Raw genomic sequence first — 72,089 nt, 5'->3', positions numbered from 1 at the left:
AATTATTCCCAGGGCAAGGAGTAAGAACAGGCACATATTTGAAAGTACAGTTAAAGAGCTCATGAAGCTGCTCTGGGGAGACCTGGGAGGCAGCAGCCTCCATCCCCTCAGTGCCACGCATGGGATTTATGCTCCCAACTTCCATTAGTGCTAATGGCAGCGGGAGCCGCTGCGGTGCTGTGTGCATTCCGAGCAGCCGGGCTCGGCTGGGCAGGGAGGGCAAACTTCGCACTCAGGATCCACCGCTCCATCCCTGGGGGGATGGTTGGCCCCGTGCCTGGGATTGTGGTGCGGCACTGAAAAAATGTAATGTGATTAAGATGTATCTGTCTCCAAGGCTGGCTGAGGCGGAGGCAGTGACTCATACCACCTTGCTGTAGCTGTCAAAACACTTGGCTGGCGAGAATAGCCTTCCTCACAAAAAAGCACTGATTCAATATGTTTATATTTAAACAAAACACGAAGGGTCTGATTCACTGCCGCATTACTACCGCTGTGCGTGCCTGCAGCCCGGCCAGGCAGTCCGCACTGACTTTCAGGAGTCCTGCAGGGCTGGAACCGCTGGGCTTTGCTGACAGCCAGCACCGAGCAGCTTGCGTCTGCTCTGCTCTTGGTCTTTGAGGAGCTTTGTGCTTGCAGGTGGGAATGTGTCCTTTTAAAATCAGCCTTACAGCCCAGTGTTGGGAACAGGGATGGGGCCAGCTGCAGGAAGCTTCATGGAATCACAGAAAAACTGAAGCTGGAAAAAGACGTTTAAGATCCCCAAGTCCAACCCCAATCCATCTGCGCTATGCTCACTGACCGTGTCCCTCTGCCACATCTCCATGGCTCTTGGACACAGCCTCCTCCTGTCCATCTGGCATGGCTATTCCAAGCAGTTTGCTGGTCCTTCTTCAGGACTGTTTGTCCTTAGGGCCAATGGTGTCCCAGTTGTCATCCTCCATCTCAAGGGAGATGGAAGAGATGGAGGGTTGAGTGGTGATGCTCTGCATGCCCTGGGTTTCTGTCCTGCCTCTGCTCATGTTCTGCATGCAGAGTACACAGGCTGTGCTTCCAGCCTTTTCAGTGGAAATCACCAGAGTGAGTTTTATAACTTAGAAGCTTGTTTTGAAGGAGAACAACAAACCCCTGGTCAGCTCACCCTGCACTCTGGGTTTGGCTTTATTCCCATCCCCGATGGCACCATGGGAACATCACTTCTTCTTTCATACCTCTGTCCACTTCAGAGAAAGGCTGAGGAAAACTGTAATCATCATTAAGGTTGGAAAAGACCTCCAACATCACCCAGTCCAGCCATTCACCTAGCACCAGTATTTTCCCCCTAAGCCATGTCCCTTAGCTGAAACCACATCTGCACATTTCTTGAACACCTCCAGGGACAGTGACTCTACCATCTCCTTAGACAGCCTGTTCTAGTGATTGGCCATTCTTTCCAAGAAGAAATTTTTCCTAATATCCAACCTGAACTCCCCCACACCAGTACAACTTGAGGCTGGTTCTCACCCTATTGCTAGTTACGCAGAAGAGGCCGACCCCCACCTCACCACAACCTCCTTTCAGGTCATTATAGAGAGCTATAAAGTCTCCCCCGAGTCCTTGTGATGTTCTCTTATCCTACAGCTTTGGGAGCATAAATGCTTTTCTACCTGTGTTCAGATAACACAGCAGGGAGGTTTGAACCTAGGAGAAGCAGTGTAGTTAAAGTAATTAAAGTTAAAGTAGTTAAATGCCCAGGGTGCCCTGTCTCCAGTGTAATTCAAATGTAGGATAAAACCTGCCAGCAGTGAAGGCTGTGCATTTGGACCACATTTTGCAGCTGCCCGGGACTGGCAGTGCTGTGAAGGCCATAGCTGTGCCCTGCTCCCAAGAGCTGTGTGCAGTGGTCCATCCAGGTTGACAGAAACATGGCATTGTCCTATTGCAAGGTGGGGCAGTCCCTTTCTGAGTCCTCTTTTGTGAGAGCAGTGCTGGGTCCCAAAGCAGGGCTGGGACACTTGGCTCCAGACAGGCCATTAATCCACCAGCCAAGGGATTTCTGCCCAGGTTTGTAGTGTCCTTTATGGCAAACCTCCATTCTCACTAACCTGAAGTTCAGCAAGAAAACACAGGAAGAGTCTTCTGTGAGGATTTGTCCTGTTTGGGCATCTCTTGTGGGTTTTGGCATGGAAAGAGGAGGGCAGAGCACATCACTTTCTCCTACCAGGGAAGGAGAGATGCCTCTAGCAGGGGCAGGATCAGTGTCAATGTCCTTTCACTCCCACCTGCAGCTCAGAGAGCGTGGTGGGATCCATCCAGCACCATGAGCTCTCTCTTATATGTGTGGTGTATTTGGTTCTGTTACCATAGGAGAGATTCTGCACTCCAGAACCAAGACCTTTATTGCCCCAATAGCCAAAGTTTTACACACCTCTGTAAAGGCATCTCAGTTTGGAGAAGGAAGCTTGAGCTCCGAGACCTGACTGTGAGAGGCTCCAGGCGGTGACTTTCTGTGGACTTTAAAATTGACCATTAATAACCTTCAGAAAAATAGCACGTTTGAAAGCAAACCACAGAAACTGCTTTTAACAGAGAGAGTTTTGTCCACGATGATGTCAAGCCCAAACACATGCGCCTCCTGTCTAAAGAAACCAAAACCCAGCCTGCGTTCTGTCTGGTGCTCACCAGAAGGAAAGTTACGGTCCCACTGCAGTCATGTAGCACTGTGACTCCTCTGCTAGAGAGGAGCAGCTGGGAGCAGCCTGCGGGACCCCCAGGGCTCTGCGCTCCCTTCCCTTCGCTGAAGGGCTGAGCACCAAGCAGGCTGCGAGCGCTCAGAGCTGCCCAGGGAGCAGCAGCAGCACACCGAGCCGGGCTGCCATGGGACCACACTACCACCTAGCGAGAGCTCGCTGCAAAGCTGGCCGGCAGCACCCGGAGCTGGGCTCGGGTTACCGCCTACCTTGGTCCGGAGGGCTGTCACCAGCCGGGGTACTGATGGCAGCAGCACTAGTGAGCACTAGCACCAGCTCAGCCTGCCCAGGGCCCCTCTGCGGCCTCGGGCACCTGCAGGGATGGAGCACACACAGTAAAGAGTTTCCGCCTAACATCTAACCTAAATCTAACCTAAACCCTCTCTTAATCTTGCACAGAGCTGATCTGACTGGGGCCTACCAAATCCATTAACGACGTCGAAAGTAGCCTACTTTAAGAGAAAATATGCAGAAGAAGAACATCTACATCAAGATTACCATGAGTACTGTCCAAAAGTGAGTAGCTTTCTCCTTCCAGCTCCCATCCTCCCTCGGTTACATCCCTCCCTACTAAAGACCCGTGTGATGCTCTTTGCTCCCCAGCACCTGATACTCCCTGAGGACCGGACTTGTATTCTAAAACTTTCTCTCCAGAAACTCCGATTCCTGGAAGATCCCGAAGCCTATCTCCGTAGGTCGGTGTTAATTAACAATCTGTTGAGGAAGATTCACCTAGAGACAGAGAGGGAGAGCTATGAATACTTTAAGGAGGCTCCGTGCTATAGGACTGCTTACTCTGACTCACGAAAACGGCTGAAGTTTATGGTACACGAGTGCTGTTCTCAGTCACTCTATTATGAAGAGCTGCATTCGTATCGCATTGTGCCTTATTCTGCAGAGAACGCCGTTTATGGGATGGGCTACACAAGCAGCCACCTGGAGCAAAATTCTCAATTGCTTATTTATAAAATGAATTAAAGTAGCTGTTAGACCCACCGATGTTTGTTTCTGAATGCTTGAACTGCTTGCTGAGGCGTTAGGATGAGGCACTGATTGCAGAGATGCCCGTGGTGAGGTGGGAGCGGAGCTTGGACTCAGCAGCTTGGGGTGAGTTGGGTGCTTCGGGCACCGCTCCGCAGCCCCATGTTAACCAATTGGCCACGAAGCACTGTGCACACACAGGGCAGGTGTGATGCTGAGGCCTCACACACATGCAATGTGTTGTGTGGAAGCAAAGCCACGTTGCAGTTCTCTGTGTGTAGATACAGATGCTGGGAATCACTTTGTCGTTCAGTTGTGCCACCCTTAGCAGAAGGGGAGCCCCAGGTAGCGGAGCAGGCCGGCAGTGAGGAGCCAGGTGCCAGTTATTGACTGCGAAGGGACAGATAAGAAGTTTCTCTGAGGAAATGCTTTGTACATGAAGGGGTCAGTGCCGAAGGAATGGCCTTTGCTTAGGATGCTCAGAGACTAACTCGCTTGCTACTTAAACTACTATGAGATTTGCAAGGTTATTACTATTATTTTTAGAATAATTGCATTCACCTTTTTAATTACATTATCTCTTAGCTGGTATTTACTTTGCTATTCTAGTACAGAGCAGAACAGCTCACAGGACAGATTGTTTCTTTGTCCCGTTGCCGTGTTCCCTTAGCTTCATTCGGGCTGTTTCCCCCATACCTTCCTGCATGCTGACTTGCTGTTTAGCAAGGGGTTCACACTGGTGCTAGGAAATGATACGTAAACATTGATTTTGACATGGAAAGACAGAAAAGCAGTGGTAACTTCTCTGGATAGAGAATGAGTGTATGTGACAGATGCTAGAAGAAGTTCAGAGGTACTCTGATGAAGCTGCTCAGCAATGGTAATGGTGTTTCAGATGAAGTGAAATCATAGAGCCACAGAATGGCTTGGGTTGGAAGGGACCTCAAGGATGGTTATGTTTCAACCCCCGTCTTGGGCAGCACTGCCAGCTGCTAGGCTAAATACTAGATCAGATTGCCCAGGGCCCCATCTAACCAAAATGTCTGATTTTGACCTGGGAGTTAACCTTAGGTTATGTAAATATGTATCTTATGAGCTGCGGATTGACATGAGAGCTGTTCAGCAGAACTGGTGATTACAAGTGGGAGGTTTTATAGCTGCCAAAGCTGTACCATGAAAATACCAAAGAGTAATATAAGGGAAGAGATGATGCTCCAGCAAAAGCGATGATTGCACTATAACCTGGGGAAATGTGATGAACGAGCTGTGATGCATCAGTGACTGATTCCTAGGACTGCTGACCTAATACACCAATGGTCCAAACCTGTCCTACAGAGCTGCAGAATTATTGTGGGGGAGTCTGGCCTTGCCTGGCAGGCTGCCAGCCCTGCATCTTTAGAGCAGAGCAAATAGAAGAGCACTCTCAGCTGGAGGCAGGTTCATGTTGAAGAACAGAATTTGTTTTTAGTTTTGGAAGTCTTTTCTCATGCAGATGTGGCTGATGCTATTTCTGAAGTACAAAAAATACCACTGCTTGACCAGGCTGTGCTCAGTGCAGGGCTAGAGGAGGAACCTCACAGCGTCTCAGCTGTGACACTGCAGCTGCTGGGCACGTGTTCACAGCACAGGACAAAGGAGAGGAGTAGGAGGTGCAAGGAGCAACATGAACTCCTGCCCCAGCAGTACAGCTTTAGGGGACAGAAAGCAGCAGCAAGGTGCAGCTTATTAGTGCAAAACAACAGTTTATTTGAAGAGAAGGATAACCTGCAAAGTAGGGAGCATGAGCAGCACAGGTACTGTGGGAAGGCTGGGAATGGGGCACTGCGGGCAGAGGCAGAAGTAGAGCCTGTGCCCAGGAGGGCACTGGGGGCACAGTGTGCCGTGTGGTTGTTCAGTCAGTGTGATTCTTCTGCTATAAACTGACCTGGTTTATGCACTTGTTTTGCTCTTTTTGTCTGTTTTTGCCTGAACTCACAGCAGTGCAGGGGCTACACTGAATGCTAGGGTGCTTTCCCCCTCTGATCTGCTCTGTTACACTCAGAGGATAGTCCTGGCCTGAAAAATGAAATTTCCTACATCAAATAAAAATTGCTGCATTGGCACGAATGCTCGGTGGGATTAAGGCCTTTAACCTTTAACCTTACCTTAGCATTATCCCACCATCTCACAAATGACAAATGCCCTCCTCTGCTGAACAGGGCAGGCATGTTCCTGCCTACTGTGAGCTCCTCTGACAGAGCACTGCGTGCTCAGGAGGTAGCACAGGCAAGAACTGGGATCAGACAACAAAACCACTTGGGTACCTGTGAAAGAAGGTAACACTTTACTCACGTTTTCTCCTCTTGAACAAAAAAATGTTGTCTGATTTTATTATTTCTTACATTTCTACTTGCTCCAGGAGATGTTACAACTCCTTCCTTCTAGAATGTTGGCTTTGATTTGAAATTGAGTTACAGGTCCTCAACTCTAAACATTGCATCTGCTCAAGTTTTTGCTGCCTTATGCTTCACACAGTGATTTTTGCCAGTGAAAAGTGGATCAACATTCAACCATTCAACCTTAGCGCTTGATAGCCATAACCTGCAGTGATAAAGCAGTACAGAGGTGCAGTAGCATCACAAGTTGCTCCAGAAATGTTTGACACTTTTTGAACGACGTACCGCTTCTATCACTTATTTTCCAAGCTCCTGGGCACCAGCCCTTTAATACAGCTTCATGCAGTGATTGTTCTGTTTTAGGGCTCATAGCTGCAATTCAGCTCTTCTGGCTCTGATGTGTGAATGTGTAGGTGGTCAGATTTCGGCGATAAGTATATATATACACATATATAGATGTTCCATTATGACTGCGGTAGGAACTCCCACACATGGGCTATGTTTGCACTGGATGTAAGGAAGGTCCTTCCTTCCCTTTGATTCTGTTGCCTTGGAGATAGCATTCATGAGGCGATGGTGGGTGGCACAGACAGACCTGCTCACAGGTAGCTGGTCATTCCCAATAAGGCTGGCTTAGGACAATGTGTGGTCATTTTGAAACAGCACATGTGACTGTAGTTAGTGTTTAAAAGAGTTTAGCTCCCTCTGTGTCACTCTCTCGCTTGGCTATGAGTGCTGGACTTGAGCTGGTGGCACTGAGCAGCAACAGGAGGCTCCGCATGGAATCAGCTTTGCATTCTGACATCTCCAAAATGTAGGGCTCTGCTCCACCATACACCTTGGTTATTGCCTCTCTGTGCACATCCGTGCTCAGCATGTGCAATGTGGGGGCTGCCCTGTCCTAATGTGCTCCTCCATTGCTGAATTACCAGAGAGAAGTGATGGCAGAGCTGCCGCTTGGCTTCTGGAATACATTGATATTGCACTGTAAATGGAACTGTTGTTTTTGATGAATGTGTTGAGTATATGGACTACGGTGCCTTAAAGTTCCATCTTCATACAGCCTTTGTACACGCAAACCCGCAGCCCGCCTTTAGCCGACAGCCCCATGCACACCATGCAGCTCCGGCTCTGTGTCCACAGGGCCTTGGGAAGCACCAGCCCCACTTCACACTTTGGCAATTTCCTCTTCTCCTCTTTTCTAGACTGCTTTCCTCCCTGCGGTCGGTCCCTGAATTTCTCTTTTTCCAGTTTCTGCCATCCCCGGGTTCTGCACTAGCCGCCCTGCCTTCACGTGAGCTCCAACCGTTGTACAAAAGCCGTCTCCAGCTTCCAAATGCCATATTGTGCTCTCAGCAGGGAATCACAACTGCATATAATGACTGCGGCAGGTGCCGTCATGTATTTCATCTGATATTTGATGCGCTTAACTCCGCAGAAAGGGGAACGCTCGCTTCTGCTGGAATGCATGAGCCTGCGCTGTGTTACAGGTGACTGTACACCAACTCACTGGGATCACGCCTACTGATTCTACGATGGTAAATGGCTTTTTAATGTTTAAAATTACTCGGGACCTGATTGAAAGGTTTTTATGAAATCGTTTTCTAAAGTGAATAGTAGAAAAATGTATAGGTATTTTAAATATACATATAACGTGCATGTTATTAATAAAGGTCTATTTCTATTGAATCAGACGGACTCTTGTTGAATATATGCTGTTTTCTTCATGAGTTAACATGCAAAGCTATTCGGGAAAGTTTTCTAACAACATTAACACTGTGAAAAATGAAAACCCCACCTATTCCTGGAGGGAGTGCTTCCCAGGGGTGAATCCGGGCCCATGTCATGTGTTGGAGCTGTTCCTTCGGATGCCATGCAAACCCTGGGACTCCCTTGTCCTGTCCCCAACACATATTAGGATAAATTTCTTCTCCAAAGGAGTGGTGATGCAGTGGCACAGCTCCCCTGGGAGTGGTGGGGTCACCATTCATGGAGGTGTTCAAGAACCATGGAGATGTAGCACTGAGGGACGTGGGCAGTGGGCATGGTGGGGGTGGGTTGACAATTGAACCTTGTTGTCTCAGAGGTCTTTTCCAACCTTAATGATTCTATGAATGTTTATAAAAAGGTGAGCTTTCCTCCTGTGCAGGATGGGAGCTTGTGAAAAGCCTCTTAAAGCAGCCAGGGCCAGGTACTTCATTGCCCATCTCCAGCCAGGGCTCAGGTCCCACATCTGAGCATTCCCATCAGCTGCCTCAGGTGCAGCAAATCACTCACCTCTACACCGTGCCAGGGAAGAGCAGCAACAGCTGTAATTCAGCATTACATCCCATGCCAGGTGCAGGGCTTAATTAATTCAGACCCTCAGATAAGCAGCACTGTTTATCAGGCTGGGTGATGCTATGCACCCCTGGCTCAAGCGTGCTCAAGAGCATCCTTTGGCCATTCGAGCTCAGTGGGTCAGGCTGCGCTGCCCACAGGCTGATGTGCTACTGATGGCAAATTATACCCAGCTGGGCTGAGTGCTGCCAAATTGCAGCTCTTCCCAGGGCAAGGTGACTGCTGCTGAAGCAAACCACTTCATGGAAATTGTTGCCGTTTTACAGCAAGGAAGAAGAAGGATGGCTGGAAGGTAAAGGTCTGTCTCTTCCTGTGAGGTGCAGCATTCTCAGTGCACACAGGTGGAAAGCCGCATCATCTCAGAGGGACAGTCTACACCAGTGTTGAGACTGCTGAAAGAGATGTTCCAGCTGCAACCAGGCCATGGTGATGTGCTCTTGCCCAGACAGGTGAGGAAAATAGAATTTCAGACTGGTTGGGTTGGAAGAGACCCTGAAGCCCCCCAGCCCATGCCATGGGCTGGCTGCTCCCCTCAGCTCAGGCTGCCCAGGACTCCATCCATGGCCTTGGGCACCTCCAGGGATGGGGAATCCACAGCTCTGGGCAGCAGAGCCAGGGCTTCACTGCCCTCTGAGCCAAAAAAAAAACCAAAAACCAAAAAAACAAAAAAAAAAAAAAAAAAAGAAGCAAAACAATAACAAAAAAAAAACCACCAAAAACCCAAATGTAGCTTGGGGTTTGAAGGTCTGGAAATCCTTGGCCGGAGCTGTGTCCAACTGTGTATGGCACTGACCTGCTGGGGACATGTGACGGCAGAGAGGGTCACAGCACCGGGCCCTGGTGGCAGCGGTGGCGGATAGCAAAATGTGTCCGAGATGCAGTGCAGGGCGGACGCTTTGCCTGAAGATGGCACTGCTGGATCGAAGGATGGCTGGGGAATGGCTGTGACGGCTCGGGGATGCAACCGGGAGAGCCGGAAGGGTTCGAAGGACCTCGTCTTCCACGCAGTCCCAAAACGAGCCTCCTTCTGTACCTGTTTTTCAGCCTCTTTGAGTATTTCCTCAGCATTTGGACCAGGACAGTGCCCAAGTTTTGCTCTTTTGATGAAAACCCTTTCTCAGCGGGTTGCTGAGTGCTGTGGGGCTGTGACAAGCTTGTAACAAAACACGAGTAGCTGTCTGATTTATTCATAGAATCACTGAGGTTGGAAAATACCTCTGAGATCCCCAGACTACCCCCACTAAGCCCACTGCCCACATCCCTCAGTGCCACATCTCCACAGTTCTGGGACGGTGACCCCACTGCTCCCTGGGCAGCTGTGCCACTGCATCACCATTTTTCCTGAGAAGAAATGTTTTCTAAAATCCAGCCTTCCCTGGTTTGACTTAAGGCCATTCCCTCCTGTCCTTCCATGTGCTGGTGGTAGAAGAGTGAATGAGAATATGCTTCAAGTACGTTTTGAGGCTCTGCCTCAGCGTTCACGTGACATAAACCACGGGTGGCTGAGCCAGCGGGTGTCAGTCCTGTTCCCAGCCCATCAGCTGCGGTCACTGTGGGATGATCCTGTGCACCTGCTATTTGCTGGGGCTGGATTGCAGGACGTCTGTGCATCTGCATCCCCAAATGCACATAGCAGAAGCAGTAGTTGTCCATTAGGACAATTCTACGCATAAACAGAAAAAAACCCACCTCGCTGTTTGTGTCTATTTTCACCACTGGGGGGCTACATCCACCCGCAGACTGTAGTTAGGTTACACCCAACCCAGTGCACCTGTCGCCTTGAGAGATATGCTGTGTGGAGGTAAATGGGCAGGGCCAAAAGGCAGAAATGTTTTCTTTGGGGAAAAACCTGGCTGTGAGCTTTGTCGGTTTGCAGTGAAAGAGCTTTTGTCCCTGCTGGAAGATTTGTGGCTAGTTTTCATAAAGGCAGCATGTAGGGAGCAGAACATTCCTTATGAATAGCAGGAGAACAGGAGCTTTACTTTGTTTGGGGCTGCGTTCCCTCTGCCACAAATAACCCACATACTGGGGCCATGTGCATCAGAGGCCAAGAGGTGCTCAGTCTCTAGAGCATCCTGCCAGACATGTATTTCTGCGCTGGATGGTGGGATCCCAAATCTTAGCCTCCCTTGGTTCCATGTGCATGAGAGGTTTCCATTGGCTGGGCTTTGCTCTGGGTAATTCGCCAGAGAGAAACAAGCAGCTCCAGCTTGACAAAAGAAATGTCATCTCTGCAGATGCTTTAAAGTATGCTAAAGAGTTGGGCCTCTCTGGGGTCTTTCTTCAGGCTGCTGTTTTTTTCTTTTTATTTCAGCTTTTACAGACTGCTATTCTGGCTTTGAATTCCTGTAGCTTACAGCCATGGCAATGCTGCTAGAAACACTGGCAGGAGGATGGTCTTTGGGGCATTGCCCCAAGCTACACTTGTCTCCTTTTAAACTGAAGTGTGGTTCCCTTGAGGTTTTGAAATTGACTCCTGGGAAGTGCTTCATTAGCATTGGGAAGCACTCGGAATGACTTACAATCACAGAATGGTTTGGGTTGGAAGGGACCTTAACGATCATCCCTTTCCAACCCCACAGCCAAGGGCAGGGACACCTCCACTACACCAGGCTGCTCAAAGCCCCTTCCAGAGCTTCTCTGGGCAATCTGGGCTCCCCCGATGGTGTCACCCACTTGTGGGCTGACATGGCCTTTGCCCAGCCGGACCTGGCATTGCTGCCTTTTTGTGGTGCCATCCTTCCTAGGGCCTGTAAAGCATTCACTGAAGAGGTTGTTCCTGCTATAAATTGAATAGTCAGGGCTCTGGGCTACAGAGGGCAGCAAATCGCTGGGAATACGACTTTGGTGCTGGTCTTCAGCAGTTCGAGGAAGAAGCCTCTACTTCTCTTATGTCTCTACAGCAGAGTCGGTGACTGGGTGAGAACCACGTTGCTCTCCTGATATTGTTGGTGATGGGTGGATGGCTGGAGTAGATGATCGTACTGGTCTTTCCAACCTTAATGATTCTGTGATTCTCCGTGGGGTGAAAAGATGGAAGGCTGTGCTTTTTAATTTTTTTTTCTATGTAGATGTATGCTCACTGCTGTAAAGACAGAGTGTGCAAGCACAGTGCTTCCTTTGAAACCCTTGCAAAAAGGGAACCATCATGTTACATGCCTCATGTCTTGGTGGCATGTATACTTTAGGAGCAAGGAACTTCATTTTTCAGGCAACTTGTGGTATTATTTTCTTCTCCACAGTCAGAAGATGGGTGTGTTTGTGCCAGGAGAAGCAGCTGTGCAGTTCTGCTAGTTTCTGTTGCGCCACCTGCGGATCATTCAGAGCTTTTATAGCCCTATTGGTAAGCAATTAAAGGCACTGGTATGGAGAAGGTATTTCCTGTTACTATTATTGGTATTTTCTATTTAAGACGTTGGGAATTAACATGCATCAGTGAAGGGGAAATGTAGGTCTGTCTGTTGTGCCTGCTTCCATCCAACCCACTTTTGCATGTCCTGCATATGGGATGACAGGGGCAGGAGAGCATTGTGGAAAGCTTTCCTACCTGAGGCAGCTTCTGCTCCCTTTCAAATAAACATGGAAAAGGATGACAGCAAACAACAACCCAGCTGTAGTGAGGTATCAACACAGTGAAACAGGCTGGACTGGCTGTCTTGGGTGGCTCTTTTCTTCCTTTTCAGTATGGTTTGGATAATGTGGTTCAGTGCATAAGCTCTGTTAATGCCCAGGTGTATTTGGACCAAAATAGCACTGCAATGTGTTTGCTAGGAAGGGATGCTTCATCTTTTTAGTGCAATTATTCTGAGAGTTTAGCTAAGCTCAGAAGGAGCTGCTAGGTTAGATTTGTGCTAAATTACAGACAGGTTTCCCTCTCTTGTGTTCAGTAAGGAGGAAAGGAGGATGCCAGGACACCTCACAGATTCTTGGCCTGGGGACTCTGCCACTTCCAAGTACTGTCCCAGTGATCACAACCACTGGAACAGCTGCCTTTTCTAAAAAAAATTCCTTTTTAAAGTGTCTTATTTCTAACTGGGACTGGTCTAGACTCATCTTCTAGCCAAAAGCATTTTGTTAAGCCTTTCTCCTAGATTAAGAATTCCTTTTAAGTGCTTGTTATCTTCCCCACGTGAAGACAGTGTAATCAAGTTGCCTTCCAGTCTCTCCCTTTTGAGACTAAACAGATAGAACTCCCTGTCCGTGGCTAAAAGGCATTTTCCAAACCTTCCATCAGAGCTTCACTTGGGCATCTGGTGCTGAAAACAGGTCTGTAATCACTGAGTGAGTCTTAGTCTAAAGTGATTTTCTAAAGCATGACATGAAGCATTAAGGATTTCATGGCCAATACAGAGTGAAATCTCCTTTATCCAGTTCCTTTTCTCCTGCCTTTTCAAGTTTGGTTCAGTGTTTTAGACATTAAGATGCAAAATTGGTTCTGGATGTACCACCCTACAGGTGTGTTGGAAGGGGTTTAGGATCCCTGTGTCAAGACCAGAACATTAAATTCGTTCTCACTACTCAGTTCACACAGGACAAAGCAGGTGAAGGCAGGCACACCTGGTGGTAAGGTTGTGGAGGCAGCAAGTTCAGCTTTGAACACAGGAAAGCCTAATGCTAAGTGTGCTGCAAGCTGCCTGATGGCTACGGGGCAGAAGATATTAGACAGAAGGTTATAATGGTTCCCCACTGGGAATAACAGTGTTTCTTATTGTCTTATCTTTTCTAGGAAAACATTATCCTGAACTCTGACATGAAATTCTCCACAGGCAGCATATCTGATTTTCCAAGTGAATAGAAAAATAGTGCCTACTAAAAGATAACAGGATGGCCAGCATTGTAAAGAAAGTGGACAGTAGACATAGCCCACACTGGGCATTGCTTGAGCTGCTGTCTTTGAGCTGCACTTGCATCTCAGGAGCACTGAAGCTCAGTGCATTGTGCAGCTCCCCAATGACTCAGTTGCTGCAGCCTGCGCAGGGCTCTCCCAGACAGATGAGGTGTTAGGGATCAGTGTTAATTAGGAAGTCCCAAGCCTGGAAGATCTTACCCTGCTTCTGTAATATGAATTTCAGAAATGTTGAGCCTTTCTGCTAGATCAGTGCTAGAAGCTGCTGCTGCAGAGCAAGGACAGGATAAATGACTGATAAATCAAGGTTAGACTAATATTTATAGTGCTGTAACTGACAAGGAGATGATCTGCCTTCACACTGATACTAAAAACCTAACCTGAGCCTTGCTTCAAGAGCTGGATATGCTCTCTGCAACATCCTGCTTACTGTAACACTGTCCAGAACATGCTTACAATAGCAAACCCCCATGCTGTAAAGCTCCTGTGTGTAAAATTCAGATAATTTCAGGTGGCCATTAAGCTTGTTGGACCCTTCTTTCGAAGCAAACTTCCAGCAGTGTGGCATGCAAGGTGGGATGCTGACTGGGCATGGCTGGGGGCAATGGAGAAGCAAATTGGGACCAGAACCTAACGTAGTGGTGACTTGTCACAGTGAATTTGGGCAGATGGCTTTGCTACTAGCTGACTCATTCCTGAGGATGAATGAGAAATGCAGAGAGGAAACAAAACCAAAACACTGCCCTGTGCAGCAAGATTTATGATGGTGCGTGCTATATGTCTAGTTCTGCTCTTGACAGCATCTAAAGGTTCCAGGAAGCATATTGCATATCCTCTTATATACCAGTAGTTCTCTTTCCATTCCAGTTAGTTGCTGCTTTATATTTCTGTTTATCTTTTACCAAATGTAGTAGCAGGTTGGATATTAGGAAAAGGGAAGGGTGGTGATGCAGTGGCACAGGTGCCCACAAATGGTGGGGTCTCCATCCATGGAGGTGTTCAAGAACCATGGAGATGTGGCACTGAGGGACGTGGGCAGTGGGCAGTGCTGGTGATAGGTGGACGATTGAGCTGGATGGTCTCAGCAACCTTTTCCAACCTCTAGGATTATATGATAGTAAGAAGAAAGACCTGGGTTATTAATTACTCACAAAGCTCTTTTTTCTTAGTAGCTCCTCTGCCTTTCACTGACCAAAAAAAAAAGAATTTATGTTCTCAGACTTCCCATGTTTGGCAGATTAAAATCGTTCATCTGACATTGCCAACTTGTTTTTCTGGGTACAAATTAAAGAGAGGCCAGGGCTTGAAGAACGGGGTCCAGAAATGCAATGACTACACATGAAGCCAAAAGTAGAGCTGTAGGTCTTGCTTTTTGAGAGGAAAGTAAGATTGTAAGTTTTCAGATTTAGGATAAAGAAGGATAAAGCCAGATGTGTTTTACCTCTCTGACAGGGTCAATGGAATAGAGGATTTTCTTTCTAGAGATCATAAAATAATGCCAGTTATGAAAAAAGAGGGCATTTCAGAAATGCACATATAAACATCACTGTCTAATAACCCATCCTTTGCTTTCTTGAGTTTTTTTAATTAGCAAGCTTGATTTCCCAGTGATAGTTCTTCTAAAGAGAGCACCTTGCAGCTTTCTGGCAAGCAACTGAAGCCAAACACTCTGAACAGGCAAGTGTGTTGGCTGTGGAACATCACAGTTAGCATGCAGCCATGACTGCTTTGCAAAACAAAATGTCCTTAATGACTCATTAAGTATTATTTTTCACTTTCTGTCTGATTCTCATTAATTTGTCAGTTCAAGACTTTTTTAATTCTGTAGCCTTGATCTCTCTGAGAATCTTTTTTACTTCCTGCCCAGCAGTCGTGGTGGGACTCCAGATGATCTTGGAGGTCTTTTCCAATCTTAATTATTCTATGATTCTCAGCCTCACCAGCCTGTAGATTCTCAGCCACCTCAGCCTGTAGAAAAAACTTTGTCAGAATGTTGTGCTGTGGGGCTGTAGGTGGGACTGGCCAGTAGCCAATGAGATCCAGGACACAAAGTGAAAACTATCCATCTGAAAAGTGAAATCTTCATCCTTCCCAGAGGTGGGGAAAATACATATGGAAAATATTTGGGAAAGATTGAACTCTCTCTTTCATGGGAGTGAATTCCTTTCCAACATGTGTGATAGCAACAGGGTGACACTCATCTTGATATGCAATATTACAAGCTTGATTTTTTTTCTATCTAACTGTTTTATTATTATCCTATTTCAGGAACACTTAAGGTTCTCCATTTCTGTTTCTCAAAGCTGCTGTCCAATCTGAGGAACCACTGTGGTAATAAATTCCACAGATAACTGGCCTGGGCCCAAGTGAACTTTTTGGGAAGATTGAAACAAAACAGAGAATGAAGTGGCAGAAACCCACAGGATCTGTTTACTATATTTTTGGTGAAGGAATTATGTGTATAAAAGTGTTCCTCACTCTGGGCTATGTATCTAGTGCTGTGTTATACACAACAGCCCTACAACTGCAATTTGTCATTTGCTTGTAGTTCATGCATGGTTTTAATCCTCCTTTTCCTGAAGCCTGTCATGCTAGTTGGATCCATCTCTAGGCATGAAGAATCCTTCGGTCTCCCAGTGAGCTGGTTATGCAAACAAACTATATGCAGAATCTGCTTTTGGGTGAGAGAAGTCATCCCTGGACTAAACTGAGGGATAGCTGATGAAAGTGAAATCATGGAATAAAGCCATCAAATAGACACCTTTGTTCTTAAATAGAGGTGTCAGAAGTGAGACCAACCCAGGTGACGAATTTCATCCTTCTGATGGTCTCTTGGCCCTTCTTTATGGTGGGGGTTGACACATCCCCTACCCTATGCCCAGGTGCAGATCTTGGAAGGAACATCCCAGTGAGAGGTGGCAATACAAGCTTTCCACCTGGAACAAGGTCCAAAATATGCTGTTTTCTTCCACTGGAGAGAAAAGATTGTGGGACAGCATTAAACTTGAGTGAGGAGCTGAATTAATCACAAGCTCCATCAGTGCAGTGGGGAGGATCGCACAGATGAAGGGAAATGAACCACTGCTGTGAGCTGAGTCAGCACCCAGCTGGTGAGGTGCTCTCCTCTCTTCCAAAAGCCTTGCAAAAGGATTTTTCTCCCCCTTGGAAGTAAGGTGGCTTTTCAAACGCGGGGAGGAAGATGACAGTAAACATATGTTCTGCTTTCTGTTGGTTGCTCTCTGAGATTTTGCTCCTCCTGTGTACAGCTGGTTCTTAATTTGTTTCCACACTTCTCTTGCTGTGCCCAAAAGCAGGAACAAAAGGGCAGAGGTACAGAAGAAATGCAAAGACGAGAACAGCATTCGCTACCCACAGGCCTTACTTTTTCTTTTTTTTTTTTTTTTTTTAATGTTTTTATGCTGGGTAGGGTTGCATGTGATGAGAGAATTTATTGGTCTAATCTTTCATTGCTACTCAGTCACTGTATCCTCTGGTTTCCTGCTTTTCCAAACAATGTCTCACAAACTCTTTTCAGCCATCAGATGGAACTCTTCTGTTTCTCTATGTGCTCCCAACAGGGTTTAAAAAAAAAAAAAAAGAGAGATTTCTGAAGCAGACACCTTGCTGCTTTCAGGGCTTTGGTATAACAAGGCTTTCCAGATGCCTTCTCTCCCCTTGGTAGAGCTGTCTCACAGAGACAGAAGGCAGCGTTCTAGGTAGCTCCTGTGCAGTAAGAGAGGTTTTTTGGGCTCCTACTGTGACACACATTATTGATGAATTACCTCTTGAAAACTGAAGGAGATGCAGTGGAGTCTGCAGAAGAGCTGATGCAATACTGTTTCACTATAAGATGGCAGCAGCTACAAAAAGTCTTAGAGGTTTTCAAATCCTCTCAAGCCACATCCTTCATGGCCAGGCTTGGACTTCATAGAGTGATAGAATTGTTTTGAGTTGGAAGGCACCTTTAAAGGCCATATGGTCCAACCCCGCTGCAGTGAGCACCTACGGCTCCATCAGGTGCTCCGAGCCCCGACCTTGGGTGTCTCCAGGGACATCCACCATCTCTCTGGGCAACCTGTTCCAGTGCTTTAACAAAAGGAGACCTTTCCAGGAGGAGATTTAGGGCTCTGGCTTTGAATAATGTCTCTGGAAGACTCAAGGTAAGAGAAAGAAGAGACCTCATTTAAAACCCTCTCTGTATAGGACTCAGAACTTCTTTGGTCTCTTTCAGTCTTCTTGAGCCTTTAGCATAGCTTAGAAATAGGAGCTGTTACAGTTGGATGTAAAAGTACTTATGCAGGGTAATAAGCGTTGCTTAAATGTGGTTCTGGGCTGTTAATGAAATATAGCTCTTGGAAAGGGCTTTACGGGACTCTATATATCTAATCTAATCCCTTATTTTAGGCTCAGCTGTATTTGATTTGTTGCTCATGCTGCTCTTCAGATTCATAGAATTGTAGAGTGGTTAAGGTTGGAAAAGATCACTAAGATCACCAAGCCCAACCCCAGTGCTTCCCTACCATTCCCACTGACCATGTTCCTCAGTGCCCACTGCTTTCTCCAGGTGGTGTATTCCAGTGCTCCCATTTTCCTGGGCACTGGAAAGCTCTCCCTGGAGGAGACCTGCATTAGGCCTTACTGTATTTTAAGCCTATTTTCCTATCCTCAGTAGACAGAAGAGTTTTCCAGTCTTTGAGTATTATGTTTTACGTGTTGGAAAGCTCTTTCCCCAACCTTCTTCCCATTGTTTCTCATCCTCTCTGGACTGCAGGAGCTGGAGCTGCAAAATCTGTTTCTTGGCAGGCTGGCCATGGGACTTGGAAAGGTCTCCTTTGCACTCTCTAGTTCATACAGGGTTCCTGGGCTCAGGGAATAATTCAGGTTAAATGGTGTTTACCTATATTTAATTGAATTGAACCACCACTTGCACTGGAGAAGCTCCAGCACTACTTTTTGGCCTCTCAGCAGAATGCTGGTGCTGTGGCCATCTCTACTCTGGTGGCATTGCCTCTTGGAAGGGAAGCACAGGCGGGCACACTGCTTGCTTGTCAAGGGGCCAAAGTTCCAGGCTCCCTCAGCCTTGGAGAGGCCAATCCACTCCAGTGTTGTCCCATGTAGCCTCTTTTCCCAAGGAGTCCTCAAGGAAAAGAGAAGGCAGATTCGGGGCAGCATTTGTTCGCATTCTTCCCACTTCTGGTTAAGTCAAACAATGTCACTGTGAGTCAGTTCTGTGAGCAGCGGAGGACGCGAGTCCCCTTTGGCAGCACTGTTACCTATTTTCTCCTTGCTTCCTTTTACAAAACCATCCAGTCTGACTCCCTGTCAAATGTTTTAACTTTTTTGGACTGCTTCTCCAAATCTTCATGAGCTCCTCTGTGATCTCTGTGCACCAGAGCTCCAGGGCTGCCATATATAGAAGTATTGGTGTGCTGGAGCAGGGCTAAACATGAGAGCAGTCAGCTTTATTTATTTTCTGTGACTGTAACATTTGCCTTCTGGGCAAGCACTGGAGACCTGCTGTGTAAGCAGTTACCAGTTGAGCTCAAGAGCCAAAGATCTGCAGTTGGAGATATAAACAGCTCCTTATCTCTGGGCTGGACACAGAGAGTGACCTATTTAACACATTTACCACCCAGTTTTAAAAACTGTAAGCACATGATGAATAGATGTGCAAAAACAGTTGAAACAAATTTTGGTTCTACAGCTTCTGCTAAAATCACTTTTCATTTTTTCTTTCTCACCAAAAATGTTGCCTTGGCTGGTTACTTGCCAGGACGTTCAGTGCCACATAGAGTCTAATAGCAGCTATGTAATATCCTGATATCCTGCCATTAAGGTGCTTAGAATTTTTTTAAAAACAAAATCACCAAATACATCTCTCTCTTTCTCTCTCTCTCTCTCCTTTTTTGGTTTGTTTGTTTTTTTTAGTAGGGTGATACCTTTGAATAGGCAAGAGCTCAAGTTATGGAGTATTTTGCTGATTTGTGGTGGTTAAAAATGGGCTTATTCTTTTCTCAAATGCTATATGGATATATATATATATATTTACACTTTTTGTTTTTTGCTTGAGTTCCACTTTTGTTTGCAATAAGAGAATTTAAACTCCAAATCTCCCCAATAATGTCACAGATATTTTCCTACTATGTCAGCAGTTTTGCAACTTTTTATGATGACCAAAAATCATCGCAGTACTGAAGAGCAAGAGCTACATTTGCTCTGCTCTGCAGGAATACAACTGTAGTATACGCTCAAAATTAATGCACTAACTCCCTCAAATGAATCACTAAAATACTTACTCTCAGCATATGTTCTCTAGTTCTAAACATCTTTTTCATGTGAAACTTAACGTTAATTTGGCATTTACGGAGTATGTGTTTTTGTTGAGGAAAGAAAAGACAGAGACAGGAGAGATTTTGGGATACAAAAGAAGAGTGGCCCAGTCTGCTGTTAGTCAACAGCTGGGACAGACTGCAGTGTCTGTAAAATGTTTTTCTTAACTAAGACTACAAAAGCTCATTTCTGCTACTTACAGGACTATCTCATGGAGAACCAGTATTTGACATGACTTTATTTGGATAAGGAATTGCTCTTATTTGTGGTACAATGCCCAGAAACTCAGCACCTTATAGAAAATTAAGCCCAATGGATTTTGTGCTCATTGTTCCTCTCTACCACTTCAAATCAGAGATTAGCTGTAGGTGTCCCTGTTTATTGCAGGAGAGTTGGACCATATGACCTTTAAAGATTCCTTCCAACTCAAACAATTCAATGATTCTATATGAACTGTATAAAAGAGAGCTGAATCACCAATTGGCTTTGTCTATATGAGTTTGCCTGTAGAGCTGTCTTTGCACAGACATGCAGGCCAGTTTATTTTGGTGAAGCAGTGATCAAAGGCACAATGCTAAGATTCAGTGTTGCCGTGTTGCAGAAAAAGGCTGGAATTAATTTGGATCGACTAAAATTAGAAACCATCCCCCACCTCACAAGACAGATGTGAGCTTTGAAGTCAGGAAGACTAGAGCAAGACAAGCCAGTAGAGAAAGCTTCCCATCAATCCTATTTCTAATTTGTTGTCTTGATGCCTTCAGAGCATCCCATTACCGGACAGCTGGCCCAGTCTGGTGACTTGTCCTTGACAGAGGTGAAAAACTGGTGGCAGAAGACACAGAACACTTGAATGAGTGACGCTACAGCGTATTTTTGAGAATGTGTTCTTCTCAGCTGAAGGAATTTATGATCAGCCTAGGGTGGAGGTCAAAGAAATGTAGAGTCCTTATACTACCTGCTCTGTGATGCTGACTGTAGGTACAAGCAGAGCTCTGTACAGGATTAACATCTGTTTATTCTTTTGAATATGCATTGTCTTGCGCTTTTTTGGGGCTGGTGCCAGCATGTTGGTTCAGCATGGCCATCCCATGCAGCTGAAGGAGTCCTGTTCATTTAATAAATATTTTTCTATTTGAGGACCTTTATCTCTGCCTTCCACCACAGATGGATGATGGCTTGCTTGCCAACACTGGGCTGTCTCCTGGATGTTCTCCCTGCACCTCCCTTCGCTCTTTGAGGTGGTGGTCGCGGTTAACGGTGGCTGTGGTTAAACAGCATGGCAGAGGTCTGAAGGCCAGATTCTCAGGAAACTGTAAAGAGCAGTTTTGATGAAGTCACAATTTTGCACTTATCTATGCTCAACGCCTCTGTGTCGCTTTTTTCCTGCCTCAGAGGAGATATTCAGCTCAGTTCCTTTGTGCTGTTCTGATGAGTAATCCTCTTATTGGGGAAATCCCTGACGTATAGGTCTGGATTTTCAGACTGCTCCCTACTGCAGACTCATAACTTCCAAGTGATAGATGACTGCAATGTTGTAATCCACACTATCAGTGAAACAGGCTCTGTTCTGCAGATGCTATCTCACCTTTCCAAATAGCCTAATGCAACACTCACTTAAAAGTTTCAGCCTAAAGGATTGCTCTGACAGATTGGGTCATTTTCTCTTTGCAAGTATTCTGTGCATTGACATGTGGACATGAGCCAAGCACAATCTGAAATAGAATCTGTTGTACAGTGCAGACCCATTCTTCCATGCCCAAATATCTCTTACAGTCTAGGAAGTGCCTTGATCCTGCTCCTAATTTATTGACCCAGTTTGGGCTAGTCAGGAAGTTATACTCTCTTAGAGTCTCTCATGAATGCTCATAGTGTGGTTTTGCACCCTTGTGCTGACTGGTATACGGGAGGCTCACTGCTCTAGATTGTCTTCTGATGCTCATTTTTCCCACATCTGAGTGACAGTGAGTGGCACTGATCTGATAGGAAACCTAGCTTTCAGAGCCAACTTTACTTTCCTTCTGGCTATGCCGTGCAGGCAGGACAGTACTGATGTGAGGGATGGATGCTGATGCTAGCATGAACTTCTTATCTTCAGGTGAAGATACCCACTATTCTTCCACAGGTGGAAGACAGCAACTTACAAAATAAGGCTTTTTCTGAACAGAGAGCTTGTAAGAAAGGGCTATGAAGCAAATATCAGAGCAATCTTTTGCACATTCATATGAAATACAAAACAGCAAACTGGTGAGAGCTGCTTGTATTTCTGTGCTCTTGCTTTAAAGGTGCCAAGTACAAATTCCCTCATATTCAAACCTGATCTCCCTCCTCTCTGTTCTCATTTTCTCCACCTTTTTGTTTCAGTCTTCCTATTTCCAAAACAGCTTACGTCCCATTCTATAACTTGTTGCCTTAAATGCAAGTCTCTCACTTTTCCCCTCACTTCTATGGCACATCTACACTTGAAAGAGATGCTTTCTCTTCCTCCAGTATGCCCAGCCACAGCAGGACATTTCCAATGAGAAGTTCATTGCTTCCATTTGGACCAACCCATAGTGATGTCCAGTTGAAATGGCAGAAAGTCATCTTCTGTGAGAGTTGAGAATAGAGTCCTTGAGATATTCCAGCATATGAAATGCCCACAATCATAAATGTGGAACTTCATGTGATGATGGAAAAAACACACTATTGGTGAATGTTAGCCCAGTTACAATTGCTGACCTCCTACAGCGTGGGTGTGCAAGAGGATTTCAGAAATAAAAGCTTAAAAATCCTTCTCTCTTGCAATTCTGGCACAAAGGACCAAAACAATATACTTTTGGTAATGATGTTTTATTTTTTATGATTTTTTCCTCCCACTTGGAAGCTGCTATCCTGTTTGGCTTTCAGTGCTCTCCAAAAATGCAAATGTATCCTGAAGCAGCTGAGAAAACACCTCAGCACAAACAGTTATAATTAAACTAAATAATAGAAAGTGTTAGGCACCCTTAACATTGAGCAGTGTTGTAAATCAGGCCTATAATCTGAGCAGGTCTGGTATATAATTAATCTTTGGGGATGCTCTGAGTCACAACTTGCAGGTCATTAGCCAGCAAACTTCCACAGGTCTCCAGGGGCTGGAGATTAAACTCTGTGTGTGAATAATCATCCAATTAATCACCTCAGGCAGGGGATTTAGAGTGCTGGTGTCCCTGCTTTTTGGAACAGGTGTAGTGTGAAGAGGATATGCCAAAGTTTCATTACATAATTTGGTGCTTTCCAGTCCCTCTCTTTTTGAGGTCAGTTCCAGGCATGTCTGCTTGGAGTTAGGCTTTATTAGCATTAGGGAATACAAAACTGACCACTATGGGTGAGCTGAAAAGTGTTCAGACACCCCTGGCTCTTGAAAGTGACAAAACAGTAGAGCCTTCTTGTAGGTTAACTTACATCAAGCTACATGGCAAAGACTACGGCTGAGCTCTTGCAGTTCTATCTATATCTGAAACTATTTCTGATGCTGATCATCTGTATTTGAGAAATATTCTTCTAGAATTAAGGTTACCTCTTCAGGGCAAAGTGTGGTGATGTCCTAAAAGTGTTCCAGCCTCACTTTTGTGCAACTTCACCTCTTGCTAAGGAGATGCAGCCTGTATCTTAAGTACACATGGCCATTAGTGATTTCTCCTCTGGGCTGGAGTCTCTTTAACTGAAACTACAGCACATCTTGTTAATGGGTGCTCCATCTCACCTATATGAGCAGAGAGTTCCTCCCATCCCAGTGAGGCAGTGCTCACCAAGATCTGTGGCTGCTGGTCATAGAAAGGCCAAGAGTTAACGTCATTTATAAAAGCCAGTTACATCTACTTCATTATAGAAACCTCCCTAGTAACAGTGTCCACCTGGAGGTCAGTTCAGGCTCCAGATGTGACTGCATGCTGCAGAGTGTGTAGGGAAGACCAAGGTGTCATAGTAAGCAACAGAGAGATGCAGTTTAGGCTGTGTAGAATTGTTCCGACTTTGTAACTTTGTCTTAAGAAACTGGAAAATATTAATGGTATAATTCTTTAAATACAAGATTCCAGGGCAAAATATCTAAAATGTCCTTGAAACTTTTCAGTAAATAAACTTTTAAAGAAGTGTTTTGTAAAATTGCTCCCTGAAAAGGAGCAATTACCCGATTTCTTCTAGTTCATTCTGAGCGGCTTGCTGAACATTTTTGATGTTTTTATAATGATATCAGGAAGAAGAAAAATAGCATCAATATTCATAATAGAAGCAAGTATCTATTTTAAAGACACCATTCACCATAGTAAGTCTATGGATTTAACAGGCTTTTCCTGTATTATCAATACAATGCTGCAGCATTGATCCACAGCTATAGGGAACAATTGAATTGCAGTTCAACTGACTCATAGCAATTAATTGGCTCAGGGTATGAGGTAACACAATCAGCTGAAAATGTTCAACAATCAGATTTGCACTTTGTTTTTTTCAGAGATGACTCGGAAGTAGCATCCTAACCATCAAATCAGAAGAATGCAACAGTTCAGAATCTAGTGAATACTCTAGAAGCTCATTTGAATTTGAGGACAAAGTAACGATGGTTTATAAATGGGCAGGTTGGTTTTGAGATGTACAAACTCACATTTCTCTCTGTATTTTACTTTTAGTGCATTCATAATTGCTAAAATTCATTCAGACTACTCTTCAGACTTTGATGTTTTTTCTCCATTCAGCTCTTCAAAAAAGAAGCAATCATGAGCATTTGTAAGATCTGAGGTATAAAGACCTATATGGTCGATAAAGTGGTGGTGGATTTCAATGTAAACCTGGGATCTTTTGAGAATGGCTAAGCAAAAACCTGTTTAATTAAACTTTTCCCACAAACTGTGTATGCTGATTTTTTTTTTTTTAAATTTGTAGTGGAAATGCACATCCATGGCCTGAAACAGTGACTGAGCACCTGGTGGGAAGGCAGAGCTAACCTAGGGGAGCACAGGTGCATGCAATGTACACTGAGAAAGGGTAGAGCCAGGATTCAGCCTTTCTCAGACCTCATTTAAGGGTTGGCAGTGGTGGTAAGATTTTCTTGCTGGAGGTCCTTGAATATCTGAGGCCTTTTAAAGGTAAGTAGCTTCTTTCTGTGCTTGTTGTAAGTTTGTTGTAACTTAATGATCTTTTAATGTTTTGGTTATATTATCTTTACAGACTAACAGGCTTATCTTTAGTCTCATGCTGAAAACGTGGTTAACGCATAACAGATCTGACTCCCAAAAGAGTATTTTGCTCCTTTTGACTTCATTCGGACTTGTTGCTATTCAGACACATGGCATATAGCATCCCCAGACCTGATTTGTTGAAGGTCTCTGGAGCTTCATTCTGTTATGTTGAGAAAATTCAGAAGGTGATTTGATTGTTTTAAAGGGTGGTTGTAATCTGGATTAGAGCAATACAGGCTTAGGTGAATTCATAGTGTTACATAGAGGTGATTCCTTCTTCGCTGAGTTAAAGGGAAGACTGCTCTGAAGCCAGTGCCTTTTGAGCTCAGATCACTTGACCAAGAGATTATATCTTGGTATCCTGAAGGGTGTGGTTGCAACCTGAAACAACTTTGGCCAATGATCTTTGGTTGGAAATGAAATTGTAGATTTCTGTGAATGGGGTCAACGTACAGAAATAATGCATACAGTGGGGCTTCTTGAAAGCTGACGTGAAATTGAGTTGTGGCAGCTCTCAAAGACTGCCCAAAGGTTGAATTCCAAAAGATGTTGTCTCATGTTTTGGGGAACTGTTTGTGAGACAGAAAGCTCCCTTAGAACAGTCTTTTGTGCAGGTTAGCTTAGGCATCTATCGAATCAAGAATTTGTCTGCATAAAGAGAGAATGGTTAGGATTTTTCCTGTCGAACTAGCAGATTGAATGAACTGTTGTTGAAATGAAAGAGCTTGGGCTGACTTCCAAAGTAACATGCTAATGTACACAGAAATACTATCAAATTAATAACAGTGGGATTTATGGTCTCTGTCTTGCCTCTAGTGTTGGGGAAATACTAAATAAATCTTGTATCTTCTGCCTTCAAAGCAGAATGGATTTAATGGATGGAGAAGGGGCCAAATGGAAAAGAGACTTTGGGGTGTCTACCTAGAATGTCCCACTACAGCTTCATCACTGTGGCTGGGTCTGGCTGTGATATTCTATTGAAGGTGGGAAAACATCATTATCCTTAGAATTCTGACTTTATATTAAGTCTTAATGTGCTTCTTATGTTTTTCTTGACATTTTTTCTGAGTTCAGCCCCTTTGGGTTCGTTCATTCCACATAATTTATCTCTATGGTTCTACTCAACTTTGTAATGCTAGGCTAGGAGTATTTTGGGAAGAAATTATGATAGTATTCTAGAGGGTTTATGACATACTGTGCAATTATGTACTGCTGTATGAAAGTTGAATAAGAAATCAGTTGAATGAGCTGTGCCATTAACTTAAAGCTTGCTAACCCATGAATAATGTGATCATCACAGACACAATCATTGTAAAGGTTTTATAAGAATGGTTAGGATACTTTTGTCTGTATTTATGTATCTTAAAAGGAGGAAAAAAGTTAAGGTTGAAGAATCAAACTTTCAATGTTAAAGAGCTGGATTCTGCATTTTCATTTCTTTTGTTTTGTTTTCCTGCAGTAAAATAATGAGTTTTCCTTTAATAGGGAGTAAATGTTTGGGTAATGTTACTTTATTCCATATATCTTCCCTGGATGAGTCTTCCTATGTTTCATGGAGGCATTAACATATGAGTACAATGAAAGGAACTTGAATCTTCTCAAAGAGGTGCCACCTTGCCCAGCCATCTCTCTCCTTTCTAATTACGTGATATGTTTCTAGATGTCCTTCTGGTCCTCACAAAGAGAGAGGGGATGATTTCACGGCTGCAGGATGTCTTGGCAACATGGACTTTTGGTCTGTGTGATGAATTCCTGCGTGATGCTGAGCAAACTCAGCTGTCCTGAGCTCCCAGGTCCACTGAGAATACTGCAGTGTGGGAAGTTATTTGACTGTTTCCTCTTTTTAAGGGAGGAGTGGTGGGAGACAGTTCCACAGAGCAGGTACCTGGGTAGACAGAAGCATGACTGGAGGAGATTTGAACAATGTGTTCCTTCCAGGATGTCCTTCAACAGAGCATCCAGGGATAAATGAAAAGACAGCCTTTGTCTCTAGATAAGTTGGTAGGTGCTACTATTTTGGATTAAAATTTTCTTAGCTTTCCCAGTAGATCCAAGTCACAGTTCAGGGCAGAATTTGTTCAATTCCTTTCCTGGGATATTCTGAAGAGCTGTCTGGAGTCAGACGACTGCTCTAGTAGAGTTTAGTAAGAAAAGTTGTGTGGATTGCCTGGAATCTTCTCCCTCTGATGCTTTTCAATCTCCACCCTTTGGATAAAACACTGCATGATACGTTTGGTTTAGGCTCTGGGGAGCTCATTAATTAAGCAGAAAGAAGCATGAGTAGAACATGGATGTGTAGCCTATGTTACTCAGTCTCTGGACAAAACTGCTGCTGCTTATTCACCTCTGTGATTGATCACTGCTGTATTATGTTCTTTTCTGTTGTGAGTCACTTGTCGGATAGGATAGCCCTCCTTTGTCTACTGAATGTTGCGCAAAGGTTGCTAATTGAGTGACTCACTGCAGTCTATCATTTTTAATCTCAGCACTTTTTTTCTTGTTTGTCCGAGTATCACTTTAGATGGTGTTACTGATGCTATGGAATGCTTAAGCATTTGGTTACAGTAAAAATATCCTTAAAATGATGATTCAGAAAGCTAGTCTAGTAACCAAACCATGGACCTCTCTAGCATGAGAAAGGGTTCCTTCTCTTGATCCTGTGAGCTGTGGTGTTTTCCAGTAGTTTGCCAATTGTTTTGTTGCATCTGCTTAGATATGTTATGTGATAACCTTCTATGTGTGGATTGTCAATGTGGATAGAGTTGTGGAGACCTTGGAGGCCCTGGAGTCAGTCCAGCAAGTGACTTGCATGTCTCACATCCTGGGAGTTCTTGTGCCCACGAGCGTGGAGGTAGAATCATAGAATTCCTCAGGTTGGAAAAGACCTTCAAGATCATCAAATCCAACTGCAACCTAACCATACTACCCTAACTCTAACAACCCTCCACTGAATCATGTCCCTGAGCACCACACCCAAACAGTTTTTAAACACATTCAGGGACGGTGACTCAACCACCTCCCTGGGGAGCCTATTCCAGTTCTTAACAACCCTTTCTGTAAAGAAGTTTTGCCTAATATCCAACCTAAACTTATACTGTCACAACTTGAGGCCACTTCCCCTTGTCCTGTCACCAGTGAGAAGAGACCAACCCCACTCTTGCTGCATTCACCTTTAAGGTATTTGAAGAACGCAATAAGCTCTTCCCTCTTCCCCAGACTAAACACTCTAATTCCAGGTGTGAAGGTGACACTGAGAAAAGGGGTAGGAAACATATGTTACCCTTGGTTCTGGGTGCAGAAGAATGTTTGCTGAGGCTTTTGCTGCTACTAATTGAATAGTACTGGTGCATCTACGTGCTGTTCTGAGCTGGTTCTCCTCATCTCACATCCCACATCTTGGGGTAGGTCTTAGGTTTCTCAGAGATTTCCCTGCAAAATTTGCAATTGCTTTTTATTCCTCCCTTCCTCATCCTCATCTCAGAAGTGTGATTCATCAAAGATGCTCAATTCTTACATACTATTTGAAGAAAAGTCTAGAGCTTTATGAAAATAATTTGTGTCTTCACAAAGCATCTCCTTCACAGTGTTTCTTGAGGACTCCCTTTCCAATCTACGGCTTACTCAGTTTATGCCATCTGCTAGGGGATATTCTTAGGAAATTCTTAGTGCTCAAGGCTATGTCATGCTCTTGCAACATGGTGGGAGTTAGAGTTTTCAGTTGCACTGCTTGGTTGAGAAATCGCTGATGGGAAGAATATGCACCAGTTACAAGCATCACATGCTGAAGAATAAGGATTGAAGGGGGTACAAAATTGCTCAAATCTATTCCAGTGAAAATTTTCTTGGACATGCTATTCATTAGGCTAGGAACACAGAACAGTTTATGTTGGAATGGACCTTTAAAGACCAAGATCGAATCCCTCTACCATGGGCAGGGGATTGTCTGCCACTAGGTCAGACTGCCCAGGATCCAATCCAACCTGGTATTCAATATTTCTAGGGCCTGGATGTGGGTCAGTATTGCTGAGATAATTATCTGGTCTTTGCTACTCCTGAGGCCCTGCAGGAAGTCAGGATAAAGGAGGAGTTTGCCTCAGTGAATGAGGACTGGGTTAAGGACCAGTTAAGCAATCTGGACATCTGTAAATCCATGGTTCCTGATGGGATGCACCGACAGGTGCTAGAAGAGCTGGTGGAAGTCATTGTTAGGCCACTCTCAATTATCTTTGGTAACTTGTGGAGAACAGTAGAGATGCCTGAGGACTGGAGGAAAGCAAATGTCACTCCAGCCTTTGAAAAGGGCAAGAAGGAGGATCTGGATAACTATAGGCTGGTCAGCCTCTCTGCCATCCCTGGAAAGGTGATGGAACAACTTATCCTTGCTGTTGTCTCTAGGCTTATCAAGGATAAGACTGTCATTAGGGGTATCAAAATGACTTCACCAAGGGAAAGTCATGCTTAACCAACCTGGTAGCCTTTTATGAAGACATTACTATAATCTATCCACCTGGTTAAGCAGTGAATGGGGTCTATCTTGATTTTAGTAAAGCATTTGACACTGTCTCCCCCAGAATTCTCAGATCTAAACTGAGGAAGTGTGGTGTGGATGATCAAGTAGTGTGGTGGATTGTGAGCTAGCTGAAGGAAAGAAGCTGGAGAGTTGTGCTCAATGTGACAGTGCCTACTTGAAAGCCTGTGTCTAGTGAAATCCCTCAAGGGTCAGTACTGGGACTAGTACTATTCGATATATTCATCCTCAACTTGAATGAGGGAATAGAGTGCACTGCCAGCACTGGGACACTGATGATACTGGGAAAACAGGGAGGAGTAGCTGACATTCCAGAAGGCTGTACTGCCATCCAGCAAGACCTGGACGGGCTGGAAAGTTAAGAGGGGAGAAACTTAATGGAATGTAATATGTGGATTCTTGCATCTGGGCAAGAACAACTCCAGGTACCAGTATAGGTTGGGGGCTGACCTGTTGAAGAACTGTGTAGGGGGAAGGGACCTGGGGGTCCTGATGGACAACAGGATGGCCATGAGCCAACATTGTGCCCTTGTGGCTAAGAAGGCCTATGGCATCCTAGGGTGTAATAGCAGGGGTATGGTTAGTAGGTTGAGAGAGATTCTCCTCCCCCTCTACCCTCCTTTGGTGAGACCACGTCTGGAATATTGTGTCCAGTTCTGGGCCACTCAGTTCAACAAGACACAGGGAACTGCTTTGAGAGAGTCCAGTGCAGAGCCACAGAGATGATTAAGGGAGTGGAGTATCTCCCTTACAAGGAGAGACTGAAGGAGCTGGGTCTACTGAGCTTGGAGGAGACTGAGGGGTGACCTCACTAATGTTTATAAGTATATAAAGGGATGGAGCCAGGCTTCTCTCAGTGTAAGCTGAAACATAGAAGGTTCCCAATAAATATGAGGAAAAAACTTCACAGTAATGGTAATGCTGGAACAGGCTGCACAGAGAGGTTGTGAGGTCTCCTTCTTTGGAGACATTCAAAACCTCCCTGGACATGTTCCTGTGTGACCTGGTCTAGGTGTTCCTGCTTTGGCAGGGAGATTGGACTAGATCAATCAAGGGCCTTTCCAATCCCTGACGTTGTGTGATTCTGTTTCTGACTACCAGGCTTGGCTGTAGCTAGCTGGGCTTCCTGAAATAGACTTGATTCCTGAGCACAGGAAATTCAGAGATAGAAGGAGACATTTACATTAAAATCCCCAAGCACACGTGTGAAATAAAAGGAAGGTGACTGTATTCTAGTACAGTTCAGATGCATTGCAAGTCGCAAAATAGTCCCATCTTTAGAAATTTCCAGATTGATTTGCGGACCAATGCCTCCCTGATGTAACAGTAGTGACAGTCACAAGCAGCTGCGTGCTTGGATGTCTGTTTGCATCAAATGCAACAACTAGATTCTGTTCTGGTGGAAAGTCTTTCATAGCATTGAGGCTGCAATAACAAGACCTTAACAGACTTGCGGAAGTTCTTCCCTATTTATACCTGCCAGATAGTCAGGTATTTCTTCTTGTAAGAGATTGTTTTCCTAGCCTTGTGTGGTGCCCTCTGTATGTCTATGGCCTATCTGAATATAGCTGTATTGCAGGACTGATTTTTACTGGGGTTCAGCCAAATATGTTTCCTATCACAGCACCTTCAAGGCATCTCTTTACTGAAGTAGGTACTATTTTTGTAAAGGGTAGAGTTTAGCTGTGGTCAGAGGTCAGTACTTGGCATCTGTTAAGATTCACCTGCCCAGGATGTATAGGATATTTTTTTTAATCGTGTGTTCTCTGTGCAGTGTTTTCTACAGACTCAAGAGTACTCAATAGACTTATGGTCATCTCAAATGTTTTCCAAAAGGCTGGTTATGCTTACCCGTACTCTTGATACCAAGAAAGGAGAAAATGGCATTAAGCCTTTAAACAAGCATAAAAGCAAATTTATGACTCCTCTGAAACCTTGTAAGAAGGAAGAGGTGAGGGGAAGGAGTGCCGATTAAAGTAAATTTGTAGCCTCATTTAATAAGTTATGACTGGGTTGGGGAAAAGCTAGTAGAATAACATCTCTGAAACCTTTAAAACAAAATTATTTCATCTTGATAGGAAGATCTTTGAGCCTTCCAAGAATAACTCCTTTGCTAACTAGACACTGTCTTTTGTTTTGATGGAGAGATCAAGAACATGGCCCCACCATACAATGTCCAGTACAGGCTTGAGATGATGCAGAAAAGCTCTTGTGGCAGCAGACATGGAATGAAGAGGTGAAATGGGTAGAATGGATGTAGGAGACAGGGACAAAAATAAGGGGCACTGTTAACAATGTAAAGAAGGCTATAGTAAACTAAAGCCTGAGGTGACTTCTCAAGTTATCGTCTGTCTTGTCTATGTATTCCAGTTGTGCAGATAGCCATTTTAAAAAAAGTTACTTTAAAAGTTAGCCACTTCAAATGGTATTAATCCATTTATTTAAAAATTAGAAAGATTTGAATGTTTTTTGATTTATGTGATTGAAGATTGCTTACTGGACAAGAGGGTTCTCATTTTAGAATAGACATGCTATTTTAAATATGAATTCATCTATCTTCTTATGTAGGTATCTTCATGAATGCTTTCTTCCCAAAGAGTACTTCATTCTATCTAACAACTAATTTTGTCAACAAAACTTTTTTTGTCAACTAACAATTTGTCAGGGGGATGAGTCAGGTTCTCTCAATTGCCTGTTTTCTGAAATGTACATGACTACATAAAGGATGATGGGGTGGGCTGTGGCTCCTGTCAAGGAAATCACCTTCCTATTTGATGGAAGGCAACCTATCCCAGCATATTGTGTATGTTTGGTGGCCCTGCTAGGCAGGGGGGTTGGAACTACATGATCCTTGGGGTCCCTTCCAACCCGGGTGATTCTGTGATTCTGTGATATCACTGGCATTTCTTGCTGAAGGAACCCGTATTACAAACTATGAATATAAGAGATGGAAATGTTATGTTAACCTTCTCTTCTAGGAACATTGCTGCCAACGTGTAAAAAGGCTTGACATGGCACAGGATTTAAGCTTTCTTTAAACCATCCAAAGTTAGCAGAGGAGGATGGTGAAGGGACAGATTCCATTGCAAAGCCAGCTCCTTGCTTTGCATCAGGCTGCTTTCTACTTGGCAATTTTGCACAGTCAGGGTGGGACCATCTGCAGTTGAGACGGTTGTCTAGGTTTCTTCACTGGGACCCTAGCCTAAAATTTTCCAGCATGTGTGTGTCCCACTGAAACAAGTACAGTTCATTCAGCTGGCCCTCTCTTGCCATAAAACATGAATTGTTATATGATTAATGAATTCTTTCAAATTGATGTAAATAAAAGATGCAGATATAGTTACTGGTGGAAAACATCTTAGCTCAGCAGCTTGTCTCAGCTACAACTACAATTTTGTTGCATTACCTCTATTGATTTATGAATATTGCAAGATGTGAGTTTAAATTTTCATGTTCTAATGCGAGGCTGTGGCTGCGCTACTGGGAGAAGGTGAGAGCTTGAACATCAACCTTGATAATCACTAAAAACATACAGAAAGGATTGGGGGGGGGGGGGGGGGGGGAGGTGGTTTGCAAGGACTGTAGTTGGAATCTGCCAGCTGCATGGCTCCAAGTGTCCTTTCAGAGGAAGAAGTAGAAATAGGAACCTCTTTCACAGAACACTGGAGTGGATCATCGTCTTTTTCAGCTGAGCAGTGAGAGATGATGGTGAAGATCTAAGCTCATTACTTTGATCCATCCAGAAAGCCCGACAATATCAGAGTAGTTGATGTGGCATATTTACTTTCCATTCCTACTGATGTTATGTTATTGATAGGGAATCTTTTGCTTTCCTTCTTTTTCCCCAGATAATCAGGGAGGAGAAAAAATGGTTCTTTGATTTCTTGCTAGTATTACTGCACTGGAAATGCATAGGGTTTGGCTAGATGAGAAATGTGTATAATATGTACCAGTGCAATGATAATAGCTCCTGGGGAGCTAAAACTGCTTTGCTCTGACCGTTATATGTCTCTGCATACCTAAGGATACAAAAAATCCATTGGAAGTGTACGGCTGAGGCAGCTCTGACACTAAGGCCATTCTTTTCTCCTACTGGAAGCCCAACTTTAATCCCATCAGAGAGGATGCATTTAGAAACTGCAAAGGGAGCTTGCTCAAAGCTGTCTCTTGGTTACCTTAATGAGCCCATTCTTCCATCAGGGAAATTTGTTCTCCAGGAGCTCAATGCCAGCATTTGAATACTGGATATTTATAGCGTTAGTTGCAGGCTCTTAACAGGATAATGGCTGAAGGCAGTATCTCTACTTAAGCTGGGCGAGAGGGGCTAGGTAGAATGGAGAGGATCAGCTGAGCTTTGCAATTTACTGCCTCAAAAAAGAACTCTTGAAAAAATGAAACCTCATTAATTTCTCTGCCTTTTGGGCAGTGCACTGCTTAGAAAGAGAAATCATGCCAGGCAAGGAGGGAGAAGGAAAAGGGAGCCTGCTTTTGGAGCATGGTCTGAAGTACAATATTGCACTGACAGCACTGAAATTTACTTGCCTCTGTCAGCAGTGCTGCCAGCTCCGTTTGCTTTGCTTGGCTGGGTTTGTCTGGTCTTTTCCCACAAGGTAATGGGGCTTGGTGTGCAGAACTGAACAGGTGGCACATGGTGTTTTGAGGAAAACTTCTTCTATGAGAGTACAAGTATCTCAGGTTGGAATTTATGAAAAATTTCCTCCCAGAAAGAGTGATGATGCAGTGGCACAGCTGCCCAGTGAGGTGGTGGAGTCACTGTCTGTGGAGGTATTCAAGAAATATGGAGATGTGGCACTGTGGGACATGGTCAGCAGGCATGGTGGGTGTGGGGTTGCGCCTTGGGATCTTAGGGATCCTTTTCAACCTTCATGATTCTGTGATTTTATCTTGTGATGTGTTTTTTTTCTCCTCTTTCCCTAATCACCTTATTGCTTGGATTTCCTGGTTTCCAGGAATGGCCAGATGAGCTAGTGATGAGGGGATATGAGCTTATACTGCACATTGAGCCTGTACCAGAGTTGCTGAGTCAAGGCTTTGTGTGCTCCTGTCAACAGTCTGGACTGGAAACTGTACATCAGGGCCCCAGATCCAGGCCCTGCTGCTTACAAATTGCTCTCAGGGCTATGTGGAGAAGCAAGATTATTTTTTTTTTTTGTCTCTAAGCCATGAAAATGCACTTGACTATGGAAACCCTGTGTCTAGGACACCTTACAAGGTAGTTCAGGATGCTTGCACTTGCCAGCAAAACAGAGTGTTACTAGCCAGCTCTCTGCAACTCATGGCTCTCATCCTGTATTGCATGCTCACTGCTGCTTTGCAAGCTGTAAAATGCTTGCTTGTGGTCTAAGAAAAGTTTATGTTCTGCTTTTAGATAAAATATTTGTAGGTGGTTGAAAATATCAATGGAAGTGCCCAACCAAGGCTAAGCAAAGAGGGGAGTTAGAGCTTTCTCAATCCTTAGCCTTTCTAACCAAGGAAAATCTCTGCCAGCTGCCCTTCTGGCTGCCGCCAGCATTTTGAAAGCAGAGAGCAGCTGTTCACACTACTGCTGGTTGGAGAGGAGGTAGCAAGGCTGGCAAAGTACCAACAGGGTTCATTAAGTGATCCTGTGGATATTGCTAGTGCCTTCTAGTTGTGGAGTAGGCATGTGCTTTGGGATGCCAACTGCCAATGCAGTGCAGGTGCCAATGCTTCTTGCTGGACTTGCATTTGTCACTTCTGACCTGGCTAAAGTTAACTTGTGTTATAACAGGAGGGGAAATTCTGTACCTTACATTTTGCCAGTCGGTGAGCATTGAAAACAGCAGTGTGCCTTGTGTGCAAGTAGAGTTTCCTGCCATGCATTTTGGTGAAGAAATTCAGAAGTTTGTTTTTCCTTTCTTCAGCTGTCAGTTATCTACAAGACAGAGTTTGTGTTCAGCCTTGTGTAACAAGTAGTTTGGAGGAGCTTGCCCTCATCCTATTTCAATCATCACACTGTCATAACATGAGCAACTTTGGATGTTTTGGGAGAAAGGCTACTGGCTCATAGAGTTTCCCCCTGGGAGCTCTGACAATCATGTGCAAGCGCATGAGAAAGATGCGTTGTGAGGGTTCCTGGTTTCTGCTCTTTTTGCCTCTTTCATACAAGCATTTGGGAGGTTTTAAAAATACATTTTCATAGACCTTGTTTCCTTAAAAGGTGCTAATGCTCCATAATTGTGTTCAACAGAGCATCATGTCAAAATTGTGTCTCAAGTCCAAAGGCCGATGCTTCAGTTGCATTCCTTTCCCTGTTTTAAAGGTTTGCCATGGATCATGCTATAGATGACTCACAGTAAAAAGTAAAAAAGTATTTTTCCTGAATGAAACAAGGTTCTATGGATGCTTTCAATTGCCAGTGATATTGCAAATTTATAATGTTCCAATAACCTCATAAATAATGTTGATGTTTCTGTGCCTGTAAAGGAAGAATTTAGGACAATATGAAGCAAGTACCACCTGTTTTCTCCTATGCTGGATATATTACCTTGGAGTCCCAAACTATATCTTGCTCACAGTGGCTGAAGCCCTGAAGTTTCTTCCTCAAGTTTGTGCAAAGGAAAAGCATCCCACCCTTTAATGGACTTGTACTGGTTTGCTGCTCTGCAATCTGAGAAAGAAAGTGAGCTCAGAGGCAACATCCTCCCCAGCCATTGGTCTGTGCAGATAGCAGAGCTATTTCTCTTCCCGGAGAGGTATGGGAGGAAGAAGACAGGAACCAAAATAAACATTTTTCTTCCTTCCTCCATGTTTCCCACAAAGATTCAGGGTTTGTACAAAAATATGTTTTGGCCTGGGGCTGAGGTGCTGGAAGACTGTGGAAAGGGACCTGGGGGTGTTGGTGGATGCTTGGCTGAACATGATCTGACAGTGTGGCCAGGTGGCCAACGGCATCCTGGTCTGCATTAGAAACAGTGTGTGTGGCAGGAGCAGGGAGGTGATCGTCGCCCTGCACTCAGCACTGGGAGGCTGCACCTCAAGTACTGTGTTCAGTTTTGAGCCCTTCACTACAAGAAAGACATGGAGGCCCTGGAACGTGTCCAGAGAAGGGCAGCGAAACTGGTGAGGGGTCTGGAGCACAGATCTTCTGAGGAGCGGCTGAGGGAGCTGGGATTCAGTCTGGACAAGAGGAGGCTCAGGGGAGACCTCACTGTGCTCTACAACTGCGTGAAGGGAGGGTGTGATGAGGAAGGGTTTGGCCTCTTCTCAAACAGGCAACAAACAGGACCCAAGGAAACGGCCACAGGTTGTGCCAGAGGAGATTTAGGTTAGACATAAGGAAAAGGTTTTTCTCTCAGAGAATGGTCAGGCACTGGAATGGCTGCTCAGGGAGGTGGTAGAGTTGCCGTCCCCGGCAATGTTCGAGAGGCGTCTGGATGAGGAGTTATGAGATGTGGCTTAGTGCTTGTGGTGGCAGTGGTGATGGGAGGCCGGTTGGACTGGATGATATTGTTGCTTCCAACCTTGTGATTCTATGATTCTATGTTGCCCCTCTTGAGTATTTTGGGCAAAACCATGACTATTTTATTACAGGCAGCCATAAATAGTATCAGTTCAGGTCAAATGGAGGTGAACCTTCCCCCCGTAGCTTTCTAACAGGTGAGAAGAAACATGTAAGTGCTGGAGAAATTAGAAAGCAAGTTTTCTTTGCTAGAGACCTGGATAAACTTTGCTTTCTGTGCTTGGTGGTTCTCAGTAAATACAGCGGAGAGTGGTACCTTCTTTCTATTGCAACAGCAGATGCACAAACTACAAGTCACACATGCTGCACCATGGTTTTCCACCAGTTGATAGGAGGTAACACAGTGCCTCTAAGAGTTTGGCCTTTCCATCTGTGAATTTGTGGAAGTGGCTGCCTGGAGCAGTTTATCTTGTATCTGCTATTATGTTTGAAACGATAGGAAACAACTACTTGCTGGCTGGCACAGAGGAGGTAGTCCTGAAATTTCAGTAGATCCAATGTAATTTTTCCTTCCTCTCGCGGGCATCTCTCTTCTGGCCTTAAAGCACCTTGTCCATCTAATCGAACATGCCATGTTATTCTTCAGTGGACTTATCTCACCCTATACATGATCATCCTGACTGAAACCTGTCTGTGCTAGCAGGTTGTTGATGGAATTTGGGTTGTGCTAAATGGAATCTCAAGAGTTGAGGATTTGTTTGATACCTGCTCCTGCTGCATTGTTCACTCAGCTGAACACACTTGTAGTTTCTCAAGTTTGTTCCCTTCATGATTTCTGAGCACCAGTGCTCCCCACTGCCTGTGTATTTTGGAGTTTCCAGTACCAGATCTATTAAGTAGAAGGCAAAAATAATTTGGATGAACAAGACTCTATAAAGTTAATTGTATCTTGTAAAAGTTCACACGTTTCAAGGCCTGAGGTGCAGGCTGTCCCTCACTGATTGGAATCAAGTGAAGAACACATATCACACCAAAAGTGCAAGTCCAAATTATGCATTTATTTACTATTGTTCTGCTAGCTCTTAAGCCATTTACTAGTACTCATCCCAAATTCATGAAGTACTATAAATACTCAGAAAAACTTCATTACTTTTTTATAAAGGACAAGAAATGTAGTTGGGAAAATGGGTTTAATATTCATGCTTCCAAAAAAAATAATAAAAAAGAGGGCTCTCTGGATTCCCATTAAAAGTTTGTTGGATGTTGCCTCATGTTGAGCCCTGGGTGGGTTATTCTGACTACAAAATGGAGAAGTTAAACATCTCTAATAAGATATCTTCTGATAAGATGTATTTCCGTATGCGAGAGAGGCAATCATCCCTTGATGTAAGTTATAAATTCTCTAAAAACTAGGGAATGCTCTTTACCTACAACCTGCCAAGCTGCATGCTTGATTTTTGTATAAGCAGGAACAGAACTTTGCCCTTTTGCTAGTCATAGGAAATGGCTGCTCAAGATCTTTCTCTTCCATGATTAGCAAGTAGTTTTCCAGGGCATCCTCCTGCCCCATGACATAAGAATTGCTACTCTTGCCATTCTGAACGTGCTCATTCCATGACACTGTGCATAAACTCCTTCAGAAATAGGGTCCTCAAAACCTCCTCCCATTCCCATCAGCTGCTTTGCTGTTCAGAATGTTAGAAATGCTGAAGCCGTTCCAGTCTGGATTTTCCCCTGCTGCAATTTGCACTTGCTCCTCCTTGCTTTCACTGTCCTGATTGTGGAGAGGGGCTTATTTCCACACTTCTAACTGGCTTAGATATGTGAAGATGGCTCTGTGTCCTTCTAGATTTTTCATGGCTAAACTGTTTCTGTGTTTCTTCTAGGCATCTCTAGGCATCTTCTAGAGGTCTGCATCTCATGATCTCCTCTAGCTTCTCCTTACGAGGCCAGTAACTTGACTATATTATAATGCTACAGATGGGAAAAGAAATATTTTGCATCCTACATGCAGTTCATCTTGTGCATCCAATTACAGTGTTTGTAGTAGTGAGATACAATTGAGTCAAATATATTTTCCAACTGGAATTGGAGTCTTGTAGACTGAAAAACATTTTTCATAGCATCACTAAGGCTGGAAGAGACCACTAAGCTCATCCAATTCCTACCCATCCCCACCATGCACTCTAACCATGTCTCTCAATGCCACTTCCCTACGGTTCTTGAACACCTCCAGGGATGGTGATTCCACCCCGTCCCCAGGCATCCTGTGCCAGTTTTATTAGCTCAGACTCTCAAACTGAATGTTCATGTGTACTTAAAAGTTCTATATCGTGGCAATCTCCTGTTAAGCTCATAACAAACTTGCCATGATGGACGATGATGGGTGCTTTTTGTTTTTTCCCCATGGTGACTTGGTAGATGACCTGTTGAAGTGATTGGAGGGACTGCCGTAGTCCTGAGTACACTTTACCTCAGACACAATCTTCTTAATTTTTCATCAATTGCCATTTTATGACTGTACTTATACTGCCTTAAATGATGTTTTAAATTTTTGAGTCATCTAGCAGCTTTCCTCCCCTCCCACCTCTTTCTAATCCTCACTATTTTAGATTCCATAATTAATAACCTTATGATAAAATACTCCAGTTTTAATTACTACTTATGCTGAAGGCAATTGTTATGTGTGAGTCATAATGTATTCCCACTACTTTGAGAGGAATACTGCTCTTAATGTCATATTCAGAAACCTCAAATTATCTGCTGAATATTTAGGCATGAGTGTATATTTGGCAACTAGAAAGAATAGATATAAGTGAATGTCCTGAAAGGCTATTATTGCAAAGATGCTTTTTAGAAAGATGTTTTTACTTATTGGCTGAATTGTAGTGGTTGAAATGACTGTGAAGAGGAAAGGGACCTGGGGTGTTGGTTGATGCTCGGCTGAACATGAGCCAACAGTGTGCCCAGGTGGCCAAGAAGGCCAATGGCATCCTGGCCTGCATTAGAAATAGTGGGGCCAGCAGGAGCAGGGAGGTGATCATCCCCCTCTACTCAACACTGGTGAGGCCGCACCTCGAGTACTGTGTTCAGTTTTGGGCCCCTCACTACAGGAAAGACACTGAGGCCCTGGAACGTGTCCAGAGAAGGGCAGCGAAACTGGTGAGGGATCTGGAGCACAAATTTTCTGAGGAGCGGCTGATTCAGATTCTAAATGTATCTGAATTATTTTCGAAAGCTAAATGGATAAGGCTCACTTAAGCTGTAAACTGTTCCTAAATTAACTTTCTTGCTTCCTGGAAAAACACTGATATATCTTTCAGCTCTCTCTTGTACGGTACTCAGCTTGACTTAAGTTACACAGCGCTGAAGAGACCTTTACACCATGCTCTGATCACCCTCAGTAAAGCACAAGATATACATAGGGCATGATGTGGCTGCTCCTGATCTGAGAAGATCAAGCGCTTGGTAATGAAGGTGTTAAAGTCAAACTTCTACACAATGAAGGAAAGACCCCCCCCACATACCATGAACTTGGTTTTATTAGCTTGTGCACTGATGCAACAGGCTGGAATGCAGCTATGAGACTAGGGTATAGTCCTTATAGCTGCTTTCCTGTTCTACGAATGAATATATTACATTGATGAACATCCCCACATTGTTAGTTCTTCTGGTCAGTCTGTTGCATTTCCTTGCCTGGGGAAAGGGAGCAAGGGATTGCTGGCTTGTGCCTCAACTCTGAAAAGTTCAGCTCAGCTCAAACTGTTCACTCAGTCCCATGGGCAAATAGCAGGAAAGACTGTGCTGCTGGATCATGTCAGTTTGATTGTAGGATCAACTTGTCATGTTAGCTTCCGCTTGTGCAAAACTCCATCTGCAGGTTTATAGGCTCTATATAAAGATATCTAAAGACAGATTGGCACTGGAAGTCAAGTGGTGTCCCTGCCAAAGAGCTGACAGTTGGAAAGAGCTAGCAGCATTCTCTGATTATGCCAATGTTTGGAAATCTAGTTTTGCCTAATACTGCAATCCAGAGCCTGAATCATTCTTGTTGTCTTCTAAAACTAGAAGTGACGTCACCCTTCCTGGCTGGCACTGGAAACAAAGGTGCTAGAGAGTTGGCATGGCCCTCAGGGTGGGCACTGTCCTTTAGGAGGAATGTGGTCAGGGAGAGACAGGCTAGGTGGGAAGTGCGGTGCTGACTGTGGACCTGGAAAATGGACTTGTTAGGTGGGAAGAGCCATGTCTCCTGAGTAGAGAAAAAACTAATGGAGAAAGAAAACAGTCCTCATTAGTGTTAAGTCTGTAAGTGGCTTCAAAGAGCATGGGAATAATCTGTTGAGGTATGTGGTGGGTAGAAACAGTAATAATGAATTTAAATTAAAACAAGGGAGGTTTGAATTAGAATAAGAATTTTGGCTCTAAGAATAGCAAAAATCTGGAGTAGAAGGTGGAGCCTCTGATATTCAAACAGCCCTTAAATACCTCAAACAAAATAAGTTGAGGATGGCTCAGAGCAACTTTTTCTCCTTAGCCTTATTTTTTGCTGGGGACTGGTAGGTGAGAAACAAGCTATTTATATCTGTTTTTTCTTTCCTTTTTAAGAGTGAGATTTAGTTCTGCTACCTTGTACGTGCTCAGATTCTCTCTGATTAGGTGGGGTTGAGCTGTGAGATGGCAGCCTTCAATGGAAGCATGTTTATTCAGAGCAAAAAATGTGAGAACTTTCTTCAGTTTTGGCAGCCAACGTTTAAACCTCCCTTCTAAGAAGTAGAAAAAAGACTACCTTGTGTTTAATGAAGGCTTGAATATAGGTTTTGATTCTGCTGCAGGCTTCCTAAGTTATCTTGGTTAACTCTAATACAAATTAGTACATCAAGGTAAGGACAATAAACCTTATCCTTCAGAGGAAAGAGCAGAAGGCAGACTGTGAAACAGTACTTTCTTAGTGGTAAGGACTGTTTCTCCTCTGTATGGTCCCTTATAGCTGCAGACACAGTAATGCTTGATGACTTAATGCTGCTGCAATAATTAGTAATCTTGCTTTGTCAAGATTTGGGATTGCCAGTGTCATCCAAATATAAAAAGCTCCCAGACAACACTTGCCAGATGAAACACAGTAATAATGTCTTTACAGAGTTCAGAAGAATTGAAAAGAGTGAACTGTGGATCTAACACAGATTGCGATACTCGCATGAACCCAATGCTTTGTCACTCAGCTGAGGAGAACAATACAAGCACACTGTATGGTGTGCTTATCGCTTAGTGCAGCATTTTTGAGTCATTACCAGTGGTGACTTCGTTTTGGGAAGTACTGTCCTATGAATAGGGCACGACAGCACTGGGATCTCTGTGCTGGAGGTAACCCGCACTTATCTAATATACACTTCTTCCTCTGCTTGGTGGCTTTCATGTTGGCATCAATCACAACACAGACTTGGGAGGCAGAATATCCACAGCAATGGCAGACTGAAGAGATCTGCAGGTGCCTGTTGAGCTGACAGACTTTCTGACAGGTGAGGATGTATTGCTCTTTGGAAAAGGGTCTTCCTTGTCTTACACAATTTCTATCTTGAGGTGCCACCCTTAGGGTTTTTTATCTTCTCATGCTGGCAATTTTTTTGTTCTTGACATTCTAACTGTTATCTTATCAGCAACTTCCATTCTGTGTTGCCTCCTCTTACCTCTCTTTGCATATTAGCTTATAGACTATTGCAACTAATCAGGAGATCTCCAGGGAGTCTACTCTCACTCAGCTCTCCACAGAGTTGGAGGTTGATCCCTTTAGCTATTGGATTTTCCAAGAGGGGGGAAAAAAAAAAAACAAACACAACTGAGTTAAACAGGAGTGTGAAAATTCTTGTGGTTACTTTCTGGAAGATAGAACTTGAAATGAATTTGCTAAACTGTTTCTCTCTTTTGATGAATGCTATTAAAAGGAAATGGATTCTTCTTTCCCACACATTTCAGATACTCTTCTCAGCTGCTTTATTTTTTTCTAATGCAAGTCAAAACTGTTAGAGAATTGAAAAGTAAAAATCTGTAATGCTGAAAAGCCCGTGCTGTGAAATGTATCATGAACATTCCATTAAAACAGTGCTTGATAATTAAGGGAGAGAGCTGCTGGGAAACAGCAAGCTGGTAACAGAGATCATAGAATCCAAAAATCAGCAATTTATAATTCTCTCAAACTCCAGTGGTCCAACATATTACACACAGGTTGCAGAGCCTTCAGTAAGAGGATGGGAAGAGGAGCTGAGGGGTGGGCTGAGCAGGTCTGGATGCTCTCCATGTGCCCTGCTTCTGCTTGCAAGCATTGTACAGGCACTGGCTGCGTCGTGGTCCTACACGTGTGTTGCTGATGTGGTTGCAAAGCAATGTGGATTTTTCCAGCGGAGCACCTTTGGGGTGCGGCCTCCCTCCTGTGTTCTGCTGGGCAGCGCCTGAGGTCTGAGGCAGCCAGCCCTGGCATCAGGGAGGGCTAGCTCTGAAATCTAGTGACAAGGGGAGCTAATTATTGCCTACGAAAATAACACAAGTCTATGATCTGTTGTTTTTGTTTTTGTTTTTTGTTTGTTTTTTTTTAGATCAGAGCTTTGTTTCCTCAGCCGTATATTTTATCTGCATCGGTTAGCTACCATTCCTGGATACCTGCATCCCACTAAGGGCTGCTGCTGTTGCGCTTCTTCCCGCTGAGATGGAGGCAGAGCTTCATTGTAGTCCTCTTTTCATCAGCAATCAGGGACTCAGTCGCTGTTCCCTGTGAAGAAAAGACAGGTTAAAAATGTACCCTCTCACACCCAGATTTACCTCCTGCAAAATGTGGGAGAATGGCACTGTCTGAAGCACCATCTCTGCTGAGTGACTTCTGTGGTGCCGTGATTTATCAGTGCAAACCTGCATTGCTGTGCATACTGAATAGTTTGGAGTGTGTCCTGGGATCGGGCATGCAGGAAAATGAGTTGCAGAGAGGCTTCAACAAGGACAGGGCTGGATGAGGAGAGTCAGCGAAGGGTTCAGCTCCCCTGGGAGCTTGTGTCACCACATGGTATGCCCTTTGCCAGAGGTACAGCGAACGGCGGGGAGTATTACCTGGGTTTCTGCGGGAATGGTGGGAAACAGTGGTGGTGTGTGGCAAGTTGGACTGGATGATCTGGAGGTCTCTTGCAGCCTTTGTGATTCTGTGATTGTAAAGCTGTCTCACCACAGCCCTGGGAGCTGGCTGTGGGGGCATCTCCTTGAGCAGGACACTCAGGGACACAGCGTTTCTCCCATTTTTGTAGAGGCCGAGGCTTGCAGAACAAATGGACGCTCAGGGAGAGGCGGGCTGGTCCCTGCCCAGCTGTTATCGGGAGTCTGCTTCAGGCATCCATGCAGTGGCCTCTTCAACTGCGTGGGGTGTGGCTCCCTCAGTTGTGGTTTTCTTTTGGAGAGAGCTTCCACCCGCTTGCTGAGCAGCGTTCTGTACACGTCCAGCATGCTCAGCTCTGCGGCAGGTGGCAGGTAGGGCGTCAGTCGTTTCGTAGCCACCTTCCAGAACAGGGACGCGGAGCTGCGGATGTTTGCGATGGAATCCGATGTGCCAGGCGTGCCTGGCTGTTGTGTGAAGGAGTGCATCTCTGCAGCAGCGCGTCTCTGCGGCCACCTCGTGCTGCTGATAACGACGGCCCCCGCCTACTCAAAGGTCAGGAACGTTTCCGAGTCCTGCTGTATGCCAAGAATGAGCTCAATCCAGAGGACTCTGGAGTGAGCAAACTCTTTTTGTACCATCTCTGTCAAACCCACTGACAAACTGGCTAAGAATTCAGCTACTGCTGTTGATCCAGAAGCTAATGCATTAGTTTCACCTAAAGAACATCACATACACCACTGGTTTTTTTGTTTGGTTTTTAATGTTTATTACATTTTAATAAAACATATGCATTCATAATGTAAATCACTACAAACAATAATTTTAGCTATATTTTGTGTATGGCTGAAGACAATTCCTTTTCACCCCATGTGGCCCAGGCATCTAAAAGGCTGGATTCCCATGGCATATGTAGAAATGTTGGTGGCCACTAGGATATGGGTATAGCTGTCTGTTGTCTCCTGGCTGCTCAGAAAGGTGTCTTTATGGTCTTGCTGTACTCCAAAAAATGCCTGAAGTAAGCAGTTTCTTTTGAAATCCATCAGATGTAACCTGCTGTAGTGGCTGTTTCCCGAAGAAATGTGTCCCTGTGGCAGCATGTCTCTGTGGCTACCTTGTGCTGCTGATAATGACAGCCCCTACTCAAAGGTTAGGGATGTATGAGAGTTCTCTCCCTATACCCCAAGGATGAGGACTGTGCTGGTGGCGGTGGTCAGCTTGAGCTTAAAGAATCGGTTGGAAAGCAGCAACTTGAGCTGCATTGTGGCTGGCTTAGGCATTGTCACCCAGGTTTATCTCATCTCCTGGAATTGGTTGCAGTTTTCTCCATTTCCAGGTAGGAGTCAATGCAGAGGGTTTGCGGGAGGCTGGGCATCTATTATCTCCTCAGCTGGTCCTCAGGGTAGTGGAGGAAGCACAGCATGTCCCACATCTGCTGCTCCTTTGTGCATATGCACTGGAGTTCCATACGGATGCAGAGTTCCTCACCCCTATCCTCGGGGCCCAGCTCTAAGCAGAAGACATGTCTTGGGGATGCCTTCAGGGGCACAATCATGTGGTAGACAACATGGATGCCTTTGGGACCCCTGCCTTCTAAGCCAACACCTGCCCCGATGGCTGGCTGCAGCTGTGGCATGAAGTAACTCTGGGAACTGTCTGACAGATGCTCAGAAGTTCATCCATCAGCTCCTCCGCCATCTTGCACTTGGCTCTCCTGGTCTGCAGTGGCCAAATGGAGAATTCCGGGTAAAACCTGCTCATGTGGATAATGTCATCGGGGTCTTCATGGCACACTGGCTCACTCAGCTTCCTGTCAGATTTTCTCCACACCTCATTTACATGTTGAATCATTATGTTCTCTTGCCTTTCCCTGTAGCAGTTGTGGATGTAGCAGAAAAGCAGCAGTACGGCCAAGGCCCAAATTTTCCAGAACTGCAGTGCAGAGAAGTGCAAGGGTTGCATATCCATCCTGCTCTGATTCATGTTCTTCTCCTCTATCTCCAGCAGCAGCAGCTTTGTCATGTGCTCTTGCATAGGGTCTGGCTTCTCTAGATAATTTGTTCCAGTGTTTGACCACCTTCATGATAAAGATGATTTTCCTAATATGCAGCCTGAACCTGTGATGAGCACACCATCACTTTCCACCTTGTGATCAAGGTCTGTTCATCTTATTCACATTTTGCAATGGTAAGTTGTCTCTGTGCCATAAACAGTGGATTGATAGTTAGGTGCTCACAGATTCATGGTAAGTAGGCAGTGAAGTACTACTGTGTGCTGTGTATTTGTATGTCTCAGGCGACTGGAGTTACTTGGTTTATTATATGCTAAACCTTTATATACATCATAACTGTAAGTAACAGGCGTATTGGAGTTAGTAAAATCACATCAGTGTTAAGAAACATGAAATTCAAAGTTCCTGTTGCTTTTGTTTGCCATCCAAAAAGAGTGAAGTTGAGTGTCTATGGATAAGGATCAGAGGAAAGGCTGTAGGCACGTGGCTGGACTCTGCTCCCAGGGACCGAGCAAACTCTTTTTGTACAATCTCTGTCAAAACCCTAGGGAACTCACTAAGAACTGCAGCTGCCGCTGCTGCTGATCCAGAAGCTGATGCATTAGTTTCACCAAAAGAAGGTTGCATATATCATTGTTTTTTCTTTTTGTTTGTTTTTAATGTTCATTACGTTTTAATGAAACACATACTTTGCTAAAATAGTTTTTTTTACTGATCCACGTTAACTGTATTTTCTGTGTGGCCAAAGACTTCACTCCGTGTGGCCCAGGCATCTAAAAGGCTGGACTCCTGTGGCATATGTAGAAATGCTGGTGGCATTGTAGATATGGGTGTTCTGACACACGTGGCTGGACTGAATTTCCAGTGCCTCCCTTGGGTTTGATTGTGGAGATACTAGTCTGCTTCAAGTGTTGTACTAATCTAAGGGATGATAACGGATTAAATGCAACTTGTTCTTATCCTGTATTTCTGATTGCAATTTGGTTCAATTTCATCATTTTCTGGGGATATAATTTTCTTCTCACTTGCTGTGGATGTAGCTGTTCTAAGCCTGGTCAGGTCCATTTTAAATCCCAGTCTTAGTCTACTCTTGACTTCTTGACTCAAGAGGGGTTCTCCTGGACAAATATGCTTCAGCCTATCTGCAGTGCAGTGAACAATCAAGTGCACCTGTTCATCTTGAGCCTTGTCTAGGTTTTTCCTTCTCTGAGATCCTGAAAGAGTGTCTGTCTTGACAGTGTGGGAAAACGTATGCTGGGCAAAACTGGCACCTTAGCTTTCTACAGGTTGTGACAGCCAGTAAGGCCACACAATATGCAGAGCCTGCCTCCACCCCCCAGTTTTGGTAAACTTCTGGCTCTGAGTGCATCTTAGTCCAAAAGCTTAACATTTACAGTTTTACAGCACTATGGTTGTGCTAGGTGTGACAGTTCTTAACAGTCAGAATTATACAAGTCAGTATATTTTGATACACTGTGATTGCCCTGAAGAATTCCACGAAGGCTTAGGGATGTGTCTACCCTCATAGGTAAGAAGTGACTGAAGCAGGTAGCTTATTTGAGGCCTTTTTAGTGCAAATGGTTTAGTATTTCTTGTTTGAGCTTCTGGGAATTTGATTTTGATTGTGGTAAGAAAGAAAGTCTCTATCCCACCCTTGGCACCAGCTAGCACTGCTCCTTGCAGCTACCCTGGGGTGCCATGGCTCTTGCATCACAGCCATTTGGAGGCATTTGGCTGGCTGAGCTCCCAGGGTTTCCCTTGGATTTGACTGCAGACATACTAGTTTTCACCAATTCTTTTCCTCCTTTAAGGGATAACAACAAACAAAACAGCACACGTGGGCCTGTAACTGTTGTCTCATCAAAGACCTTTTTGGTGCAAATGCTTTGGAATTATTTATTTTGAGTTTTGGTGAACTGTATACTTATTCTTGTAAAATAGGTCATCATTCTGCTGGAATGTTTGTGCAGCTCTTAATGATATCAGTGAATATTCCAGGATCTGAATCAGAACTGTAGTCTCTTGTTTGTGTGAATCTTTCTTCAACATAGTTTTAAAATGTTCTTAAATAGCGTTAATTGGAGTAAATAACTCTGATATTAAGAAGCAAGTTCCTGAAATGTATATTGCTGACAAGAAATGTAAGGTGGTCTTACCTAAAATCTGAAAACCAAACCTTCCTGCTGCAGCAGGACAGCTGCCAGAAACTGGCTTTGGTTTTAAGGTAGAACCTGAAACTTTCTAGGGGAGGTAATCTAGTTCTGCTAATGAAGACATCAGTGAAAGTCAGGTGTTAAATACCCCAAAGGAGAAGCTTCAATTGAACTGATGAACCCAGAATAGGTTCATAATTTGTGAATGGAAGAAAGATAAAATTGTGAAGCATTCAAATGAAGATTAAAATTCCCAAATTCCAGGAGCCAAAGTTTGGAATGTCCCTTAGAAAATGGAAGGGCCCAGGGCTTAAAATGTGCTTTCCAAAAGCAGAAGTTGAGCCACATCAGCTGAGAGTAACATCAGAAAGTGCTGGTATTGCTGTGGGACATCCAGCATTGGAACTTCACTTTGTTTTGTCAGAGCCTGGTGAAGAAGGGTCTATTCAGGGACCTGAGAAGAAAGAAATCAAATCAAAGTAGCCGAGGTCTGCCCTGCACAGAGGGGGATGCCTGTTCTGAAACTAATGAGGGCTATTTAAATGCAGAGTAACCGTTTGCCACCCCTTCACTTGATTATCTTGTGAAGCTTGTTTTCTCACTGGAATGGAGATAGCACCTGTGTTAGAAGCGACCAGCTGGATGACTTACTCAGCCTAGTGGTTGACCTGAGGGAGGAGGTGGAGAGGATGAGGAGCATTAGGGAGTGTGAGAAGGAGACTGGTGGTAAATAAACAGTGTATTCTGAACCTGTGCTGGTGGGTATTGTAAACTGACCCTCCTAATGGCTATTAAATGACACTCGAAATCAAGTAGTGAGGCTGGCAGAAATCTATGTCACTTTCTGGATTGCTTCCTTCGTTAAGCTATAACAGAACAGAAACGAGGTGGTGGCAGGTGTGAAGGACTGTATGGAGAAGGAAGAAATTAGTGTTACTTTGACTTGCAGATTGATGCTTTTTAACTGGAGAGAGAAGTAAAAGCATGGGAACAGTTACTGTCTTTGGCCTAGCTGGCAATTTTTAGTTGCTTTGCATTTGATTGTGTGCTACAGAATTTTTGATAAATGGGAGGAAAGATGGCAGCAATGAGATGGGCTTACCCTGCCTCAAATCAGATTAATGTATTTGTGTTACTTTTTTTCCTCACTGATGTCAGTCCCAGCTGTGCAGAAAAGGGGACCTGACCGTGCCTTTGCCACAAACCCAAGTTACAAAGCCCTAAAATAATGTCTAATGAACAGAGTCAAGCTTAAAGCTGGTTTCTGCCATTGTCTCAGTGTAGACTGGAAATTTTTACGAAGCCTGCCCACTTCCGACTCTCTCTTTTGCTAGAAAAGATATTTCAAGCTGAAAGGGAAAAGTGATTTCTATCCCCTACTTTCTAGCAGTTACACAGCTGAAGTCGCTACCTGCCTCACTTTTCAAGTTCAATTTATAGAGATCAGTATTAGAATGCTTAACATCAACATGAGTGGGTACCTATCTACACTTTGTTCTAATTTCCAATCCCCATTGCCTGCAGCATAGCCGATTAAAGTAAAATAAAGCCAAGACCTGTGTGGATTCTAACTCTGGAGAGAAGAAAAGCTCCAACTCCCATTAACGTCAGTAGAAATTGTTAGAGGTCATAGTAGTCAACAATGTTATGTTAAATACGAATGTTGCCTCCACTCTTGCAGCAATAAATATTAATGCTCGTAATGCTACAGGTTGTGTTATTTGTGAACTTTAATGTGCCCAGCAGAACTCTCTAAATATGAGCTACTCTATGGAATCCATAGCAATCTAAACCCTTTTATCTTTAGTAATTTAGCAGAATGATCTGCTGCTGTAGCTGTTGGTTTTCAAGGCTCTCATTACCCAGAGAGAAATCATGTTAGACATAATACTGTAGTTATTGAGAACATTGGCTATATTACACAGCACACCTACAGTATCAAACTCCAGATATCCTTGGATGCAGGCAAGATAATTTTGAAATCTTTTTCTGAGTCATGCTGGACAGCTGTGTCATTGGTAGAGACCACCACAGTTACAGTGGATATGGCAAAATTGTGATAGAAAAGAAATTGTTTATATATCAGAGAGGTGTGTTTTGTTTTGTATGTCTATTTTTTTTTTTCTTTCTGTAGCTGGTCATCCCTTTAGTCTGTTTTTAGCACTGTTGTATGATCAGCTGGTACTTGCCATTGTTAACAACAGGAGATTGGAAGAAATAATCTTGTTTTGATCCAGTTTTCTCTCATTCTTAAAAACATTTTGCTTGGAGATAAAATATGCTTCATTGTCCATATTAGTCTCATATATGGACTTCCTGCAGTAGCAACTCTGTTCTCTAGGGGACAGGTACACTTCAGTTCAAGAAATGTGAAAGTGTGCAAGAAGACAAATATGAGGAGTGTTATTGATAGTGGCTTTATTCATGTTGACATGTCTGCATTTCTAGTTACTGTCTTATTCTGACCTCTTAGGAGAGGGGGGAAGAACTTGTGAAGAATTCTTGCCTGTGAGGAAATGGTTTGCATCAAAGGATGCTGCTGGAGTGAAGGAAACTGCTATCTGTGCTCCAGGCCAAATTTCAAGTGGGAATTAGTTGGGATGAGGGTGGGCATGTGTGGGGGTGGTTCACAATCTGAATGAGGCTTAAGAAGAATAGGACCACCATTTATTTTCCTTTCCTTAGCCAGAAATGTAGTGTGTATCTAAAAAAAATATTAAGAATCCCCCTAGGAATATTCAGGACATGCTAAAGAATGTGCTCTGCCATCCAGAGGAACCTAGACAGCCTTGAGCAGTGGGTCCAGGTGAACTTCATGAGGTTCAAGAAATACAAATGCGAGATCTTGCACCTGGGTCAAGGCAGCCCTCACTACCAATGCAAGTTGGGGGATGAAAGGATTGAGTGTAGTCCTGCTGAAAAAGACCTGGGGTTACTGGTGGATGGGAAGCTGAACATGAGCTAGCTAGGTGCACTCATAGCCCGGGAAGCCAACTGTGTTCTGGGTTGCATTAAGAGTGTGGCCTGAAGGTCAAGAGAGCCTGCACCTCTACTCTGTGCTGTTGAGGCTTCCCCTGGAATACTGTGTCTGAATGTGGAGTCCTCAGTACAGGAGAGATGTGGACCTGTTGGAGCGCATCCAGAGGGCTGCAGAAATGATCCAGGGGTTGGAACACCTCTCCTGTCAAGTTAGGCTGTGAGAGCTGGGGCTGTTCAGCCTGGGGAAGAGAAGGCTGTGAGGTGACCTTTCAGTATTTAAAGGGGAGGTACAGGAAAGAAGAGGACAGACTCTTTAACAGGGTCTGTGGTGATAGAATAAGGGAAGAGAAATGCCTTCAAGCTTAAAGAGAGTAGATTCAGGTTGGATATAAGGAATAAGTCTTTTAGAGAGGTGCTGAGGGGCTGGAACAGTTGCACAGTGATATGGTTGATTCCCTGTCTCTGGAGACTTTCAAGGCAAGGCTGGATAAGGACCTGGACAACCTGATCTAGCTATGAATGTCCCTGTTTATTGTAGGGCAATTGGACTAAGAGACCTTTAAAGGCCCCTTTCAACTCAAAGGGCATTCAATGATTCTGAAATTAACTTATTATTTATTAGAAAAACTTTAGATTTGGAAAGCGTTTTTGGTTTGAATTAATGTGCAAGATTATCAAAATCTCTCTCAGTTAAACAACCTGCTAAATTGCTGCAGTGAGGAGACTATCACTTGTCAGCTTGTGGCTCTGTGGCTCTGTAGCCCTCTCGATGGAGCTTATATTAACACCATTTGAGGATTTTGCTCTGCTATTGAGTCAAAACCTTTCAAATCCCCAGCCATCCTTACCCCAGCTCCTTATTTGCCAGTGGAGAGAAACTATTTTAGCCTAATACATCTGGATTTCCAGTGCCTATTTCTAGGAATCTGTCATTGCCTCTGTAGTGTTTTTCTGGTCTCTCTTATGCTCCTGACTTTCCCTCAGGGTTTAATAAAACTTACAGATTAGTATGTTCTCAACTTCTTGGATGCCCCTCACGATCACTTTTAAGGCATAAGGATATTCTAATCATTTTCAATTCTATTTTGTTGCTTTTATATCCTTCCTGCAGAAAATGGGCACAGTCTCTTGGGAATGTTTATATGGAGTTGAAAATTTAATTGAAACATATTTTGACTCAAAAGTAGAATACCCTTTGCTGAATATACTTCTCTTTGTCTGTGTGAGTACTTTTGCTTTCTTTTAGGCCTGAATTCTGCATTTATGCATGTGCTTAATTTTACAAATTGATTTCACTGGGACTGTCCCTGCATAAGCATTCAAGAAATCAAAGCCTTAGCCAGTTTTCTGATGCTATGTCCTTCCTTTTATGCAATTTCTCTTTACTACAAGGTGTTCTAGTAAAGCTTTTCAGGAGAGACCGCTGCAACCCTCACAGCTGTTTAAAGTGTTCTTCAGAAGAGATAACTATAAAGACTCTGCCTTGTGTTCCCTGAGAAGCAGAGATGGGCCTTTTGGCTCTCTAGTTGGCCATCTGGGAGTGTGGGGCGTTATGGTGTGTTCCCGTGGTCCAAAGTTTCTGGTCAACAAGTTACAGGATGAGGAGACTGCTGTGGGAGACTTCTGCTCATATTTGGCTGAAGTGGTGTGCCACGGAGGTATTCCTTTCCCTGAAGGAGTGTGGGACTGATCCTGAAGATTGAAATTTGAGCCTGCTGAAAGCAAACTTTGATGCTTCTCAAACACATCTCACTAGTTTGGAACTAGTTAAGTGGTACTTGTACAGTAAAACTAGAGCTTGAATTTCTGTTTCTCATTCCTTTTCAAGCTCTACCATGTATGCATGTATGCAGCTACTGCAAGTTCAGTATTGCAGTGGATCACTTTAAAGATGGAAAGATTCTCTATTGAATTGATCATGAAAATACAGCATCTTCTGGGGATGTTTTGAGGCATCCCTCCACGTTAAAATCCTGAATTCAGCAAGTATTTTTTGAGTGTGCAAGCAATTCTGTTTCTTCTTTGGAAGCAGTTTAAAGTAGGTGCTTAACTTAGGCAGCATGGGAGTAGTCGTCTCAATTTTTAGCCCACTTGTACTTCACAAGCACAAAAAGGGCAATAGAAGAGTGATGAATAGCTTGTTTTCTCAGAAGACGTCCCCTGAGTTTATGGAGCTGTTCATTTCTGTATTAGTGATAGATCTTGAATTCTTGCTTTCTATGTAAGAAGCAGGGTTATCATTATGGGAAAATGACAGTAACTGATGAATGGGTAACTTTATCAAGATTGTTTTCATCATGCCTCTGGGAAGAGTAATCTGTAATTAGAGAACTATGTTGAAGGTTTGAGTCTGGAATCGTTCCACATCTTCCTTGACACGCAGGCTTGTTAATATCTTAATTTTAGCTTTGTAGTTACCCCTTGCTAAATCCTTACTGTGCATTCCATCTGATCATTTGTTTGTGTTCTCCTTGTCAGTTAGGAGATGACCAAAGATAGCAGTGTGAGTTCGATAAACTTCAGAATCCTGCAAAAGTTAGAATCTTTCATCTCTGTTCAGATACATTTTGGAAACTCCTTGGAACATAAGAAATAGATTTTTTTTTTCCGACTTAGAAATGCCTTAAACTTGACAAGTATTGTTAAAAAAGATAATAACTAATCTCACTAAATTTATTGGCTATTGGGTTTATCATCTGTTTCATCAGCAGGAGCAGAAGATCTAGATGTATTTTAATATGTAACATCACTACCAGCTATAATCCCCCTTAGAGACTTCATATTTACATAAGCAATTATTTGAGACTCTTTGCAAGATTAGGAAGGCAGCTTTTTTTTCTTGACTTCTTCTCTAAATTTTCATTTTAATTATTATTATTTTTTTAATGATGACATGTAGAAGCCTGTTTTCCTGAGTAGATACTAGAGTAAACCTATGATGAAAGCCACAGCAGAACTGAGAAGCTCTTTCTTGGTAACTCACACTTCTTCCTCCACGCTTTTGAGATGGGCTCCTGGCAATTCTGCTGGGTGACAGATTTCTCTTCCGTACCATTGCTTCCTTGTGGGGAATTTGTTGCTTTCCTTCCACTCTCCAGCAGTAGATGGGGATGTTCTATTGGCAGAACAGATCATCTCTGTGGCCTCCCAGTGCAGTGAAAAAGCAGTGGTACATGTAAGCCCCCATTCCAAAGAATCTGATGCTTATCAGGTAACATCCTGGCTAATCTGAAGTTCCTGTGTGTGTGCTTTCAGGTGGAAACATGACAATTTACAAATTATAGTCTGGAAGAGCATTTCTTTTTTTTTTTTTTTTTTTTCTTCTTTTTTACTTCCTTTATTTTGAGTGAAGTAATTGTTTGGTGGATGGTGGCTGCTGCAGCTGGCTAGGGATGTTGGGAAGCTGCACTTTTCCCAGGGAAATACCACCCTTCAGTCTTGCCACAGTAGTAGCTGCCTTGCTGCTGGACAGTCTACATCTCACATCATGCATTTTTCCCACACTAGACCTTATGAACTTATGTTGGGGGTGACAGACAGTGTTGGGCTTGTGCTTACTGGGAGTGGAAGAGATAAGTAGTCAGATGTGGTGGGGAATGAAGGTGTGCTTCTTGGAGATGTTTCTGGTGAAGCTGGTACTGATGCTGAGGGACTGCCTGTGGCGGTGAGACCACATCCATTGAAGAATGGATTAGCCTTGCAGAAGCCAGCCTATTCATCAAGCGGAACTTGGGTTTGGTAGCCTAGTCTTTGCCACCTGTGCTGAGGTTTTCCGTGGCCCCTTCAGCCCTGTGTTACTCATTTGATTTTTGCATATGCTGGAACCCAAGAACTTGCACCAGACCAGAAGTGTGTTTGTGCTTTGCTGATGCAGAAAGTCATTTATCCTCTTGTGACTTGCTGTGCAGAGCAACAAGGGATTCACACAAGCAGGGCTTCTGGGTTCTGGAAAACAAGCTAAGAAACTCCAGTTTGCAGGATTAGCAGCTCCTCTTGCTATTTTTGGAAACATTTAATTTAGAGCCATGAAATTAATCTCAGGGATGCCAAGTTTTACTTTAGAGAAGAAGGGGTAGAAGGGTCTGGGGAGGAAGTAAATGGAGGAGAGTTGACTTTGATGAATTTTCTTTGTGTATTTTTTTTTCTCTCTAGTAACAAAGAAAATCCCAAACAAATTCAAACCCAAAAGAAAGCAAAACAGAAAAAAGAAAACCATCAGTCATTTGGATCTGAAAGAACTGTAATGGCAGCACACCTTCTCTTCTGATTTTTGCCATTTTTGGCAAATAGTGCAAACAGCACAAATTCCTTTGCAGAGTTATTAATCATATTTGGCAGCTATGCTGCACTAATCTACTGTCTGAAAGTACAAAAAAGTACTAAGTTTTTTCCTTTTTAAGATGTAATGGTTAAAGTTCTTGATGCTTTTCTACTATAGAGAGAAATGTGGGGAAAAAAAACGGGTGACAATGGGAAAAGCAAAACTCCTCAACTCTTCTCCCTGTCCCCACCGCTAACGAGGCAGGGAGCATGTGACTGCCAGCTCTGAAATGACATGAAAACCCACAGGGTCTCAAATCTGTTTGCATGTTTTTGGTCTAATACTGTGACCCAGAATGCTGGGAATAGGAAACAAGTCTGTGATTACGAAAGGTCAGATTGCTTGTGATAGAAGGACCTGCAATTATTTTTTCATTTTATTGCTAGCTAACATGTAAATGCTGTGTGGGTTGCATGGAGCAATGCAGTAGTACAGTCTGGTTTTGGGCAGGCATAATGTGATCTATCCATCAGTTCTGTTAGTTTAAATTACTCCTTTTTTAGGGACACAAACATGTATATTATGCTGCAGTTCTCCTTCCAGGAACTTCCTGAACAAATGGATTTGAAAGGACGATTTTAGCTTGCTAAATAATTGAAATGAAAACTAATGGTATGTGTCACTTCTTGCTTAGTGGAAAAACAAGTTTGGATAAAGGTACTTCTTACTGAGGATTTTTGGCTTCTTAAAAGGATAAGCAGTTTAAGTGTTAGCAATGTGTTCAAGGTCTGCCTAATCTGCTTCCAAGGAAGTTAATGCACTTTTTTTTTTCTTTTTTTTTTATTTCAGTGGTTACTTTGAAATTAGTAAGCCAGTGTGAGCCTCACATTTTAATTCACAAAGAGAAGCTGAGAGTTTCAGGGGAAAAAAAAATATTTGAACATGATTTTTATCCAAGCGGAAGTATCGCTCTTTCTCCTGGCTTAAAATCTGTAGATGCTAAGGCTCAGTTTCCTATGGTTAAGGAAAGCCAGCCACCAGCAATACTCCAATATCACATTGCCTCCCAGTGACACGTAGTGAGAAGGGCAATTTCCACTGCAGAGGAAGCTCATTTCTGTAGTACTCTGGACACCAAATACATAAGAGATTTTGTGAAGGGAAAGAGAAGTCTCGTGGGAAGTTAGGAAAGATGATGACTTAAGTCATCAGTGATTGCATGGCTGGATCTCATGTAAAAATAACAACCAATGAGTTTCTGGTGCTGTCTTTGTTTGTTTGTTTGTTTGTTTCTTGTTCTTTTGTTTTTAAACATAATTGCATTAGTTTAAGATGAGGGTAAGGACTTAATGAAATTACAGTGAGTATCAGAACAGCCTGAGCAGGGCTGTTGGACTTGATAGTCTCCAGAGGTGCCTTCCCTTCATCTGCGGTCCTACAGTTCTTTAACAGCAGAGGAACTAACCTGCAGTGTATTGAACCACCTGCTTCCATCATAAACATGGAAAAGCCAATGAAAACTCAGAAGCTAAGCAAGCGACTGAATGCTTTGAGAAATCTGGTCTATTTCCTTTTTTCTTTCTTTTCTTTCTTTCTTTTTTTTTTTTTTTCCCCTCCAGTCTGAGCTGCTCTTTCATTCAGTTGCCTTTAGAGATTTTTCAGTACAGTAAGGAATTATACAGGCAACTGACTTAATGTCATGGACTTCATATATATTGGCTTTAAACTGCATCGTCTTAGTACCACGCAAACCTAATAGAGTAGTAATGACTCAGTGATCTGCAGTGGAAAACAAAGATTGAATTCTCTTTTGTTGCTGTACTGAATGACATCGCTTGTTGCATCACACAACACAAAAATAGGTTTAAAATATCTCCTGGATTTAGCATTATGCACAGCAAAGCTTGTTTGTGAGAGAGAAGTCCAGTCTCACATTCAGCAGCTGACAAGTCACTTCTAGTACAGCCCAACTTTTAAATAACAATAAATTTTCCAGTGAGAACAAATTTCTACAGGAACAGAGCATTTCCATCAAGTTTAATGGGAAAAGGGGAGAAAAAAAATTCCTCTTAGGAATCTCGAAGAAGAAAATAAAATCAAAGTGATTTCATGAAAACTAGATTCGTTCACAATATCATATCTCCCTCCAGCAATGTCTGCAGGAGGGAGTCTCCAAACAGACGTGCCAACTTGCTCTCAATTTTAAGATGAAATAATAATTTCATGGGTCAAGGATACAGCAGTTTGGGATGAAGAGAACAGTTTTACAAGCTGCTGACTGTGTAGAGTAAGGATTTTAGGACAATCAATTCCCAGTGCTACGGACTGTCTTGCTATAAACTCATAGTGTTAGTGGGGCTGTCATCTGCGTGCATTGGTGCTGGGGTATTGTGTTCAGTTTGTGGTGAATTTTTATATATTAATATCCATCTAAACTATCCTGCTTGTTGAAACAATGGAAGTATTTACAATTGTTTTTTGCGTATTGGAAGTCAACAAATATCTTTGGTACTATGTTTTCATCTAAAAGTATTGGTTCTCATGTGCAAATCAAATCATTGCTTGAGCAAATAACGACTGCGATTCCTAATTCTCTTGTTTTAATAAATATCACTTGCAACTCCAGAGTTTTGACATCTATAATATATACCTCAGGCACACCAGTGGCAGAAATCAGTTTCTATAATGCACCATGATGTAGGAAGTGATTATTAGTTTCTGGTGTGACTCATTCTAATATCCTCCATGACAATCTTTCTTGTCTGCTAAATTAACAGATGGGTGCTGGAATTTCAAATATTCTGCAGCCAGCTTCCAAAGGGAAGCAATTTTAGCTTAGATGGTTGTGAACATTGAGAAGAGGCCTTTAGGATCATCAGGTATGTGATCTGCCTTTTGAAGACAATCAAAGGTATCTTGGATGACATGGAGTTTCCCTTTGCCTCTTTTCTTACCAGAAGATTATATGCAGCAGCTATGCCCTTTTTCTATACATTCAGCATATTTTTTATCATAACACAATCACAGAAAAGAACTGGAAAGTACATGTTCAACATGTTGTATCTAATTGTCATATTGTTTTGCATGTAAAATTCAGTATTCCAAGGAGTGCAATTAAATATTCTGACTATCATTTAAAATATTTACAATTCTGCTAGTCAGATAAGACACAATATTTTTAGTTGAAGATGTTCCCTAGACATCTGCTTTTTTTCCAGCCCATATGGTAGAGTGTGTGCCACAACTCATCTGCATGTTATGCCATATAATTACTGCCAAAAGGAAGTTCTAAGTTACTACATAAAGCAATTCAGTAACTGGGCAAAAATCTGCCCAAGAACTCATGTTTTTAGAACTGAGCAATTGAACGTCAGTATCGTATTTTGCCTTTTGTTTCAAAACAGAGGAGATCCAGCATCTGCTTTTTCATGTGAAATTTACTTTCCTAAGTATTGTTCAACTGGTTGAAAGTACCACCACCATTGCCACAGAGATCTGTTGAGAGTGAGATTTTTTTTTAATTATGCACATCTATTACACAATTATATCATCGATCTCCTGCTAGATGGCGGAATAAACATGCGGATGCTGTTATTTAAGAAGAATTTGGATTCCTGTAATCTCATGTGAAAGAAGAGCAAGTCAGCATGCAGCTGAATTTTTTTTAATGATTGTAGCAATAGTTAATGGATTTTTAAGCCTAGCGTAAAGCACAAGGAAATTGTGAACAAAAAGCTTGGAAAGTGAAGGAATCTTAGTGGTGTACTAGTGGTGACTCTTGTTTTTAAAAAGGAGCAGAGAAGTTACTCAGAATCCTTGAGCAGACCTGTACCTTTCCTGCACAGGCCCCATAAACTATGGCTTTTTTTTTTTTTAACTATTCTTCTTATCAGTGCAATGCAAAAGTTGCAGTGAAAATCTAAGTATACTGGGATTGTCCAACAGCAGAAAAAATTTTCACTGCCTTTTTGTTACCAGAATTAGCTAACTTAATTCTGAATTTAGAACTTCTCTGCAATATTTGGGGGTGGTTTGAATTGATGTAGACTATTCTTCAATTAAATCATGGTTTAAAAGCCGTGTTCTGTTATTCAGCCTTTTCCTTTAAAACAGTGGATCTCTTATGTACAGGTTTATCAACGAGGAAGAATGCCATTTATTCAGACTCAGAGAATCATTAGGTTGGAAAAGACCTTCACGATCATCTAGTTCAACCATCAATCTGACTTAGATTCATTGTCAATCCAGTGTTGCGTGCATTGGAAGAGTCTTGTCTCTGACTTCAAAAGAAGCCTTTTTGGCTATCTTACTTGCTTAGATGAATATTCTGAAGGTGTTCATTGACATCAGGTTTTTTCAGAGCAATTCAGTATCCCTGGTTCATGTCTTAAGAGTTGCTTGTCTTTTCCTAACACCTGAGGTACAAGAGTGGGTGTGCGTTTTGATGTCCATCTCCGTGAGCCAGCTGCAATTACTGGACAATTAATGTAGAATGGCTCGTGTAGGATATCAACTCAATAAAGCTATTCTTGTTGTGCTGCTTGTTGGCTGGGGTCTACTGGGTATGATGCATTTGTGCTGAAGGAAAAAGGTCTTAGCATGCAATCCTCTTACTGTATGATATTTTCTTATTCTGATGCCTTGCTCAAACATGACCTTTGTTGCAGAAATATTTCAGGGAGGATGTATTGTGCTTATTAATGGGATGAGGAATCTCTGTTTTCATGTCTGGATCTTAAAAGTGTTGAAATATAAACATCATCACCTTCTGAAAACCCGTTCCAGTTTTTGCCCACCTTAATCCTTTCTAGTTAGTTTCCAAGAATCACCTGCTCATTTACTGTCACTGAGAGGACAGGTGTGAAAAGCCCAAGTCCTGTGAATAAATCCTGCTGCGTAAACTCTGAGTTCAGATGTTCCATAACGGAAGTCTTTACAGAGTGTTTCTCACTTGCTGTCTCTGTCTGTGACATTTTCTTGCTGTGATTTTTGTCCCTTCCTGCATTCAGCAGTGTTGTGTGGTGGGGAATAATTGCACTCCTTTTTATTTAGCTTTTCCTGCTCTTCACAAGAATTTTTATAAGCCCCTTGATCTGCTGAGAACCTGTCTGCCTTTCTTAAATGTATAATTATTATCATTATCATTAATTAATACGTGCACCCAGGTACACCAGATGACTTTGTTTTCTCTCCTTCTCTTACAGCTTTTGAATTGGGGCAGTTCTGTTATTCTTTTCACCAACTAAGTTCTTGGGAGTAATTGTGTAGCCTTTACTGGATGAAGACCAGGAGCATAAACTTACTTTTCTGATCGTTGCATTAAAAAAAAAAAAAAAAAGTGCTCTAGAAACAGCACAGCATATTTTACATTCATCCTACCTTTTGTTTTCACATCGGTACAAAATGGAATGCGTTCCTGACATATCTGGAGCCTTTCTATTCTTGCTAAAGATAACCTGGGCTTTAATCAAATACATAGCTTGTGCTGTGATGTGGTTTTAGTAAAGCCAGCACCCCTGATGAGGAGCCCTGACCAGCATGGTCAGATGGTAGCTTGCAGAACTAAGAGTTTCCTGAGAGCTGGCTTGGAGAATCAACTGAAATAATGTATTTTCAACTTTTTTTCTTACTTTGAGACTGACAGTGTCAGTTATGTACACTTACACGTGTCCTCAGTCTAATCTGTAATTAGAGTACGAAACACAATGAGCTTCTCTGGTGCTGGATGAAACAGACATAATAAAACATATGTACTTGCATGTATGCAGATATACGTATGATTATTTATATATATAAAAATATATATTATATATATACATGTGTATATATATGTATAAATGAAGACCCAATATAGAGAGACATTTGCATTGGGAAGCTTTAAGGGGCAGTATAAAAGCTGTGTTGAACTGAGGTGACCTTAGCATGATCAATTGAAACAGTTGCAGAAATCAGTGCCTACTGATGCATGCAACAATGTAATGTAGACTTCAGGACTGCATGTGTTTTGTTTCTTTGGATCTTCCTTGCGTACAAAGGATCTGGACTACAACATTTTGTTGTATGTATTTTGTTCCCCTTGAAATTTCTCCACGGTGTGTCAGGAAAGAAACTGGTGCCAAAGCCTGCTTTCCTCTTCACAGCCTGCAGGGATGCAGACAACAGTCACCTGTGGGCCCAGGGACTGACCAGAGGTGCAAACACAGCTTGACTAATGAGCACCAATTAAAAATCTGACCTGGTGCAACCTAGCACAGGGAGGAAGGATAGAAATTACATGTGAGGAGCCAAAGGAAAGAAAGCTTGTGAAGTAGCCTTTTACTCAAACAATGCAAAAAGCCTTTTACTTGCCTATATTAATTTTGGAAAATTAGCATTTAATTTCTGTAATTAGCCTTTCATGCACCCCAAGGATACAAGCATACATTTACACGCTCATTTCTTTTAAATCTTGGAGGCTTGTCATTCGGTTGCTAAGGAGAAGAAAAGGTTTTAGTTGGAGACAAATAAAAAGCGGAACTTGCTCCCAGGTGTTGGTGAATCATCAGGGTACGAAGCTTTCAGAATAATATTTGGAGCTGGGGGCGGGGAAAGGAGAAGAAGGATGTGGGGTGTAAATTCAGTTTTCCTGCAAGTTTTCCTGAGCCTGACAGCCCAGGGGCTGTGTTCCAGTAGGCACAAAAGAGTGGAGGGATGTGGCTGCTGCTTACCTGTCCTCTCTGAGACAGAGTGGTCCTGAGGGTCACAGCAGTGCCCTGGCTGCTCATCTGGTAAGCAGTTTGTAAGGTAGAGGCTCATCTGCAAGCAGAGGTACTGACAGTTGGTGTGGTGTCCATGAACAAAGTGTTATACACTCTGTGGGAAAACTGGCCAGCGAAAAGCTGCAACCAAGGGAAATTGGAAGGGATTCAGTCTGGGGCAATGAGTGTATTTTACAGGCAAGGTAGCTTCTTTTGGGTGGCCCAAAAAGAGGCTGTTTAGCACAAAGAGGACCTTTTAAAGAAACTGAGGAGGAATGAGGAGGCATGAAGTCATAAGAAGGTTGACCAAAATTTTCTTTTTCCTTAATTTCAAAAATAGGGAGATGCTAGGTGGAGCAGAAAGCTGATGAAAAAAAAAAAAACAGTGGAGAACTGAAATGGATTCTCTCTGCTAAGTTACTGATCTTTAATAACTGAGTCCAAAGAGTAGATGCAGGGAATTTTATGATCAAAATTTCAAAAGTTATTACTGTTTCTTACATTTTTACAGTTCTTTTTCAAGACTTGTACCATAAATCTGATCTTGAGAGTTGCAATTTTAGCAAAATTGATGCAGATCAAATTTTGAACTTCAAATTATATGCAGCACTCCATGGATCAAAGATTATGCATGGGAATCTTTACAAACACACCTTGAGTAAAATGGAAAAATAAGCTCTATTCTGTTTGTAGGTAGCTGGCAAATGAGAAAGCCAGAGGGGAAGAGTATGACTTGAACTGTTTACATTGAAGTATCCACTGGGAGGTGCTATGTTGTCTGTGTTTGAACATCATAAAGGATTGCAGCATTTTTGCTAATAAAATACAGAATCCAGAATCACAGAATGGCCAGGGTTGGAAGGGACCTCAAGGATCATGAATCTCCAACCCCCCTGCCATATGCAGGGCTACCAACCTCCACGTTTAATGCTAAACCAGGCTGCCCAGGGCCCCATCCAACCTGGCCTTGAACACCTCCAAGGATATACAGATAGCTGTAATGAATACAGATAGCTGCAATGAATTGCCATCCAGCTGGAGTGTTATCAAAAAACAGGTGTAATTGTTCAGAGTCTTTGGGTCACAATGATGTCAAAAAGGGCATCCTATGATTGTTAGGTACTGAGAGAACTGAGCTGCCTCTCTGAGTAGTCCATGCTTGCCTGGTGTTCTCTCACCAGCTTCTGCCATGAGTCTGAGATGTTTTGCATTACTTTCTTCCAGATCAGACTGATTTGACAGAAACAGTTGACGAGGGATGGATGTACTCCTTCCAGGCTGTGTTCAGCCAACATTGCAGTCTCTGATGTCTTATGCTGTGCCAGCTCTAGGAAGGAGTTTGTCTTCCATCTTATCATTGCCTCTTGTGTGGATGCGGTGGCTTGGCCTGGCTATAGGTGCTGGAACTCAGTATATGTCATGGGTGCCTTCTCTGCTCTCACCTTCCCAGAGTAAAGGCTGCAGGGAGGTGAGAAAAGCCAACTAGCAGAACTTGAGGGAGGGGATTGTCCGCCTCTGTTCTGCCATCATGAGACCCCATCTGGAGTACTGTATCCAGACCTAGGGCCCCTAGCATGGAAGGGATGTGGAGCTGTTGGATCAAATCCAGAGGACAACCATGAAGAGGCTCAGAGGGCTGGAGCATCTCTCCTATGAAGGAAGGCTGCAGGAAGCTGGGTTTGTTTAGCCTGGAGAATAGAAGGCACTGGAGAGATATCTTTGCAGCCTTCCAGTACTTGAAGGGAAGGGGGACTGACCTTGTACACAGTCTGATAGTGATAGGACAAGGGAGAAGAGCTTTAAACTAAAAGAGGGAAGATTCAGGTTAGGTGTTAGGAGAATGGTGAGGCACTGGAACAGGTTGCCAAGAGAAGTTGGGGGGTGCCCCATCCCTGGAGGCCTTCAACAGCAGGTTGGATGGGGCCATGAACAGCCTGATCCAGTGATTGTCAACCAGCCCACAACAGGGAGCTGGAACTAGATAATCTTTAAGATCCTTTCCAACCTAAGCTGTCTACGTTTCTATGACATCAGGTGTTGCTCAAATTGAACTAGTCCATCAAGATAAAGTGCAGTATGCAACTGAGAAACTTCTAGGACTGTCTTTTCTTTCTCACCCTTCTCAAGAAAAAGATGCAGATGATCCACACTCCCTAGCATCACTTGGAGATGGACAGAGTGTCCTTTTGTCTGGTAGGAATTGAAAGAATTAAATACTTCTGTAGCCAAATGTCAACTTGGTTAGTCAATAATATTGCTTCTGGCTTTCTTCTGGTCCTCAAGTACTGCAAAACTTTGCCAAGGAGATTATTTTCTGTCCCTGTTTGTTTGGGGATTTTGAATCCTTGTTCTTTCACGCAGTGGATGACCTTGTCTTTGTCCTTCTGTTCTGTAGTGGATAAACTTCACCGCTTTTAATACCTGTTAGCGTTTCAGCACGGTGTGCAGTCTTTTCTCCTCGGTATGACTGCTATAGAAACTGTCTTCCATTTTGAAATATTCTGTAAGATCTGAGGTTCCAAAATCAGAAGTGAGCTATTTTTTTTTTTTCTATACCACCACTCGTCTTTTCTTGTGCCCACTTAACCAAGACTCCACTGAATTTGTACTTGATCTTGATTCTTTGAGCAACATTACCAGATGGACGGCATGCTCCAGAAAGTTGTGGATCATTTTTACTGCTTTCCCTGTTAGTGCACTGCCTCACTCAGGGTTGGAACTGGAGTCATTCTCAGGCTGACAAAAACTTTCCAGGTAGTATTGCAGCAGTTGTTCCTCCACATTCTAATATCAGAGATGAGAAGCAGCTTGTGTTGCTTGCTCCCATGTCTAATAGTCTTGCAGAATTAGAAAAAGTAATTTAGGACTAAAAATGTCACATTAATTCCACTGGGAATCAATGAGGTAAATTAAAGCAGTATAGTTTGAAAACATTGAAAATAGAAGGAAAGCATTGCAAAGTTATTGGAGCTTGAATTTTTACAATTATTCCCTGCAAACAAACACAAAACCTGATAATTCAGCGTGTCTACCTTTTCAGATAAATATACTGGAGACTAGGGAATGAAAAAAGTCACATTGCTATGCAAAACTCACAGAAGGTACAAATATATGCTTGGACACCTTCTGTGGCATCTACGCAGGTAAGATCAAGGCAAAACCTCATCCATTTTAGATGAATTTCATTTGTTCAACCCAAAACAAATGAATTCAGTCATACGAGGGCTGGTCTGAAAGTAATGCTTCCTATTTTATTATGTTGGCCCATGACATCAGAGGCAGATGGTGGGATGGCAATAGAAGTTGAACCTTCCCACCAATATTCCATTACATGTTGTTGCCATGGGACAAATGGCAGCAGAGGGGCAGTCTGATGCAATAGTGCCTGATATGGGAGTGTGTATGAAGCAAAGGAGTGCTTCCCACTAAACACTTCCACTAACTAAAGGAAATTGTTATTTAAAAAATAATACAGTCTTCAGTTAAAAATCACCATGGTGAATCCACTGGTTTTATCTATAGGGTCCAGAAGATAAGTAGTCAGTTCCAAATTTTAACATCCGTTGGATTTAAAGAGGATTTTTGAAGTTACCTAGTAAAAGCGTACTTTAAGGTTCTACAGAAAAAGCCTGCAACTCCCACCATGAAGTTCTGCTAGACTTAGTATCTACTTTCAGCCTTCAAAGCACATGTGGGTGGTGATTGATGTAGATGTGTTGCAGAGTGAGTAGAAATACAAAAAAATATTAAAGCTCTTGAAGTTTTTATTTCTATAGGAAAGTGTATCCACTCCCTTTTCTTGCTGTAAAACACTGAGGTTTGTTTCTGGATGCTAAGAATCAGCACATGGTGTTTTTTTTTTAATTTGAGTTTCATTTCTCTGTTAAATACTTCGCAATTCAACCAGAATTTGATACATTGTTCCTTATTGAAAACAAATACATAGGCATAGTTTATTCATATCTGTAACGTGATGTCTAGGTGCATTTCTTACACGCTGTTCTTATTTGTATTTTAAATGTAAGAACTGCTATGCTTTTAAGATATGGTGTTAATGCTAACCTCCCACGAGAAAGATTTACCCGATTCTGATGAGACTTTAAGTGATTGTGATCATTTTCCCTTGCAGAAAGTGGTGGAAGGTTTTATAATCTACAAAACACTGGTACCTGACACTTTGTTTGGAATGCTGTAACTCTTTAGATGCTGATCTTTCTGCAATGACTCTGGTAGTTTAGCATCTGATGGTAGAACAAAGTCCACTGCCTGGGGAGTTGGGTGGCTGATGGGTATTTCTTTTGCATCTGGGAGACAGAGAAAACACTGCAAAAATATTGAAAATATCTTCTTTCTCTCTGCGTTTTAGGAAATGTTGCAAATTGTGAAACTACAACCAATGAGGGGGGGGGTCTCCTGGCCCAAATGAGAGTATATAACTGAGTAGTGAATCATTATAAGGCAACAGAGAGGAGGAAAATGCCTTATTCTGAAATACATCCCATTTAAGCAGGGTACTGAAATTCATGCTTTACTTGAAGCACTAGACAGATTAAGAGAACCAGTAAGAACCTTACTTTGTCAGGTTATAATTGGCTAAATAAGAGATAATCCTAAAGATAGCAGGCTCTGGGGAGAAGAAGTAGTAAAGGACATAGACTTTGGGGGACAGAAATTGCTTAGCTGTTAGATTCGACCTTCCATATTAAGCTGTAGAGGTGAAGGAAAGAGCTAGGGTTCTGAATTTAAAACACCCAATTTCCACTGAATGAGGGAGAAGATGGGCATGGATAATTGGATACCGTTACTATAGGGTCATGATGGAAGCAGGAAGGTTAGCATGAAGGTAAGTCTGTAACTAATAATGGCTAGCAGAACATGTTCTTCCTGGAAATATTTAAAGGGGCTGAAATGACCATGCCTAATAAAATAAATTCTACATGGAAATTATGAAGAAAGCAGGGCGTATGAAGGGTCTGGGAGAATTACTAAACATTCAGATTCACCACAGGAACAAAAAGGGACTTAAAAGAGTGAGGAAATGAGAAAATTTTATTTACAATCCATAAAATCCTTTAAAAACTCTCACTGATAATATTTTGAAAAACTGGTGTAAAGTGATGCTGTGTGGATTGTTAATGCATACTTAAACGCAGGTCAAAATATGTCAGCTACAATACTTGCTAGAGAAATCTTTGAAACAAAAGAACTGGGAACTCATGAAACTTTCTCGCTTGCAGTAGACTGGGAAAACGATTATATGTTCACATAACAGCATCTTAGAAGTACATGGAAAATACTTTTGTACTATGCTGGAGATGCATCTACTTATAATGGCCTTGCATTGTGTCTTCATTAGAATTACCACAACAAAGCTGTATTTAGACCTTGTGGCTTCTCTGAAGCAGCTTCTCTCTCCTTTTCAATTCTATTCGTGACAGTTTTTTAATGTATCCTCTGGGATTTGGATGTTTACCACAATACGGTTTTGTTAAGAACACTGTGATTTTATTTTTTGTCAGTATACTTGTAATGCCTTCTTCAAAAGTACCAAGGAGAAGTGTGTTCTCACTGAATGTTACTGACTATTCAATTCCTTTAATTATGTTATTGAGCCAAATATTATTTGGGAGTGGCTAGTTGTAGGGTTGGGCTTTTGAAAGAGCCTTAGACTAGGTTTCAAATGACCACTGCCTCTGTCCAGTTCACTTTTGAATATCTCCAAGGAGGGAGATGGAGTAGCTCCATCTTGAGCTACTCATTTTAGAGTTTGACTACCCTCACTAGGAGACTTTTTTATATGGCCACTCTCATTTGAATGTTTATTATGTTGATATTCTCTTGTCCTGTCACTGGACACCTCCATGAACAATCTGATTTTATGGCTTGCTGGTAATTGTACAATAAGTTTATATTTCTGAACATTTATCCAGTGAGGTACCTCCTAGAGGCAACCTGTAACTGTTAGTGTGGAAACACTTAGAAATCTGGTCATGAAGAGTTAGTAGTAGACATGCTAGCTTCAACTTGGAGTATTTATCTTGCCCAGTAAATTTCTGAATTGGTTATAGGGGTTGAGTTTTGAAATTAGTATCTCAAAAAACCTTCGGCTTGAGAAAATGAACTTGTGGGCCTTCAGGTATAGTATATAGACCATGTATTAATTTAGTTAAAAAAGAACAAAGCAAATACAAAACGCGGTGAAAGATGGTCTTTGAAGTGCATTGGTGAACATACCTGAGCAGGGAGCAGTTTTCCTTTACTGTAGCTGTTGATATCTGATTTTTTTTTAATTCTATTTTAAAATGGGTCATTCTTAGACTTGCCAAATAACCTAGTTTTTTTTTTCCCTAGACTTAAAGCATTCCAGTTTCAAACTGATATCTCTGAAAGAGTTTTGAAGTCTCTTTGAGTAAAAAGATGACTATATAAAATCTACCATATATATTGATACATAATTTTAGTGTGCTAAATGACCCCTTCACTGTTTCAGGTTGTCCCAAACAAAAGGAGTATATTGGGCCATGAGATATTTATGTTGTTATAAGCACTTAATAATGAACAACACAACAAGCTACAGCCCAACGTGGTCTAATTCAGCATAGCTCCTTTGCGAAACAACATTAACTTGTTCTAGTTGAAGATGTAATGAAGTCATTTCATACCTTAACCTAGAAGCCTCCTTGTTAGTACAGCAGCAAATGTACTCACTGTAATTAAAATTACTTCTTTTTCTCAGGTAAACATATGCTGAGCTTTGTTGTTCATCACTTTGAGATAGGATTTCCTCAACTTTGCTAATTAGCAATGTTGCCCAAATGGAAAGAAGCATATGGCTCGTGACATGCTGACTTGAAATATTTGGATTCCCACTGGAGAATAATTAAAGTGATTTTGATTTACTGGTATGATGAAATACAAGCCATTCTCATTTGGCCTCATGTCTAGAAGCTCTGAGACAGCAAGTTACCTTCGCAGAATAGCTGTAATAATTAACATGAGCCAGATTGTTATTATTCAGATAGCTTTGTTGCTGTTAACAATCATTTGTAATTATAAAGAGACTTTGTATAACCCATGCAAGAACTTGAGTTTACCTCTGAAAGTGCATGTTTAGTTGGGCTTAGTTTAGACTGAGTGGTTGAGAGATTCCAGCATTACAGTTCCTTCTGAAAACACATAGGTTATTATAATGAAAAAAATCTCTTCTGTCAAATGGAATTCTTTCCCCCTTTTTTGCTGATAATGCCAAGGAACATGCTGTCCAATGCAATTTTTCAGAGGGAGTTATTTATCTTTATTCATCTCTTTTGGAAACAGTCGGTGAAAATAGATATGCATGGGAAGGGAAGACTTTTTCTTTGAACAAATAGAAAATTTTAAAAAGGAAGTCTCATAATTTTGGTAAAAAATATTTAATAACGGCTCAGCAATGTTTCTAGAAAACAGAAAATAATATATGTTCATAAGAGTGAAAACTGCTACCTACTAGGAAAAAAAATAGGCAGAATTGTAAGCACGAATGCTGAAGAATAAATGGAAATTGAACTATATAACATAAGCAATGGATTTCATAAATATACATGGCTTAGAAAATGCATGCTAAATAACTGATGGGAAAACCTCTACTGAGAGGCACACTGTATTCTGGCAGCTTCAGAAGACAGGTTTCTTAGAACTCTAATGCAGGATAAATAAAGCAGGGTTTTGTTGTTGTATATTTGCTGAGAAGTCCCATAGCATCTGCACATGAAGAATCTAATAGCCCTATGTTTTGTATAGGAATTTGCCGTGCAGTTCTCTTCACAGGTGAGGGGCAGCAGGTAGGCACTGGTGCTTAATTAAGCAATTTAGAATTAGTCTAAAGCTGTTCTCTTTTATTGCTAATACGCATCCTACTCAAACAAACCACAGAACCGAGCACAGTCGTATCCTAAACGTGAATCTCAACCTCTCTCTCAAAAAGCACAGCTCTCTTTCAAAAGCATAACGCTGTGTTTGACGCAGGAGTTGCCATGGAAAAACACATTGAGCCAATCATTCATAATTTATTTATAGCAATTAGGGTGTACATCCCAAGATCCAGTGGTAACTCTAATTCCAAAAAAAAAAAAAAAAAAAAAAAAAGCAACACGACACAACACAAAGTCATCCAGACAAAGGATTAAATTGGATAACTGTTGGGAGGCTGTGTATTGGTGTATATATGGTCAATTATTGTATTTTTTAAAATTGATTGCATGTGTTTCTACACAGGGCTTTCAAGTGTCGGTTCTGTAGATATTTGCTTCTATATTTCTGCTGCTGATAACATTATTACTGCTGTTGTATTATTACCATCTATTCAGTAACTATATAGGGGATACAGTAAATATAAATTCAAAGTGAGATTTGTCTTTTAATCATCTTTTCCAAAACTTTGTGCAGAAGTGAATGCATGGAAGTCTGTACACCTGCATCTTGCTAGGAGCATAATACCCAAGGTGCTTAGAGCTGGCTGCAATTGCCTATAGTGCTCAAACTACATTAAGCACTGGATATCTTCCTTTTTATGGCATTAAATTGCATTCAGGCAGAAATCTTTTATTTTGATTAACACTACCTGAATTTCAGTGTTGATCTTTTGTAGATAATTGATGAAGCATCAGAACCTTTGTGCTGTATTCCCTGTGCACTTTATCTCTGGTCAGTAATGAAAATCAAACAAGCAAATGCACGAGTCTTCAGTTTAAGTATTTATATTTATTGGTCAGTACATGGTGGGGTTTGTTGGTGACGTTAATTCTATTGGAGGTTAAGGAACTCCTCTGGAGTTTATTGCCCTTGTCCTTCTGTCATTATGTGGCTTGCTGAGTGTCATTTCAATTTGGCAGTGAGTTGAGAGTGTCGGCTCTCTTTGATGTATAGCTATCTCTGAGGTTAAATCAATAATGTTTTAAGCATATCGCTTTCTTTCAATGAAGCTGCTGTTGGGGGAATTCTTGCAGCTCTTCAGCTTTCATACTTTGCATTGAAAATGTAATGTTAAGGAGTAAAATCCTCATACCAAAAATCCCAAAGCAACTAGTGCACAGCTGATTTAATTACCTGGTATCGATATGTGAGGCTGAAAACTTAGGTTTGACTGCCTTGAAGCTGGGTATGTAAGAAAATTTTCTCAATACAATGTGAGCCTTGATTTATTCTCTCCTGGTTCATGGAACACCTTCTTTCGATAGGCTGATCTTATGTTTAGACTTTCTCAAGACTTTGTGTGGAGTAGGAAAGGACAATAAACTTTATCTGATCATGAACATGCCTCGTCAGCAGGCCCTGTGACGGCTACACCTGGGCCCTGTAATGGTAGAGGGTTTCACATTGCTCTTGGAGCATATGGACTCAACTTCTGGGCCTCATGATGAGTAGAGTGTCCAGAGAGTGGTTCCTTCCTAGAGAACATGCCTCCATCTGCTCCCTTACAGCGTTCGTCACTTGACCTGCCAGAGAGATGTGGGGCTCTGTTGAATGTGTGCTTTTCCTCCAAAAGAAATCAAGCTGTGAGAAAATCCATTTCACTTCTCAACACTTTTTGCTTCTTGCAGAAATAAATTAGAAACTCAGAGATATTCACCTTCCTCTGGCCCAGCAATTTGCCTGGTGCGTGGGCTGCCTGGGCTGGAGGGCTTCCATGTAACCGGAGCTCTTGAGAAAGCCGTCTGTCAAAACTTTCATAGCATCAGCACATTGCTGTGCAGCACTCTTCATCCTTCTGAAGGAGAAGTTTTCCAACAGCAATCTCTTCCATCTGAAAATCTCCAGCCGGTTTTGCCAGACAGCAAGAAATCCCACATCCTAATGAACTGCCCATGGGTTCTCATGCTGAGCTATCTAGACAACGTACCACATGTTCATTGAATTAAATAGAGGTGAATGTGCAGAGGGAAAAATATTCTCCAACTTTGCCAAGATGGCTAATGGCACTTTGCATCCTTCAGTGAATTCCACTTTCTCTCTGGTGAACTCAGTTTAGTTTCCTTTAAGCATCTTGTGTTTCTCCATCTCTAACACCTAAGGTGCT

At 42.8% G+C, this 72,089-nt stretch overlaps 2 long non-coding RNA genes across 3 annotated transcripts in view; both read left to right on the top strand.

The window, feature by feature from the left end:
- Positions 1-4,261, top strand: part of LOC122177459 — a 6,883-nt gene extending 2,622 nt beyond the window's left edge. Inside the window, exons 3-4 of the long non-coding RNA XR_006178080.1 lie at positions 3,129-3,245; positions 3,333-4,261. This is a non-coding gene — a long non-coding RNA (uncharacterized LOC122177459). The remainder of the gene's footprint in view (positions 1-3,128; positions 3,246-3,332) is intronic.
- Positions 4,262-24,673: 20,412 nt separating this feature from the next.
- LOC122180330 lies at positions 24,674-60,615 on the top strand. 2 transcript variants are annotated; one of them, XR_006179013.1, is made up of 3 exons: positions 24,674-24,703; positions 58,076-58,177; positions 60,503-60,615. It is a non-coding gene; the product is annotated as an uncharacterized LOC122180330 (long non-coding RNA). The 2 variants fall into 2 exon arrangements; XR_006179014.1 differs by lacking the exon at positions 58,076-58,177 and adding an exon at positions 42,201-42,281 and having other exon boundaries at positions 24,675-24,703; positions 60,503-60,520.
- Positions 60,616-72,089: the final 11,474 nt, after the last annotated feature.

This window comes from Lagopus leucura, unplaced genomic scaffold (genome assembly GCF_019238085.1).
Source record: "Lagopus leucura isolate 7727_CA_CO unplaced genomic scaffold, USGS_WTPT01 Super-Scaffold_1, whole genome shotgun sequence".
NCBI lineage: Eukaryota > Metazoa > Chordata > Aves > Galliformes > Phasianidae > Lagopus > Lagopus leucura.
The sequence above is the reverse complement of the archived record's forward strand: the minus strand, read 5'-3'. Positions and strand labels throughout refer to the sequence as shown.